This window comes from Hibiscus syriacus, unplaced genomic scaffold (genome assembly GCF_006381635.1).
Source record: "Hibiscus syriacus cultivar Baekdansim isolate YM2019G1 unplaced genomic scaffold, ASM638163v2 tig00110013_pilon, whole genome shotgun sequence".
Classification (NCBI taxonomy): domain Eukaryota; kingdom Viridiplantae; phylum Streptophyta; class Magnoliopsida; order Malvales; family Malvaceae; genus Hibiscus; species Hibiscus syriacus.
In genome coordinates this window covers 608117-680205 of record NW_024062563.1, presented here as the reverse complement: position 1 = coordinate 680205, position 72089 = coordinate 608117, and the positions used below count along the sequence as shown (strand labels likewise).

Genomic DNA, 72089 nt, shown 5'->3' with positions numbered 1-72089 from the left:
ACTTTTGATGGCATGGCTGCGGAGTTGGTTGATTTTTACAACAAGCTTATAGGTGCTACTGACCCTTTGGTTAAGTGTTGTCATCCTGAATGGTTGAAGGGCGTTTTGAACTATTCCTTACCTGATGGTGCTGAGAGAGTTCTGGCAGGAGAGGTCTCTGATAAGGAGATTAAATATGCTTTGTTCAGGCAAGGAAGGGATAAGAGTTCAGGCCCAGATGGTTACACTTCCTGGTTTTTCAAGGTGGCTTGGGATATTGTGAATAGGGACTTTCTCAATATAGTGAGGTACTTCTTTCAGACTACTTACCTTCTTCCTGCATTTAATGCTACTACTATAGTTCTAGTGCCTAAGACTCTGAATGCAAGCATGGCTAAAGATTTTAGGCCTATCTATTGTTGTTCTATCATATACAAAACAATTACTAGAATCCTTGTCACTAGGCTAGCTCAGTTTTCCCTGGTATGATTTCTGCTAGCCAATCTGCTTTTGTTAAAGGTAGAAGTATCTCTGATAACACATTGTTAGCACAAGAGATAGTCAGAGGTTATTCAAGAAAGAATCTCTCCCCTAGGTGTGCAATCAAAGTTGACTTGCAGAAAGCATTTGAATCTATCAGCTGGGAGTTCCTGTTGAATGTCCTTGATGCTATGGGTCTTTCTCAAAGGTTTTGTAACTGGATTAGGGTCTGTGTGACAACTCCTAGGTATTCAATTGCTCTGAATGACAACTTAGTGGGTTATTTTAGGGGTGCAAGTGGTGTTAGGCAAGGGGACCCTTTATCCCCTTACCTATTTGTAATAGTCATGAATTTTCTTTCAAGCCTTCTTGATGCTGCTGTCAGGAATGGTATTTTCAGATTTCATCCAAGGTGTAAGAGGATCTCCCTTACACACTTGTGCTTTGCTGATGATTTGTTATTGTTTTGCCATGGTTCTTTAGACTCAGTGTTGGGGGTTCTTAGCATTCTGGATAAATTTGATGACCTGTCTGGTCTTAAGTTGAATGCTATGAAAACTGAGATTTTTACTTGTGGAATCCCTGGGGGTGAACTGGAGCAGATTAAAATAGCTACGGGCTTTAGAGTTGGTCAACTACCTGTAAGGTACCTAGGGGTACCTTTAGTGACTAGGAAATTATGTGGGACAGACTGTAGAGCTTTGTTGGATAAGATAAAAGGCAAGCTGAGGCAGTGGTCCAGTAGGAAATTGAGTTATGGGGGGAGGCTGCAATTAATTAAAGTGGTATTGTTTAGCATTTTTAGCTATTGGAGTAGGCAGCTTATTTTGCCTAAGGGTCTCATCCAAGACATTGAAAGGGTGTGCATGAGATTCTTTTGGAAAGGCAATGACTCTCCTGCTCATGGTACTAGAGTCAGTTGGAGTCAGATCTGCTCTCCCAAATCAGAGGGTGGCTTGGGGCTTAGAAGTTTGGTTGGTTGGAACCAGGCTTGTTGTTTGATGCTTATTAAAAATCTATTGGCTGATGAAGGCTCATTGTGGATTGCCTGGGTCAAGGCTTAATGCTTTAAGCATGAAGACTACTGGAATGTTGAAAGTAAGCCTCATTTTAGCTGGACTCTCAGGAAATTGGTTAAGATGCGTGCGCAGGCTGGAAATTTGTTTCATGCTTCTGTTAACTGGTCATAGGATAGAGGAGGATGGATATGGGACAAAATTAGAGAGAGGAATGATAAGGTTGAGTGGCATCGACTCATCTGGTTCCCTTCGCATATCCCTAAGTTCTCTCTGATTTCATGGATGGTCATTCTTGACAGGTTGCCAACAAAGGAAGAGATTAGCTCGGTTTGCTGTAGTGTCTGATGCTCGCTGTGGTTTCTGTGATGATGATTTGGAATCGAGAAGCCATCTCTTCTCGGATTGTCCTTACTCGAGGGAGGTTTGGGCTTCCATCCCGCATTTGTATGGATTACAGCAGCAATACATGAGTTGGATCGAGTGGCTGTGTTGGCTGATTAGAAACTTGAAAGGCAACTCCCTGCTAGTTCATACTCTGAAACTAGCTTGGACGGGGTACGTTTATTACATCTGGGAGGAGCGCAATCGTAGGTTCTTTAGAGGATTGTCGCGTCCGGTTGATGTCATTGTAAAAACAGTCAAAGAGGCAGTTAGTATCAAATTGTATAGGTATAACATTAATAGATCGGATACTGTAAATAATCAACTTTGTGCTGATTGGGGATTGATTTAGGAGGTTACTTGTTATTTGTAGCAGCAATTGCTGCTTTCTTTGAATGAAATATATTTGATTGATTATCCAAAAAAATATTTTAATGGAAGATATTTCAATGACATTTGGTAATTATCATGATTCATTAATGTTAAGTTTTGAATTTTTAATTCAATTATATTATTATAAAGACAAGTGTCTTATGAAATGATGATAGAATAATCAAGAGAAAGGAAAAATGTGAGAATTTTGTTTTTATTTTTTAAGTTTCTATAGTTGATTTTTAGATTAAACTATTAGATAGAAAATTAACCTACATGAAATTCTCTATAATTTGGTATAAATATTACATGGTAATCATGCTTGTTTCATGGGATTTTGTGTTAGGGTTTATGGATTTTGAAGATTTAGTGATTTTTTTTATGTTTTTGATGTTGGAGATTAATTCTAAGATATGTGTGATAATTAAAATGATGTGTAAATTTTTGTAGTTAATTTGGCCATGTTAAGATTTTAAGGAAATATTGGATTTCAATGCAAAAATTTTGTTATGATTAGAATAGCATGAATTTGATGTAAGGAAGTTGATTTATGTTCGTTTTTGTTCGTTTATGTTCATTTATTGTGTTCGTTTACGTGTGTTCATTTAGGTTCATTTATTGTGTTCTTTTATGTTAATTTACATCAGTTTATTTATGTTCGTTCATTTGTGTTCGTTTATCATTTAAATGAATGAACGAACACGAACAAGCTACATTCCTAACGAACAAACATGAACAAGATTTTTTTTCATTTATGTTCGTGTTCCTTCATTTGTTCGGTTAAAGTTAAACGAACGAATATAAACATATCTCCCTTTGTGTTCGTTCGATTCATTTACATGCCTATTGATTGTATATATATATATATATATATATATATATATGTATGAGTTGAATGTGATCTACATTATTAAGATATTATATTAAAAATAAATAAATGAAATTGATATAAATATTTAAAATAATTTCTTTTCAAATCAATCAATGTATTAACCTAATATTGTAACTAGTCAAACTTATGATATAATATAAGTGTTACCTATCATAACATGATTGATTATTAAAATATCATATTATATATTGATTTATTTCTTTTGAAACTCAAACATTGAATTATTAAAAAAAATAAATACTAAATTATAACAAATTACTAATCATATTATTTTTCAGATTAGTATGAAATAGTAACTCATTTGTTTCTTTTACTTTTTTTGTTGTTGCATGCATGTAAGATGAAATGATTGTAGCAGCGAAAAACATTTCCCATGCTAAATAACAGCTAGTCCACGTATTTTCATATTATAATGATAATTAAATTATATACATTTATATAAATTAATATATGATTAATCAACTATATTATATAAAATTTTCATTATATCCGATAGTCTTTTTTATATAAGTATAAAAATCAAATGAAATACTTACCAATTGTACAGCACCAACTTCGTTAGGAGCTTCACCATTTCAAATCACGTCCGCAGTGGCTGCCTTTGAGATTATGGATGCGAACATTTCTCTCCATTGATTCTGTACTCGTAAACACAGATCAAAACCCTTTAATTTTCATAATTTTCTTTACTAAATGAGCTAGTCGACGCTGCACCCGAAGGGTATTTCCCTATAACTGTTCTCAATTTCTTCACCTGCAAAAAAAAAAACACAGAATAGTCGCAGCTATTACGATATATACGAACATTATATATGATAAAGGTTTCTGGATTATAGACCTCGGCTTTGAGTTTCGCATTCTCGATACGTAGTTGTTGTTCTTCGGTCGTTTTTTCTACGCCACAGTTGGGGCAAGAAGCCTCGTATACAGCGGCTCTCATGGCCTTGTTTTCTTCCCGGGGTTTCTCCAGTTCTTCCTTCAAGAAGAGTTCTCATGGCGCTCTTGTATGGCCTGCCAATCGCCCACCACTTGAATGATCATCGGACACAGATGAAACGACAAACGACACAACCGTGGGATTATACTTTACCTTGATTTGTGTTCGACGATTCTGAAACCAGAACTTGCCTTGCCTTGGAGCAAGACCTAATTGTTTACTAAGTTGCTGCCTCTGCTTTTCGTCTGGATGAGGTGATTCCTTAAACACTCTAATAACATTTCATGCAGATTAATTTATTACAAACATGCAGAAGAATAAATCTAAATGTAATGTTTATGAATAAATTCAAATCCTAGAAATATGACTTATTATGGTGACCATAAAATTTTGTGTCCATGTTCTTTAAGGTACCTTTTCTATCTTGTTTTCTTTTGTAAGCAAGCAATATGTCACTGTTTTAGTATGATTTTAAAACTTACAGTAATTTAACAAAGTTAATTATTTGTGTACGTATATATAGCAAAAGAGGAAATATGAGATTTACGCTTCCATTTCTCTAATCTGATCCGCAGTGTGACGATGATACTTATTTCTCTTGATCTCTTCTTCTTTCTGGTTTCGTCGTCTTCGTCTGGTAAACCATCTTCCGTTCTTGATCTTGCCGGACCCGAATTCTCGCTACTGATTTCGACGGTATCTTCTCTTTTATCACCCGATCCTCCACTTCCTTCATCTCCTCCTTCCACCGTCACACTCACGGTTGCGATATCTGCCGGACCACCTGCATCCCGGAATACCCGGCCTTTCAATAACCAAAAAAGGAATAAGATTATAAGAAAGAAGAAACAGAGATGATATATATATATATATAGAGAGAGGGAGAAGCAAAGAAGTCTTTGATGGGAGGGTTATAGTTAGACATGGAGTCATGGAGACGACGCCCGTGGCAGAGAAACAAAGGAATTTATTATTGGGGTCTTGTTGATTTAAGGATATAAAAACAAAAATTAACTCATCATCCTATAGAATTTTTCTCTCATTTTCCCCATCTTTTTATTATAATAATTTGATTTTTTTTCAAATCCTTTTTTAATAAATAAATAAATAATCAGATGGCGATGACGTTTGAGTTTAATAAGAATAAAAAACTGAAGCTATCGGAGGAGTTGACTGTTAGATATCGTGAGTGGAAATATGAAGACTCTCCCAACTAACTTGATGCGCTGAATGGTGAAATTGCATTTTAGCACTCGATATTATTTCAATTTAATTTTGCTAAAGATTATAAAATTGTAAGACGCAATAATTATAAAATTAAGGGAAATTACTTCGGGGTTTAGATACTATTAAATTTTGAATACTAACTCGTTTGTATTGTCAATCTTTTAGCTTTACCAGTTTTAACAGTAACATTTATTTTTACGTTCAATTACGTCATTATGTTGTTAATGACTTAACGAGAAGATGACGCGTTAATTGCAAGCCATGACGTAACTAACTATTGTTGATATGATTATCTCATTAAAACAATATCATTTTAATATAATTATTTTAATACTCAAAAGACCTAAAATGATGTTGTTTTACTTAATAAATTTTGTTATAAATATTGTGTTTGAAAGATTTCCAAGTCTTTTTTAAAAAAGGTTAAAGCTTAACCATTGAACTGAGCCAACTTGAACTTTTGTATATTCTTATAAAAATATTAAACATACCATATATTTGAGAACGCACTATTTCACTCTATGCCTTTCTCATGTTCTTATTTCTTCTTTAGCCCATTACTTCATTCCTGGCAACTGCATCATTTCTAACATTACCAACTAAACAGAAGAATAAAGAAGAAATAAGAAGGTGACAAAGGCTTAGAGTGACCTTTGTCTCATCGTTAGTAATAAAAATGTTTGTAAAATTAACGGTTAAACACATTTAAGTTTACCATGTTTTAAGATGTTACAACTGATAATTTATAGACTCAAAAGGAACTCCATCTTTCACAGTCCATTCTATGAGATCATTAGGCTTTCTTTTGTTAGTAATGCTCAATCTCATATTGAGTGAGTAAATACATTGAGATTGGATATTTAAGGTTTACATTTTCCACTCTCTTGTTGAGTGATAGAGAACAAGGGCTGCTTCTCGTGCACTGATGCTGCCGTCCATTTCGGCTCAGCTCGTGGCAATACGTGTCACATAATGAATCTGCATTTTCTGAGGATCATGTTCATGCTGTTATTTCAGCAGTTTCATATGATTAATATCAGTAGTACAAAGGTTTAAATTTTTGGAATTAAATTAGAATTCTAATTCTTGGACGTTTTTACCCTGGACGCATCTTATAAATAGAGAGCTCATTTCACTCTCAACTCATCCACAGTTCACTCAAACATTTCTCAACTATCTTAAAGCTTTTTATGCTTCTGAATTTTTTCGACGATCAGAGGAGCAGTACCACCAGCAGTCCACTTCGGTTCCAGGTGTACAGAATTTGGAGCGACCGTGCTAACCTCGAGGGACAATACACCTATTAGAACAGTTACACACATGGGGGTGAATTTTTTTCTAAGACAATGATTTTTACCACGACACGATTTTGGTTGATTCGAATTATTTATTTATTTATTTATTTTCCAATCTGTGCTAACAGTGTGATTCTGTAGTCAATATTACCAACAATTTAGAAATGAGTTCATATACTGCAAATATGACATCACTTTCGAGCTAATTCCCATTCTTTCTAAGCTCGACGCACTCGATGGAAAGAATTACCGGAGGTGGTCCCAACGGATACTGATATTCTTTGAGCAGCTTGACCTAGATTACATTTTGCTCAATCCACCACCTATCATTCTGCCGACCACCTCAGTTACCAGAGACAATGTCGATGTTATCCAATTTGATGCCGCCTTAGCTGCTGCTGCTACAACTGTAGCTATTACTGAGAAATACGAGAAGGTCAATAAGACAGTGCGAGGACATCTTCTCAACCACATGTCTAACAAATTGATTGGCATGTTCCTTAGAGAAAGAAGTGACAAAGCGATCTAGGACACTCTAAAGAAGAAGTACGGTGCTGACGATGCGAGCATAAAGAAATACGTTGTTGGAGAATGGCTCAAATTTCAAATGACGAACGATAAACCCATAATTGATCAAGTCCATGACTATGAGAATCTGGTGGCTGACAACGTTGCTGAAGGAATGCAATTGTGTGAAGTACTCCAAGCCAATGTCCTCATCGAAAAGTTGACCAAGTCATGGTCCGACTACCGCAATTCTCTCAAGCATAAGAAGAGAGATATTTCACTTGAGGAACTGGTGGGCCACATGAAAATCGAGGAAGCCAGTCGTCTAAAGGATAAGGTTACGAGTTTCTTTAGTCATATGTCTTTTAAATCTAACTTGGTTGAATTTAGTGGTGCCTCTAGGTCTAAGTTCAAAAAGACTATCAAATAAGGGAATCTGAACAAAAAGTTGAAACCTCCGAAGGGCACAAATTTTAAGAAACTAGGAAAGGCCAAAGCTGATGGAAAGACGCTCAAGTGATATGTTTACGGTCTGGCCAGTCACAAAGCCTATCAATGCCAACACTGCTCAGACCACTAGAATGACAACAAGCCACAGATGCATGTTGCGAAGAATGATGATGACGTCATTGCTGCAGTGGTTTTCGAAGTCAACCTGGTGGAGAATAGTTCTGAGTGGCTGGTTGATACTGGCACTTTCAAACACTTCTGCGTAAGGAAGGATCTTTTAACCGAGTTTGAGGATGAGAACAAAGGTGAATGAGTGTACATGGGGGAACTCCAACAATTTTGAAGTGTTGGGCAAAGGCAAGGTTTTACTCAAGCTGACTTCAGGTAAAACTTTGGCCTTAAGTTATGTTCTGTATGTACCTATGTTGCATAGAAATATAATAAGTGGTGAGCTTATAAATAAGGCAGACATTAAGTTAGTTTTTGAGGTAGATAAACTTATACTTTCCTGAAATCGTGATTATGCAGGGAAGAGTTTTTTAAATTATGGTTTATTTGTCATAGAATCTCAACTTAATGAGAATAAAGCTACTACTTCTTCTTATATTATTGAATCTGTTGATATATGGCATGCTAGATTAGGACACGTTAAAGAAATTGATGAAAATGAATGTTCTGCCTAAACTAGACATAACTAGCTTTAACAAACGTGAAATTTGTATAAAAGCCAAGCATGTTAAATCTCACTTTAAGATTGTTACTAAAAGAAAGATTTAATTGTTAGAACTCATTTATATTGATCTAGCTGACTTTAGAAACATTGAAAGTAAAGGAGGAAAACGCTACTGTATAACATTTTTAGATGATTACTTGAGATAGACAAAGGTTTATCTCCTTAGAACTAAAGACGAGGCTGAAAACTTCTTTCTTATTTATAAGGCAGAAGTTGAGAATCAATTAGATAGGAGAATCAATTAGATATGAGAATCAAATGACTTAGATCTGATAGAGGTGGTGAATACAAATCAGATTTCTTAAAAGAGGTGTCTGAGAAGAATGACATAATTCACGAAACTTTAGCCCCTTATTTTCCTCAGCAAAATAGTATAGTCGAAAGGAAAAATAAAACTTTAAAAGAGATGATGAAATCATTGTTGATAAATTCTAGGTTATCTGATAACATGTAGGGGGACATCACTCTATCGACAAATCATATCTTGAACCGAGTATCTCATAAGAATTTTGATTCTACTCTATACGAGTTGTGGAAATGATACACTTTAAATCTATAATACCTAAAAGTGTGGGGGTGTCCAGCTAAAATGGGATTGTCGGACTTTAAAAAGTCCGTCATTGGACCTAAAATCATTGATGCAGTGTTCATAGGGTATGCTACAAACAACGCCCATACAGATTCATGCTTATACAAAACTATTTTATTTGTGAGTCGAGAGATGTCGTTTTCTTCGAAAAATATTTTCCCTTAAAGAAACCTAAATTGAATGAAGAAACACAAATAGAAAACATTTCATCCACTTCTTCTAGTGTATCTGCTAAGTCTACTCAATAAATGGAATTCGAACCTATAAGAAGTAAAAGAAAAAGAACTGAAATCTCTTTTGGACCAGATTTCATAACTTCCTTTATTTTTGAGATAAATGATTTAGACTCTCTTTCTGATCCTATAACTCAAATATTTCTATTAGATAAGGATCCTAAGACTTATGAGGAAGCTATACGATCAATCGATGCTAGTTTATGGAAAAACGCTATTAATGGTGAACTAGAATCGATAATGTCTAATCACACTTGGAAATTGATTGACTTGCCTATGTCTAATCATACTTGGAAATTGGTTGACTTGCCTAGGGGATTTAGAACTATCAACAACAAATGGTTCTTCCGAAAGAAACTGAGGCAAATGATTCTATTCAAAGGTACAAGAAAATGCTAGTTGTCAAAGGGTTCACTCAAAAATTTGGTATAGACTTCTTAGATACCTACTCTCCCATAATGAAAATCTCAACGATCTGGACATTATTTGCTTTAGACTCTATTCAAATGTTGCAAGTACATCAAATGGATGTAAAGACTGCATTTCTGAACAGGGACTTAAATGAAGAGATCTATATGTAGCAACATCTTGGTTTTGAGGCGCTTGACATGGAAAGCAAAGTATAAAAACTTAAAAAGTCGCTTTATGGCCTCAAGCAAGCTCCTAAACAGTGGTATGAGAAATTTCACAGAACTATTCTTAGTTTTGGTTTTGTTGTGAATGGTTCAGATGCACGCGTGTATTCAAGGATGTTTGGTGCTGATTGCATCATCATAAGTTTATATGTTGATGACATGTTGATTTTTAGTAACAACATTGAATCCATTAACAAAACAAAAGATTTCTTGTCCACTAAGTTTGAGATGACGAATTTGGGAGAAGTTGATGTAATCTTAGTAGTCAAAGTTACCAAAATCAAAAAGAGATTTTCTTTGAGTCAAGCACATTATATTGAGAAAGTGTTGAAGAAATTTGACACTTTTGACGTCGTCCCTGTTTGAAGGGACCCCTTATGACCATAACATACATCTCTTTAAGAATAAAATAAATAGTGTTTCCCAAACTGAATATACTAAAGTGATCGGGAACCTAATGTTCTTAATGAACTATACTCGGCCTGATATTGCCCCTGCTATGAGAAAACTTAGTAGATATACCCATAATTTAAGTGATGAGCATTGGTTTGCTCTTAGACGTTTACTCAAGTATCTTAAGGGTACAATAGATTGGAAACTTGAGTTTGTTGGCTATCTTGCGGTACTAGAAGGATATTGTGACACCAACTGGTTTTTTAATAATGATGAGGTAAGCTCTACGAGCAGGTACGTTTTCACTTTGGGCGGAGCAACAATCTTGTGGAAATCTACAAAGCAGACTTATATTGCTCATTCTACCATGGAGTCAAAGTTTATAACTCTTAATCTAGCAAGGTAAGAAGCTGAGTGGCTCAGAAATTTGTTAGCAGAAATTCCATTGTGGAGAAGACTGGATCTTCTTGTTTCCTTACTATGTGATTCACAAGCTGCAGTATGTGTGGCAAATAACCAAGCTTACAATGGTAAGAAAAGGCATATTTTCATTACGCATGAATCTGTTTGACACTTGATTAGGAATGGAGTACTCTCCTTAGAGTATGTGAAGTCGGAAAGGAAACTAGCATATTCGCTTACCAAAGGTTAAGTCGGAAGCTAGTCCTTGATTCGTCGAGGGGGATGGGTTTAAAGCCCATTGGTTGAGGAATTTGTGATATATACCCAACGTAGTTATCTAAGATCAAAGTGGTCAAACAAAACCATTAAAAGACTTATAGTGTACATTTCTCATGCCTATCCCTATGACAAATAATGTATATGACCAGATTGAGCTTAATTGCTCTTAATAAATTCATAGCCCATGTTTTGGGTTGTCTTAGTGAGAAAGACTTGATGAATTTACCGATTTTAGCTGAACATATATTCTTAATAAGTTCATAATCCAGAGTTGAGTGGATAATCCTAATTGAGAAGGACAAGATGAGCTTACCGCTAGAAGGTTGAATTTTATGAAAAACTCTTAATGAATTCAAATCCAAAGTTTGGATGGTCCTAGTAAGAAGGACATATTGAATTCACCAACTAAAGAGGTTGAATATTTATTCTTAATAACTTCTTAACTCAGAGTTTAGGTGGTTCATTTATAATGAACTTGAAGAAAGTCACCATACCCTCTGTAAGGGTAAGCTGTTGTATAAGCTCTTAATTATTTCACAACCCTCTTAAGGGTGGTTTATATTGAGATAAACCTGATGAAATAACCTACGTAAGTGAGAAGAGTTAGCCACCTTATATAAAAAACGTTGGGTTATCTTTCTAGTACACTTACTAGAATCCTGACGTAAGATGGCCAAATATATACTTTTGTATATATATTTATCTTACACATCGAGGACTAAGGTGGATGAAGGGATTAGTTGTGTTATAAGTTTACCCCTATCTTAGAAAGTTCAGGACTAGTTTCACTTATCTAAGAGAATGATTGCTCATCATCACTATGTACTAGTTCATGATACATTCACTAGTGCTTAAGCAACTAATCTCGCTATTGCTTTTCTGGAAAGATTGTTTTTGAGTTTTAGAAGAATTCTTTCGCATTAGTGGGGGAATGTTAGTAATGCTCAATCACACATTGAGTGAGTAAATACATTGGGATTGGATATTTAAGGTTTACATTCTCCACTCCCTTGTTGAGTAATAGAGAATAAGGGGGCTTCTCGTGCACCGCCACCGCCATCTGTCCGTCTCGTCTCAGTTCGTGCTCGTGGTCGAGGTCGAGGCTCGTGGCAATATGTGTCTTCGACACATCCGTGCGAATTCTATCGTTTTAGAGAAAATTTGTTAGGAATTTTCACATAACAAAAGAAGAATTGTGAAGGAACATTTCTTCTCATATTTATAGGGTGCCCAAGAGGTCTGTTTGAATTTTATAATATCAGAGGGTAACAGCTGATTAAATGACTGTATGAAATGATTTCTAAAATAATAATTCAAACGGTCAGTTTTTAATATTAATCAGAGAAACGTTTGGATGAACCTAGACTATTTCACAACCTTATTCAAGATAAGAACAAGCTGTTAATAGGTCGGTTACAAGAGTTACAGAAATTTATTTCTGGAGTTACAAATGAGCTGGATTTTACAGAATGAATCTGGATTTTATAATTTCTTGGACGTTTTTACCCTGGACGCATCCTATAAATAGAGAGCTCATTTCACTCTCAACTCATCCACAATTCACTCAAACATTTCTCAACTCTCTCAAAGCTTTCTAAGCTTCTGAGTCTTTTCGACGATTAGAGGAGCAGTACCACCAGCAGTCCACTCCGGCTTCGGGTGTACAGAATTTGGAGCGATCATGCTAACCTCAGGGGACGATACACCTATTGGAGCAGTTACACACATCGGGGCGAATTCGTTTCTAAGGCATTGGTTTTTTCCATGACACAGTTTTGGTTGATTCAAATTATTTATTTATTTTCCAGTCAGTGCTAACGGTGTAATTTTGTAGTCAATATTACCAACATCTTTTACGTACTTCTCACTGTTAAACGAGCCGGTACATAAGCAAAGATTTCGTGCTAAACTAAACTCATAATTTTGGAGTATGGTCACCTTGCAAGAAGACTATTTAATGGAGAACCTTAGACTCCATGAGTCATGCATAAGATGCTTGCAATGAAACAAATTCAATATCTTTCTTCATCCGATCATGGCCGCTAAAGATCGAAAAACGACTTCTTCGCTAGGAACCGTAGGCCGAAGGCGTGGCAGAACCCGGACTCCTCTTCAGCTCTTTGAAGCAAGTTTTGGGACTCAGGGTGAGCCAACCATGACATAGGGATTATGTATCTGCTCCTGTTTTCTCCGACATAGACAAACAAAGTGGCCTTTAGCTAGGTACATTATCGTAAGCATGTTTCTTTTGGTACTCTCATTCTCATCTCTGATGCATACAAACACATACATTGAACTTAACTAAGCCCACGATAATTTTTCTATATATATATATATAATTTTTTTTAAATAGCATAAACCCTTGAGCTTTCAAAAAAATCAATTTGGTCTTTGAACTCGACAAAAAAAAAAAAACTAATTTAGCCCATCAACCAAGTCATTAGCCACCGTGGACCACCACATCAACACCGTTGATCGCCATGTTATCATCATGAACTGTCACATCAATATCGTAACGGTCAAAGACGAAAATCGTTGGTCAAAGGACCACATTACTTTTTTAAAAAAAAAGTTTGAGGTCCTTACATACCATTAAGCCTAAACATAAACTCTAAAGTGAGAAGAAAAGCATAGTTTGAGGGCCAAAGTGTTGATTAGCCAAGCATAAATGTGAGAGCAATTGAGCTACCCATCAGAACCGTTGAACAAAAAAACAAAAGAAACTTCAAAGAAACGTCCCAGCGGAAGAGGAAAGAATATGAGCCGTAAATCATACTGAATTACTGATCAAACATAGTGACGTTTTTGTTAAAAATATTAGTTCGATAATTAAAATATAAAGGATAATAGATTCATGAGAAATGATGTAATTGATCAAAATTTTGTTTTTCGCTTCCTGACCACAGGAATTTATTTATTTTAAAAAAAGCCTCTCGTTCTCTGTTTCTCGTTTAGCTGCAACTGAGGTAGAAAGTAGAAACCTTGAACTCAGTTTCTCTTTGTTATTTTTCATGGTAAATCTTTTGGATTTTTCGGAATTTAATTTTTTATCCTTTCCTCTCCATTTTGTCAGTTAAATTCATGGCTTCCCTTACCGCGAGTCTGCTTCCGCCATTGCTTTTACAGGATAGAAAGACCATTTACAGGACTTCTCAGAAACCCCTAGTTTCTTATGCCGGAGGTGTGTTATTCACTGGGTTTATCCTAAAGCAACTGTCTTTCTTTTAGAGTTTACGGTAAACTTAAATGTTATGGCTAAATTTTCACTTGGGTGGTTTTTGGTTGAATTTGAGCCTCTATTTTCATTGCTTTTTTACCTTTTTAAATGTTAGTAATAGATTTTTATGAGATAGCTTTTAGTTGCATATAAACGTACCCAGAAATATCAATCTCTTGATGTTCGACAGTCGAGATTAAAAATGAGGTTTTGGGGAAATTAATGCGGGACTTCTGCTAAAACAGTGGTAATATTGTATGTATTATGTATATGTATATACATACACACATACGTGGAAGTGAACAATTATCATGGAAATCATTGGTGTTGAGAAAATTTAAGTTAGGGCAAGGCATAAATTCGTAGTTAATGATCTTCGGTTTCGTTGGTTTCAGTCGATTATCATTCATGCTGCGACTCCAGGAATGGGATTCAACTCTGTTAATCGTTTGGCAGTTGTGTTGTAGGTGCACAACAATTACTTGAAACTGAAATTAGGTGTTTTAGACATTCGTGGGGGATTATTGAGTTATTGTTTTTAGTTTTCTCTGATGTCGAGGGGAAACTTGATTCAGAACTGAAAATGTTTGGCAATTAGGTTTTATATTAGTTGCAATGTTCCATGCTTGCCTATTTTCCTTGCATTGCAGGGAGGCAAAACTATGCTGTTATTGTGAAGGCTTCCGGTGATAGCTCGGAGTCTTCAACTGCGCTTAGTATCGTCAAGTCTGTGCAAAATGTTGTAAGTCTCTCTCTCACAGACACTTGCATATCTTTTTAAAGAGTGCTCACATACCATAAATCAAGAATCAAGTATATTGTTCTGAATGTCATTAGATATGATGTTGGGACAAACCGAATCAAACAACAAATAACTATCAGATCTAAGAGCCCAACTAGCTAACTTGTGAGCAAGATGATTACAAGAACGATTAGCATATGTAATATAAAGTCGAGGATTTGACTGAAAAATGGCACGAACTTCCTGAACGAAGATACCAAGCGTTGAAATATCATCAGTATGTCTGGATATCTTGTGAACAAGCGTCATAGAGTCAGTTTCATATTGAACATCCTCCTAACTCTTATTACATGCCAACCGCAACCCAGCAAGCAACACATGGAGCTTTGTAAAACCAGCTTCAGAGCAACCAAATAAGGTTGGGCTAGGCCACCAAGAACCTGACCATGCCAGTCACAAGCCACAACGCCAACAGCCGCCAGTCTTCGATCTCCATCAAAGACTCCATCGGTATTAACCTTGATCACCCTTGCAACTGGAACCATCCACTGAACACAATCCTCATCCGTTCCCACCCTTCTAGCCTCTTTTTCGTTTGAACGCTTAGCCACCTTTCCTTTTGCAATCGCTCTCAAGTACTCTTGATGGAGAATCTTTGCATTCGTAACCAAGATCCAAGGCGGTTGCAACCTGTCATTATGAACAAGAGAATTTCAATTATTTCAAACATTCCACAGAATAACCAAAAAAGCAGCAAATGAATCATGTCCAAGGAAGGACAAAGCCTCCTCCATCCACGTCAAGGGATCATCCGTGATACTAAGATAGGCACAAGCAAGTATTGCAGCAAGGCGAAGGGCTTCTATTGTCTTGGGCAACTACGGACAACATGGAGCGTAGTTTCCTCAGCAGATGAACACATCGGACAAACCAACAGTGTTGAGACGACTCCCTACAGGTAAAGCATTTTGAGCTACCAGCCAAGCAAAGATTCTGATCTTTGGAAGTAACTGAATCTTGGCAATGATTGACCACACCTTGGACTTGCGCTCATTATCATGGACTATTCGCTGCAACCACCAATATCTAGAACGTATTGAGTACAGACCATAATCGTGATTGCCCCAAACAATCACATCCTCATCACATGGTGTAATGGAAACACTAAGAACCTGCATGGCATCCTCATCACTGAACATCCTGCAAATCAAAGGTTCATTCCACAAATTAGTACCAGACAACATAAACTCATGACAATAAATAGGATTAACATCTGAAACAATATAACTCTCTGTGAATGAAACAACTTTAGTGCCACCCCACTTATCACATTGAATTCACGTACAACTATCAATTCCAATTCTCCAAAATAGACCTCCATTTAACGCTTGCAAACTATGATGCAGTCCGTTCCAAGCAAAGGAACTTTTATCCTTCAAAGAAGCATTGAAAATATCGTCATTTGGAAAGAGTATTTCGCACGAAAGACACGTGCAACCAAATTATCATGATTGCACACTTTATGTGCTCGGAACATAGTAAGTACTTTGTTCAAGAAATAACAGATTTTCTATGCTTGAATTTCCGTAAAGCAAGAGAAAGTCTTCATCTTCGATTCCTGCCTTAGGTGGCACGGTATTCATGAAAACATAATTTTCCCCCTTTTTCTGATTTTGCTTTATTTTTTTGGAACAGTGGGATAAATCTGATGAAGATAAGGTAGGCCTCATTGGTCTGGGATTTGCAGCTATTGTGGCGTTGTGGACATCAACGAATGTGATTTCGGTAATCTATCGCTTTGGAGTCATTAACCATATTTGTGAGTTTTAACTATTAGAATAATTACTTTGAGCTCAAACATAACTTCAAGCCTCTTCCTTTGATACGTACAGGCTGCTGACAAATTGCCAATTATCCCAGTTGTGCTTGAAATTATTGGAATTTTGTTTTCTACAGTAAGTTCCCGAGCACTAGCTTTCAACCATGCTTAACATGATGCTGGTACATATTTATGTTTCCCCATCTCTGCGGAGGCTTCATTTACTAACTCATGATTTCCCTTTCCAGTGGTTTGTTTACCGGTATCTCTTGTTCAAACCAGATCGGTAAGTAGAATTCCTCGACTTTAGAGATTGCTTGATGGTGAAACTCAAAGTTGTTACTTGTACACTTGATACCTTGAAGAAGAGAGCACCACCATGGTCATTTGGGAGTGTCTAACGGCCTAACTCTTAGCCGCCTGGTTTTGCAGGGAGGAACTGCACCAAATCATCAACAAGACAATTTCGCAAATATTTGGACTGTGAATTCTGGTGCTAAAGATGTAATAGAGGTTTGACCGTGCAATTCGAATGTGGTTTATTGTAGTGGTGTCCAAAAATGGCAGCTTTTTTTAGTATTACTGTGAAATGTGATGGCTATTAACTTCGAATCACAACCCAATTATAAATTACTTGAAGGTTGAGCCTTTCCAGTTTTCAGTATTCTCAGTCATAGTAAAAACTGAAGTATATATCTGTCAAAGTTATGGGGCTTGCATACTAACAAATGCCATACTTGTTGAAACAATTTAAATTGAATTTTGTGGTTCATATTTATTAGGTTCATCATTTTTAGAATTCTAAGAAAAATCTGAGACGCCACCATCTTCAGACATGAACTTCGGTGCATAAAATAGGATGCAAAGTTGGAGAAATGCTATGGTTTCATGTCTCAACTTATTTAGTAGTCCTTACAGTTTACCCTTCATTGAGGCTGCCATTATCAGTAGCACTGATGAATGTGCCAACGTTTTCCTATGCCATGAGCTTTAGGATGCTCACTGCTACCACCAACTCAGCATCGTGTAAAGCTAAACTTCAGTTCTTGTCGTCTGCATCGGGAGGGAATGCTCTAGCATCACCAGCCTGATGAGAACTTATTTTTATCCCGGAAGCACGAAGAAGATAACAAAAGAGGAACAGAAGAGCATCATCTACCTGTGAAATCAAAAGATTTAGGCGAAAAAATGTTTTATAAGCACAATAACTAAAAAAATATCTGCATTCACCTTATATTTTCTAGTTTGTCAGGATGGAGAAGATAGTCACTCAAAGTTCATATCGATTTGTTGTGAGCTTAGTTTTGTTACTGTTCTAATGTCATAATTATCTTCTAATCTATCTTCCTTATGTTGTTATTTCCTTGGCAGTTCTATTATCCATGTTTCCATAACTCTTCCAAATGATGAAGAGTAAAATGGTTTAGCAGTACTTTAAAATGCGCGCAAGCATGCTTCATAGACAATCATTTTCGGAGAATATATTTGTTCAATTCAAGATATGATTACATGCTCACATAATTTTTGGTATCTATTAGATTGATAGATGAGGCGAGGCATGAGAATCTTACTTTCATGTTTTGTGAAATGATGAGTTTCTCAAGAAAGTCGAGGAAACTTGACAAAACAGACCTTTCCTCCTCTGCATAGGCATTCTTGAGATTATGGTTCAGAATCTGGTGTCTTGAAGAATGTTCCTCAAACGGTTTAAGTTTTTCATTACAGATTAATCTCAGTATTCCCGGGGGTAAAGCCTGTCCTTCTTGCACATCGGTGGAAGCAAAACCAATATTAAGGTCATCAGTAGCCCTTTTCTGAACTTGATCTGCTCCCCCACGGTAGTCATCCTCCTTGGCTTCAAGAATATCACGATTATTGTTTTCTTGTGCATCTTTCACTTCTGGTTCAGAGCATTTTAAGAACACAGTTTATGTGAATTTATGTCATATATATATATTTCTGCAATATGATCTCAAGTCTCAACATCAGTATACACAATAATAATAATAATAATAATAATAATTGAAAACCATAGGTAAGTGGGAGGCAAACTACAGTTAGAATATAATGCTTTGGCCGTAGCTGCAGTATACCTGCAAAAGGATTGGCAGCCTGAGCTAACGCTGCGGCTTCTGCTAAAATTGCCAACCCTGAGCAGACTTTTCTAGTCTTAAGTAGATGATAAACATTAGCTAGCTTCAATCTTGCACCATAATCAGATTTCAGCAGTTAGTTTCTTTTTTTCTTTCTAAAAACTGAATACAAAACATTCGTTGAGTAAATAAATAATCGCTCGGGATAATATATACCTACCTGTATGGATCCCTAAAAGATCCCGCCATAGCAGAATTAATGATATGACAAGTAGGCTCAACTGACAAGGTAGAGGAGAGACAACAACTTTGATTGATCACCTGCCAAACGAATAAGAAAAACTGTGACATAGTCGAATTGAAAGTCGGCCTCTGCACGTTTCAAGTGTAGGAATCTTGTAAAGAGCAGTTTGGTATAGGTATATATATATATACCTTTTGTATATCAGGGAAGCTTTGGCTTGGTGAACTTTTCTCATTTGGATGAAACTCCTGAAGTTTCCTCTTCCTGTATTCCTGTGACATGTGCTGGCCTGATAAACCGGATGCATCTGATGTTGCAGAAGTAATAACCCTCTGCATGTAGATTTTTGAATCAGTACAATCCTCACCGGTGATTGTCATGATCCCCTCAGATCCTTTAAAGCTCTTGTAAAATTTCTTGTTAGTATTATCCTCGGAGTTTCTACAGATTATGGTCTTACTGTCTTCCTCGCTAGGAGCAGATATCAACTCCTTGCAAACCTCAAAATTCTTGCAATCCACACATTTGCAGTTCTGAGAGCAGAAGACGTTAGCTTGGAAACACTCACAGTACCTCTTGAGGCATTCAGATTTCTTGCAGTGGCATCCCCTCTCGTGTCTCCCCACTTGTGGAACATCCATTTTATCACCCTACTTGCAAAATAAAAATAGCAAGAAAAATAACTTGAAGAGATAATAAAAGCAGAATATAACCTGAAAATTATTTGCATTTTTAAATCAATTGTACATGTTTAATCTGAACTAAACCTGAAAGCCCTAATGCCGAACGAAAGAGATGCAGAAATGTACAGATGACTTCAACAAATTTCACTATTCTCAACCACTCAATTAAGGTGCAATGAACTAACGATATTATTGCATCCTATTTTGAAGAAGGGTTATTATAAATTTATAATTGTTAAGCTACCAACTTAAACAACAATTAGTAATAGTTAGAGATGTTTAAATTAAATATAAGATCACACTCAACAGGTGATTTAAGATTTAACCGATGTGAGTTTAACAAGCTACGCAGAGGAACAAGAGCCAACATGCGACGAACCCAGAAGGGATAACAGGAATGAGTAATATGCAAAGCAAACAAAATAGAACTTGGGCTTTGATACGATATAACCATCTACCCTAAAATCAATTAACAATAAGTAAAGAGGTCCAACTTATCATAAAGTCCACACGGAATCCAAGATTTATGAGAAGACAACACCTATCCAATAATTATTTCCCATTAAGTCTTGAACTAGATTGCTTACTATAAAACATGAAGAAGAACTCTATGTACCAGAAGAAGCGGAAACAACCTGATGAACCTGAAATTTGATATTCATGGAGAGTGACAAGAAAATCTCAGCAGATAAACTAAGATAAGCTACTGATCAGCAATTGCTGCACGCTAACATTCTGTATGGGAGCTGGTAACAAACGTCTCCTTGCGTAAAAAATATTAATTTAAATGCAAACTTGCAATGAGTTTATCGACAAGCAAACCCCCCCCCCAAAAAAAAAGGCATCTGGGAAAACTTCAATGAAATTTGAAAGATTTAGTCGCATACCACCACATATTGAGGACTACATGGACTGCTTGAAATCTTTGGCTTGAAAGCATGTGGATTACGCTCTAAAATGATTTCAGAAGCTGCTTTCCGTAGATCCTCATTCTCAACATTGTTGCAACAATCAGCGCAAATACACCCATTACAATACTCACCGGAAGCAAAGCAATCGCAATACCTATCCATTTGTCCATGGGAATTTTTGAGAGACTAAATCTTTGAAAAGAAAATGCATTGCAATATTCCAAACAAAAGGCAGAATATAGCATCCAATCAACCAAATCCTAGCAGAGTTATACGTTTGGATAAAAAATTCGTAAAACAATAACAAATATCATAAAAAACTTGCCAAGACCAATGCTTTGGATACAGAGGAAAAGAGAAGGATAAACAGATGGAAATATAGTTGCAGTTATATTAGTTTATTCTTGGTAGAACAGATCAGATACAGTACTGTTAACATGGAGCTCTATGTATTTTGGAATTGCACTTGCAGCCAAGCAAGAAAGAAGCCAATGCATGATGAAGACAACTCAAACTTTGGTATATATTACTCACAATTTTAAGCATTTAGATTGCTTGCAGCCGCATTGTTTTGGACCTTTCGGAGTACCATTTTTTGCTTTAACATTAACCCATGGTATTGGAGAATCTGGTGACTTGGAGCTTGAAAATAAAAACAAAAAATGGAATCAGATTTTACAATGTCAAGGAACCTTGATTTTAAGAAACATCAAATTGCAAGAAGAAGCCTATCGTGAATTTGAAGTTTGAACCTTTATCTCTGATCTCCTTCATCTATCCCTCTGATATATTCTCGGCAACCAAACAGAAAATAAAGTTGATTTTAAATTTCTCTTCTTTTTCCTTTTCTAATTTTTGAACTCCAATCAAACAAAAAGAGGGAAAAGCAAGAAGAATTCAAAAAAGGAAACAAAAACCAATACTCACTTTGAGGAAAAAGGACTCCGAGGAGACAAACGCATTTCGGAGCTTAGCTTCTCCACAGGAAACGGCAGTGAAGTTGCGATAACGGGAGATAGGCCGAACTCTGTGAAGACAAGCTGCCTAGTCAGCTTCTTTTTTGGCGGGAAATGTGATGACGATCTCCCGGTAACTGTAATCTTAACAGAATCCGACGTCTTTTCAACTGTTTTTATCCCTTTTGGCTGGACATAAGGAGTAGATGGAAATAACTCGATCCTTTTTGGCGGGAAATCTCCATTCTCAATCTCGAGTTGCTTCATTTGCTTTTTGTGGTTTTCGGATTCACTATGTAAACAGAGGTGAAGTAAGTCGATAAATCAAATTCGAAAAAATCAAAATTAGAGATACTATGCGTTGCTTGATCGGTGGGAAAATGTAAGAAAAGGAAACTGTTGCATTCGGGGATTAATTTTGTTCGTTTCGAAGCATGTGTGTGTTTAAACTTTTTGGTGTTTTGAAGCCGAATCAACGAGGTTGAAGATTTTCCTCTCGTTTCTTTCGTCTTGCTTGATTTTCCTATCAACCAAACAATAAATGCAGCTCCTATTCTACGTACCTGGATATCGGAGAGAGAGATAGGAGGAATTTTTGGAGCCAAAATTTGAGTATTTGGGAGCGAAGTAGAGTGGTTAGTTACATTGAAGCAGTCGTTAGATTTAGTTAAAAAGATCGTTAATCTGTTATATATAATATACAAGGATACATCTCAAAACTATTTATAAACTTTGTTAGAGGATAATATAATGCATAAATTTTAATTTTATATAATAATATACATAATTCAATTATTATAAATTATTATCATAATTCAACATAATACCATTTTACGAATATAAATTACAAATACAAATAATTATATCAATTAAATATAAAATGTATATATATTTTTTATCATAAAGTAAAGGAGTCCATGGAATCAAAATATGATAAATATATTTTATCATAAAAGCAATAATAAATTGTTATATTACATAACAAAAGTAATATAATATTTATGAAGAAAAATAAACAATTTAAGAAAAAAATAGTAAATTAATAATTTTTTAGTATAGAAAGTTATACTTATTAAATTATTTTTATTAAGATATACAATATAGGGTAAACTATACCATTGACCACTCAACTATTTAGTCCTTTTACTTTTTCCATCAATCTTTCAATTTTATCAATCATACCACTTAACTATCTAATTGTTGTCAATCAAGCCATTTGCCGTTACCGGTCAACAGAATTGATGATGTGGCAGTTAAAGAAATTGACATAATTATACATTTAGTCATCGATACTTATGCATTATATCAATTTGATTCTAATTTTAATTTAATTTAATAAATTTAATAATCTATTCATATTGCTACACGTGTCACAACATGAATGAAAGACATTTTTTTAATTTAATTATTTTATTTTCCATCCAATCATACGGTGCCACGTGTTTGAGGATTCAAACCTGGGCAAGGTTAGATGGACAACTAACACCCAAACCACCAAGCTAGGAGCACAACTTGGTTTCAAAAAATAACATAAAAGAAATAAGATATAAGATACTGTAATAAATGAGAGACAAAAAAAGAGTTGTTACCTAAAAAATAATTATATATATATATATATAAATTATTGTTAAATTTATCAAATAATTTAAATTTTTAAATAATTTTGAGTTAAAATATATATATGAAATTATTAATAAAACTTTTAAAATTGTTATAAGTTAAAAAAATTAATTTGATGATTATATATATAAATTATTGTTAACTCTATCAAATAATTTACTTTTTAAAATAATTTTATATATTTGTTAACAAAAATAAATTGAATTATATATATATATATATATATGAGATTGTTACTTTTTTTTTAACTTTTTTTCTCTCATTTATTACAGTATCTTATATCTTATATGCTACATTTTGAAGTTAAGTAGTGCTCCTAGCCCTTGCTCCGATTCAATTCCCTCAAACTCCTTCTATATAAATATTGAGGATTAAATATATAATTATGTCAATTTTTAACTGTCACGTTATTTGGTTTAATATAATATTTGACGCTAATGACATATTTGAATAATATTTTAATTAAGTAATAAGCTTTTACAGAAAAGTGACCTATTTGTAACTGAATTAATAATTGAGTTACCTAGTGTGTGTTTTACCCTAGAAAATAAGCAGAAAGAAGCAAAAGGTTGATCGACCCCATTTCTTTCCTCGATCTACCGATTTGATCTTTCATCTGAATCTCGCGCGTTTTCTATCTCACTATTGCTTACTTTTTCCCCAATCATTTGAATTTTGCGTTATCGTTGGAATATATATAATTACTTTTTTTTTTATCTCGAATCGATTTAAATGCGTGTTCTCCTTAGGAGCTGTTTGGTTCGAGAAATATAGGATTCCCATGGAAATGAAATCTACATTCCTCCGTTTGGTTGATCAGTAATCTCATTTCCAGTAATGTAAGATTACTAACAGTAGATTTTTTGGGTATATTACCGAGAATGCCATTACCTCCATTTCTTTATATATTATTTGATTACCGACATTTTGGACTAAAATGCCTTTAAATTTTTTTCCTTTAAAAATATCATTCTTCTGTCATTGAATAATAAAAATTCTACGAAGATTAAATTACAAATTTATCCTTAAACTATTTTAGATTTATAAAAAAATCTATAATTAAAATTTTATATGAAGTTCAAAGATTAAAATAAAATTTTATCATTTTATTAAACCTTTTAATACTTTTAATTTTATAAAAAAATTATATAAATTTTATGATTTTAAATTTGTTAAAGAAAATATATAAATATCTTATAATAATATTATAGTAATTCAATTTATTAAAAAAATAAATATATAATAAATATAATTTGATCAAATATACATTCTAATAATTTTTTATTCTTTTAACCAAACACAATAATCTTATTATCTAGTACACCAATCAAACACAAAATACAATATTTCAATAATCTTATTCTCTTGTAATCTTTTATCCCGTTTATAATCTTAAATTCCGTCAACAAAATGCACCTGTCTATTTCCCTTTCTCTGATTTCACTTATGAGTTATGGTAATGAATCTAACTAATCACGTCAGTGATTTTTCCTAGTTTTTTTTTCATATTTTCCCTTTTCTTTTTAACGTCCAGTTTCTCAATTCTCAGCGTTTTTATTCTTTTGAATGCATCGTTAATTCGTAATTCTTTCCCGGTATGCAAGTTTGGATTTGAATCTTGTTGGGTTATGATTTGAACAAGTTGGGTCAAGGTATTTTCTTTTTCTTCTAATCAATTTATTTGCGGCATGTCAATGTAGGGTTTATGGCGTGCTTGAATCGGTGGATTTGAGTTTTCAGATCAAGTTGTTTTAGGAATATATAGTTAAAAAAGAACGGCTTGGTTCAGCGGGAAAGTGTCCCTAGGGGGCTTTCCTGATCTTGCTGGGGCTGTCAATAAACTCCAAGAGAGTGTGAAGAATATCGAGAAAAATTTTGATAGAGCTTTCGGGTTCGAGGAGAAATCAGAATCAAGCAACAATGAAGGTATCTTTTTTCTTGGTTTACATTGTTTACATTGTTAGTATTTTGTGTAATATTCTAGCCTTTGGATGCAAATGTCTAGTATAAACCTGTGTTAGGGTTTGCATTAAGATATTAGGTTCATTTTGGTAAATAGCAATGGTTGTTCTCATTTTCATTGTAGGTTGAACTATTAGATTACTAAACTAGAGTTGCTAAGTTTGTTAGGCAAGTGGCATGTTGCAAGTAATGCACACTGCTTCAGTTCCATGTTATAGGATGTCAATTAGGAAGCCTGAGTTGTAGATTGCCTCTATTGCCCATTGGAGTGCTAATCTTGTAGTTGAAGGTACAAATGTGAAATATGAAAAAAATAAAATAAAAAATAAAATGAATTGTTTCTATTTACCATTCCTGTATAAGCCTGTGAAGGTTAACTTTTCTACTATTTTTATTTTAGTTTGAAATAATAAAAATAAAGCCTGTTTGTTAACTATGTCTGCTTTATTTCACACTCCGTGGAATCCAATGAACCTTAACACAGTTTACTTCTTTGCTTCCTTTGAAATGAAGTTATCTCCATATTACCGTATTTTGTCACATTCCTTGCATAAATAGGTCAATGCTGATCTCATGCTTAAAGAAACACTACATGCTGGTGACTTGTTTTTGAACCTTTTTTTTTGCAAAGTCCCAAAAAGGATGATGGTTCTAGTGGCTTATCATTTCTATTATTTTCAAAGTTGAACCAATGTTGACTATGAGTTGATGGAAATTATAATGCGGGTTTGAATCAGTCATACTTATGTCTTCCTGTCTGTATTCTCTCCAGCTTCAGGATTGTGGTCTTCAGAGATTCCACCTAAAGTTGAGGAAGAAGAGATTGAAAACGACTGGTCAGCTCATTCTCATGTAAAAACCACTTTTGAAGAAGATAAAGAAGCTCTCATGGTAGAAAAAAATAGCAAGAGATCAGATACTGTGACTTTGGACTCTGGTAAAGCTGAATCTGAATCAGAAAAAGTTTCTGCTGAGCCTTCTGAATCTGCCTTTAAGAATGTTAAGTCAGAATCTACAGAAAATGGACAACAGAAAGAAATTTCAGATGTAGTACCCTCTGCAGGTTCTGACTCCAAGGAAGCCAAACAAGAAACTGCAGAGGTAAACACAGTTGAAGTTACTGAGCCTGTGCCGGCAGAGTTGAGGGATGCTGTAGACATGCATGAAACTAATGATGAACGAAAGACAAAAACAGAATAGATTTTGGAGAAAGGTTCTCCAGTTAAATCTGAGGAATCAAGTGATACCGAGCTGATGCTGGAAATGGCCCTGATGAGCCAATGTCCTCAAGTTTTCATTCTGTTATCGTTGAGGAGAATAACAATGCTCAGGTGCTTTTGCTTCCTACCGAATTGGTTCTTGAAAATGCTAAAAGAGTTGAAGTGGACCGGAGGTTAATGATGGTGAAGCTGATGCTAAAGAAGAGATACACTTGAGTTCTGCATCTGCATTGTCTAACTTGGCAGATTCTATCCATGAATTGGAGAAGGTGAAGATGGAAATGAAAATGATGGAATCTGCATTGCAAGGTTCTGCAAGACAAGCTCAGGTACTTGATGTCTTCCATTGTTTTGTGATTCTGTTTTTATTATAAGTTCACTAATGTTCTTCCAAGTTTTTCTGACATGAGCAGATTTCCTTCTCTTGTCCATTTTTTCCCCTTCATATGCTCATCACTTCCCCAATATGGAAAAATAACATAACGTAGGTTAGACCCTTTGTAATGCACTATAACACCAGAAGGCTTATTTTAATGTTCTTTAAATTTTATTTTAAGATTGGGGGGGGGGTGTCAAGTGGTTTGTATGTCATTCTCTGCAACGCAGAAATTCTTGATTAGAAATTAGGCTCCTCGCTTTGCGTCCTAGGAGAATATGCTTTTACTACCTTTGACTTAATTGATTATGAACTTTACTTTGTCTTCCATGTGTTCATCTTTGAGATGATATCTTCTGCTACATCTGTCCAAGAGAAAGGGGGAAAAGGGAAGAAATCATTTTATATTGTATGTTCTTTTGAAGTTTTACAGTTCTTGAATCTCCAATTTCTATTTGTTTCATTTTCAGGCAAAAGCTGATGAAATCGCTAAGCTGATAAATGAGAACGAGCACCTTAAAGCTGTAATGAGGATTTGAAGGCATGTGCAGGCATTTTTTTCGCCATAGATGGTTTAACATGGTTTGGTTTGTCTCTATGCTAGTAGTGATACCGTAATATGTTTTCTTCTTGTCTGTTGACTTGTGCTTTCTTGAATAAAAATGCATGAATTCCTTGTTATCAATTAGAAGATTCAGCTCAAATACTCAGCTGTTAATATAATGATATTAGCAGTGTCGCATGGCTGATGTATGATAAAAAATGATGGATAAATAGCTTTTTGGTCTCCTTTTTCCATTTGATATACCCCTATGTTTCATTGTCTTTGGTCAAGCTTTTTCTTGTTTTGCACGTGGTTTTACTTTCATGTGTAAAAGCTAATATAAACCTTTACATGCCTTAGAATCATCAATTTATATAAATGTACATTTAAATTAGATATTTTATAGACACAAGATGGTCGAATGTCTCATGTAAGAAATTTTCTTTTATGTATTATTTAGCAATGTGTTCATGTTGGGCTTGAGTTGCCCCCCTTGGCGAATTCCTTTTCTTCTCTTATACATTTTGTATGAGTATTTTTTCTGTAAAATGTTGGTTTATATGCAATAAGAATGTGTTTTAGCAGTGGTTAGAGTTGTTTTTTATGCAAATCGTTTGCTATGATGGGGATTACTATTCTGTTCTATTTTTATTTATAGCTAACTTTCTTTGAAAAGCTGGTAACATAGATTGTTGATTGGCTCAGTTCTCAATTGATTTTATTTATTGATGTAAATACTTTCTATTGCATTTCAGTTGGAATACATGTGTATGTTACTCTATTATGTTATTGTTAGTGCTTCTGGTTTGCATGATATACATTCAAATTGTTGGATCCTATACAATATGTTGTAACTGTTATGACATTGTCATTTGTAGCATGTTTGGGTTTTAGGCCTCATTCGGTGAGGCACCGGGATTCCACACTTTGGTTCAATGACTGTCATTCCTCAGAGGTCAGAATAGTCTATAACCACCATACTAGTTGTCGTAACCGATTTTCGTCCGGGCATGAATTTTTTACTTGGCGGGAAAAGTGATGTGAATAAATAGTTTTTAAAATAATTTGGGAGTCGCCATCGGCCTTTTGGGTCAGGTAGGTCGAATACCTAAAAATCATCCTTTAAAAGAGTTTTTAAGAAAACATCGATTAAAAGATAAACTGATTTGCGTTTTAACCAAAAATGCGTTCTTTTTAATAATAAAAAGGGATTCGTGGTCGGTTACGTTTAGGGAAGGGTTAGCACCCATACAACGCCTAAAATTGGTACTTTTTAATTATAAATTGTCTCTATTATTAGAAATTTTAAAATTTAAAATATATTTAATTTATAATCCTATTATTTCAAAATTATAATTATGAAAAAAATATTAATTTATATATATTTATAAATAAAATATTTATTTATTTAGAAATATCAGAAAATGACTTCTAGGTGCCATAAGATAGTTCTTTTCTTCGATATTAAAAAAATAAATAAATAATTAAAACAATTAATATATAATTTATAAAATAGGATATTTAGTAAAAATATCAGAAAACAGACTTCTAGGTGCTTTAAGACAGTCCTTTTTTTAATATTGAAAAAATAAATATATATTAAAATATGATTAGTAATTTATGAAATATAGGATTTTAACAAATAAACAAATATTATTTATTATATATATATATATATTTATATAAATAATAAAAATAATAATAATGAAATAATAATTAAAGTAATAAAAAATAAAATAATAATAAAATAATATTACAAATAATGATTAAAATAAAAGGAATTAAAAATATAGTATTAAAATGTAAATATTAAAAATCATAGTCAAAATGAAAATTTAATGATTAAAATGTAAAATTATAAAACTAGAGTACTAATTCGAAATATATAAAAGATGGGCATTAAAAGTGTAATTTAACCATAATTCATAATACGGGACTAAAACAAAAATATTAAAATTATTGAGGACTAAATATATTATTTATCCTAATTATAGTTAAGGACTAAAATAAAATTAAATAAATTTAGAAGACTAAATTAAAATAATCAAAAATTACTTTTAGTGACTAAATTACAAGGATTAAAAACTAGAATGGCTGCGGAAAGGTTTTGGCCTTGCGCGAAATTACAGATATACCCCTCCCAAAACGGCGTCGTTTGGGAAGGGGTATAAATACCCTGAAATGGTCGGTCCTTCGGGCCATTATCTCATTTTCTTCTTTCTCTCTTCTCTCTCTAACTGAGAGAGAATTTTTAACTCTTTCGTCTCTCTCTAAAATTGAGAGAGAGATCACCGGCCGGCAGCCGTGCTCCGGCGTCGGCAACCATCGTCGGCCACCGCTGTCGGTGGTCGGAAAATTTTAAAATTCCCAAAATAAAGATCAGAACATCCTAAAGACGAATCCAGTGTCTTTTTTCTCTAAAAAGCCTTGTAATTACCTAGATCTACAGAAATACTCTCGGTATTTCAATTTCTTTTGCGGCGTGTGGAGGTTCTGACGACGACGTAGCTTCCTCGGTGGTAAGTTTTCTCACTCTATTCTCTCTTTGCTTTTTGATTTGTTGCTGTGGGTTTTGTTTGGCTTGCTGTTGTGGTCTGTTCGGGTTCTTGCTCCCGTTTCTGTTATCTCCGGTTCTTCCTCTATGTTTTTTTTTGTTTGCAGGGTCCGGTGGCTTTTATAGCCACCACGGAGCCATGCTCGGACCGGTCCAGAGGGGGAAGTTCGGTGAGTCACCGAGCTATGTGGTGACTCACCCCATAGCCGCGACGTGTGGGGGGAAGCTGGCCTTCTGGAATCCTTTGTTGGCGTCGTGGCAGCAAGGTGTCGTCGTCGTGGGGCACTGGAAGCATCTGGAGGCGACAGCTGGGATCTTCTGGAAACTTGAGGCGGCGACATCAGTGCTAGGGTTTAGAAACCCTAGCTGAAACACCAAATGTTTATGGTTTCCATCTGGTCTGGGTCGGTTCTAGTTGGGCCTGGGGTTTGGGTTCCGAGATTTGTATATGGCCTCAGCTTTGGGCTTTGTAATATTTAATAATAATAATAATAATAATAATAATTTTAATAATAATAATAAATTTAAATTTAAAATGAAAAAATTGATGTCTACAGCTGTCCCTCTTTGCTTATCCTTGTGTTAACAAGAATAGAGCAAAGACGAAAAAGAAAATTAATTTTTTCATTTGGCTTCTTTTAAGTAGGATGGAAATGTTGAAAACATCATGCACTGAAGGACTTACAGATGACCCGAAGGTTTTGAAAACATCATGCACTGAAGGACTTACAGATGACCCTAAGGCTTTGAAAACATCAAAAAGCTCCCGAAGGCTTTTTGGAAACATCATGCACCGTAGGACTTACAGATGACCCTAAGGCTTTGAAAACATCAAAAAGCTCCCGAAGGCTTTTTGGAAACATCATGCACTGTAGGACTTACAGATGACCCTAAGGCTTTGAAAACATCAAAAAACTCCAGAAGGCTTTTTGGTAACATCATGCACTGTAGGACTTACAGATGACCCTAAGGCTTTGAAAACATAAAAAAGCTCCCGAAGGCTTTTTGGAAACATCATGCACTGTAGGACTTACAGATGACACTAAGGCTTTGAAAACATCAAAAAGCTCCTGAAGGCTTTTTGGAAACATCATGCACTGTAGGACTTACAGATGACCCTAAGGCTTTGAAAACATCAAAAAGCTCCCGAAGGCTTTTTGGTAACATCATGCACTGTAGGACTTACAGATGACCCTAAGGCTTTGAAAACATCAAAAAGCTCCCGAAGGCTTTTTGGAAACATCATGCACTGTAGGACTTACAGATGACCCTAAGGCTTTGAAAACATCAAAAAGCTCCCGAAGGCTTTTTGGAAACATCATGTACTGTAAGACTTATAGATGTGGGAAATAGTTTACTAAGTAAGAAACTATGAAAATCGTTTTCTTACTTTTTAACAATTTCATTTTTAGAAAAGATTGAATGAGAAACTATGGAAATCGTTTTCTCATTATTTTTCAATATAACATGTTGATTGGGTAACATGACCCAATCTCAAGATAATGTTCATTCTTGTGGATTGAGTCCATCTATTATTCAGATGTTGGCGTGATTCCTGCATTTGCGGTTTTGAATACCTTCTTCTTGTAAGGTATTTTTTTACCATGAATCTTCTTGTTTTTCCGAAGATCTATAAAACTTCATGTTTGAATGCACTCAGATGTATCAATGTTTTACATTGTCTATTGTGTAAATGATATGCTTATGAATGCATGAATGTTGATGCAATCTTCATTTGACTTCAAAGTGGTGAACTAGGCTTCCTTCACTTCATCATTTATTTCTAGGGTCACCTCTGGATATCAGTGTAGAAAATTATGCTATCAAGCTTGCATTTCTGTAGAATCATCTGATCAATCTGTATCTTTGTGTCATCTTTGCTTCATTTAAGTCTCAGAAGAAATATTTCATTTGTGGAACTCTTGCCGTAGTCAGAACTATGACTTTGATGCCCCATTTTGTCTTTGGTAACACCGGCTTTCTTTGTCTGGACTTGTGTAGAAATCCAATAAAACTTTCATCTTTGAAAAGAGAATCTATCATCTTTGAAAAGAGAATCTATCATCTTTGAAGAGTGTATATGTAGATATGCCTGACTCAGCAGGGATTAATTAGGAGAGTAGAGTCTGTTCTAATTTAACTCTTGAAACATATCACAAGGAAGATTTATTCCAATTCCTTTCATGTCTCCACATATAATCAGATCTCGAATAAGGCAACTTGGACCATATCATGTCGAGATGCATAACAACAACCTGTCGTTCAAACTTAGTTGCCGTCACTAGTTTCTTGTTGTTAAAAATTCAGCTATCCTTCTGTGGAAAGAAATCTTCACCATATCTCACTTTTAATCTTGGGGTTGAAGAAGACAGACTTCATCTTGTATCAATAAAGGAAAACCATATGATAACAACATTGGTTCAACACCATAATCCCTGGTTCATAAAACATTTGTCAACACATTCTTCATCTCCTGTGTCTTCTGCTCGAATTGCTGGTCAATGAAGCTCTTTGCATGGTGTTCAAAGTTTTTGTATGATGTCACAAGACTACTTGAGAACAAAACTCAATGGGAATACAAGTGAAATACTGGTATGACCAAAAAGTTGGTCAAATTCACAAAATGTGCTGGTGTCGAATTGAATAGGAGACACTAATTGATCTCGATATCATCTCGGGCAAGGGCAAGTGTAATACTGATCACGTTTTCTTCTGTAATGAGCATTGTAGAAAGTAGAAACACTTCAGCTATAGGATCCATGTACAGAAAGATATCCGTGGATTTCTTGCTGCTGGGGATGAAACGCACATGATAAAACCCAAAATAGATAAAAATTCAGTCCAGCCTGGCTGGCAATGATAACCCCAGTAATAGCGGGAATAACAATAATGTAAGTGAGTCGAGTCTCCCTTTCCAATGTCATCGATTAAGCGAAAACTATTGTGAAAAACAGATTCGTAATCCCAACAGTATGGTTGAAACTAACTGCCAGGAATCTCAAAGAAATATTTCCAATCATCACCGATACACATAATACAAAATTCAAAGCTAAGATCTTGAAGAACTGAACCCTGGATCAAGTAGTCTGCCTGGGGACCATCTTTATCCATGATGTAGTTTAACACACTGTCATGTGACACATGGTTTAAGAAGATTGGGTATTTGAAACCTTACTTGCAGAGTAGATATTTGTTCAACAACAAGATTCTAATGTAACTGCCTGATGAATGAAGCAATTATGTATAGTCAGCTCGACTGTCATTGTTTTATCATTTTCATTCTTCATATCTTTCTGTCTTATTGGAAATATTTTCTCAAATCAATGATCTTTAATACATGATGATATGGGCCTTCAGCATGTCTCAGCATTGCTGATACGAACGTTCAAAAATGCATCAACAATCATAATTCTGATTGAAATGGGCTTTCAGCATGCCCCGACATTTGCTTCTTGTTAATATGAGCCTTCAAAATGCCCCACATGGATCTGTATGAAGGAACCTTTAAAATGCCCCAACATTTTGCTGATACAGATGTTAAAAGTGTGCTCAACATTACTTCTTGTTGAGATGAGCCTCCAAGAATGCTCAAATATTCATATTGTTGTGAGCCTTCAAAATGCCCCAATATTCTATTTCTGGTTGAAATGGGCCCTCAAGATGTCCCTCTAGATATGTCTGATTCACTCTCAATGTCTGTTTGACTGAAATGTCATGATCCCCACGAGGTCCAATTTTGACAATGAACTGTTGTAGGTACTTGTAGTTTTATTCGTGCACCAAATTTGTTTATCTTGAATACTCTCATTCTGGTGTCACTAAACAGTAATATTGTCAAGTAACTGGAGAAATTCTCTTCATGTTGTCACAAACTTAAGAAGTACTCAATCATTATGACAGAAACGTCTGAGATATGTGTATTCTGAATGAGGTGACCATTTTCTGTATCTGGAGGGATTTAGTCAGACAGAGCAGTATAAATAGCTTGGTAATCTGTTCTAGACTAACAGAGTGGCTTATCATCTTTCAGTGAATGCCATCTCTGAAATATACTTTTCTGTGGGAGAGAAACCAATTTATGCGAACAGTAATCTGATGCAATAGCAAGACTACATATATATAGGCTCTTGAAAATCCACACCCATGCAACATGTTGATTCTGATAACTACTCATCTGATTATGAAGCGATCTTTCAGGATGATTTCATAAATATTGATAGTTCTTTTTATACCGAGGAAATCCTGAATTCTGATTCTGATGAGGAGAATAAACTGTTATACTTGATGAAAATGGGATACTCAGATGCTGAGGCTTCAATAGCCATGGAGAGATGTGGTCCGGATTCATCAATTGCAAAGTTGACAGATTTTATATGTGCTGCTCAAATGGCTAAGGTTGCTGACGCACTTCTTTCAGTAGAAGATAGGAATTCATTATGCAATGACCCCAATTACAAGCAAAGGCGAAACTTGGGCTATGATTTTTAAAAAGGAAGAAGCAGATGAAGCTTGAAAAGAAGCTTCTTAATGAAGACGATCATGCAGTTCATCTTTCAATTCCAATGATTGGTTCTGGGGTTCCTACCGAACCATATCAGATAACTCAAAGAACACTTCCAGAAGGTTCTATTGGGTCTTCTTATTTCTACTATGAGCAAATTCATCTTTCAAATTTAATGATTGGTTTTGGGGTTCATACCAAACCAGATCAGATAACTCAAAGAACACTTCCAGAAGATGCTATTGGGTCTCCTTATTTCTACTACGAGAACGTGGCACTTGCTCCAGTTAATGTTTGGGCTGAAATATCACAGTACTTATTCGATGTAGAGCCAGAATTTGTAGATTCGAAGCATTTTCATGCTGCTACACTGAAAAGGGGCTATATTCATAATCTGCCAATTGAGAACAGATTTCCTCTTATCTTGTTTTCTCCACACACTATTCATGATATTTTTCCATTGACAAAGAAATGATGGCCTTCCTGGGATCCAAGAACAAAGTTGAACTGTTTACAAACATGTACAGGAAGTGCCAAATTGACAGAAAAAGATCTATAAGGCTCTTGAAGCTTATGACGATGAGCCACCTTCAAGTGTCCAGAAGTATGTTCTTGATGAGTGCTGAAAATGGAATCTGGTATGGGTTGGAAGGAATAAAGTTGCTCCACTTGAATCTGATGAGGTGAAAATGCTTCTAGGTTTCCCTAAAAACTATACATGAGGAGCTGCTAGAGACAAGTTCCCCAGTGATATCAATGTCCTGTCTCTTTTCTCTGGAATCAGTGATGCAGAGGTTACCTTCTACTATCTTGGCATACTTTTGAAAACAAATGTGTAAGAACTGAATTATGATCGGTTGGAGCAATTGATGAGTAGATTTGGAAATTTCGACCTTGTTGCCGGTAGCATCCAGTGTAACAACCTTACTGGAAGAAATAAACATCATTGTGATGGGCTTGAAGATTTTTGTTGGTGCATTTACTTGCAATGACTGCTACAACGACTGTCTCTTTTGCTACTCCAAGATATATCATACTCTTACTGAATTATGGAAAAGTTTAATTGACGGTAAAACTGATTATCTTCAACTTTTGGAATCCTGTAACCAATGTTACCCTATATAAAAAAGGCCTATAAGGGTAGATTCTGTTCCAATATCTTATACTGTGCCATAAGTCCTCAAATTCAAATTCAGCAATCTTCTGAAGGACATAATGGATATAATCTTGTCAAGGAAATTGATCAGCATGGAAGAAGTAGCAATGATGTATCAAGACTTGAGCCAGCATCACGGTATAACCAGAGTGCAGGTAGTGACTTGTTCATTCCCATAATACATCTTACTGGGAATTATATCTCTGTGATGTAATTTGCCAGAAACATGGATTGATGGCTGGGGAAAATAATTTGTCTGGTGATGCTTATCGCCCTCAACATGAAATAAGCGATAATCTTTCTTGATGAGTTGCTAATAATGTCATAGGAGAGTGTCACAAGTTCAATTCTCCAGACTTTCTGGCTTTTTGGACCACTTGCCTTCAAAAATGTGAAGTGCTTCATTATTCTGGCCTCATTCATTCTTTTTCTACAACATAGGTAGAATAAGCAACAATTGCTTCAAGGACCTTCCTCATTTGAGACTGTCCTGTTTGAAAATGTTTTTTCTCCTTTCTTTATTGAAGAATGAAAGAATTTTGTAAAATATTACCCCTTTCAGGTTCACAATATAATCAAATCATAAACAATGAATTTAATGAATATTAAATAAATCAACTACACTTTTTAAATCATTCAAAAAATCATAGTCCTGTGGCAAGTGTCAAAATTATTAACTGATTTGAGGTGTAGGTTGATTTTGGTAAAGTAGGTTCTTTCAAGTTGGTTCAGTATGTCGCTTCGTGCTTCCACTAACTTGAAGAAATGGTTGTTATGCTCATCTTGTAGAGATACTTCTTGATTCCAGAATCTCATGAACGCCTTTTGGGATGTGCGGTGTTTCATTTAAGAGCTTAAGATCATCTCTTATGTCGTTTGTTGCACCATTCAATATTCGAGCCGCCTTTTTAGGTTTTCAACTCAAATCCTCCTTTGGTTTCAAGATGTTATTTAAAAATTTACATCTTGAACCCCCTTTAACATTTTTCATATCATGCATTAAATATTTTAAAAACTAATTTTTGCAAATAAAAATCAATCTTGAGAGGCGGAATAAATTCTGAAGATATTCTCTTTAGATGCCTTCAATCTTGATTTGCTTGACTTGGATCTGCCTTGCTGGGGATTTTTCCATCATCTGGATCCCTCTAAACTGCCAAATTTTGGGTTCATTTCCATTTTCTCATATCTTCATCATTTCTTGCTCTTTTTGTTGAATATGAATATTCAAATTAATTGTACTCGATCCATTTTGTAACTTGAGGCTCCATGAGTTACCTATCTTGATTCAATTTCTCATTTTTTTCATTTTTCTTTTTCTTTTTCTTTTCCTTTTTGTTTTCTTTCTTTTTTCTTTTTCCTTCTTCTTTCTTTACTGGATGAGTATAAGACTTCAATTGCTTTGAACACCTCCTTTTCCTTTTTGTCATTTTTTCTTCTTCAAGTATAATATTTCTTGACAGAATCTGAGTTTATTTGATTTCTCATAACTTTCCCATCCGTTTTTGCCAAGATCAACGCTTCTCGGGAAAATGCCTTTTTTACAACGTATGGCCCTTCCCAATTAGGCATCCATTTCCCACGAAAATCTTTATGTATAGGCAAGATCTTTTTTAGTACTAGATCACCCTCTTGGAATTCTCTTGGATGTACTTTCTGTTCGTGATCTTTCATCATCTATTTCTGATACATCTGCCCATGGCAAATGGCTTTCAATTGGTTCTCATCAATAAGGTTTAATTGATCAAATCGAAATTGGATACATTCAGTCTTCTCCAATTTTTGCTCCTTTAGGATACAAAATAATGGGATCTCAACTTCAATTGGTAATATTGCTTCCATCCCATAGACTAAACAATAAGGTGTTGCCCCAGTAAATGTTCGCACAGTAATTCAATATGCATATAAGGCAAAAGGTAGCTTCTCGTGCCAATCTTTGTAAACTTCAGTGGTCTTTGTAATGATCCTCTTAAGGTTCTTATTTGATCCTGCAAATGCCCCATTCATCTTTGGGCGATATGACACTGAGTTGGCGTGCTTGATCTGTGCGCGAAGTTTAGTCATCTCATACATAGAAGTCCTTGTAAAAAGAGGTATCTCCAGGGGGATGAATATTCAAGATTAACTTTGCTTACATGAAAAAATGTAATTAATGCATGATATATTTATTTCAATTAATCACTTTTTCCTTCTTCTTGAGTATGCCCTAATCACTCGAAATTATCTTTAATGAGTTGGTCCATGATGCTTCATCTCGTCTCTTCTTGTAGTAAGATTCACGGATAGTTGAAAGTTTGGTTCTTTTGAGGTCTTTTGGTTTATGATGGTTTTGTGTTTGGAAGGACAAATGTGTGACTTTTGAAGTCGTATATATGGTGGAAGGTAACATAATGAATCGATCAACTCTACCCGAAAAAGTAAACATCTAGAGTTGGTGTCTCAAAAACAGGTGGAGACATTACTTCAGAGTCTCAGATAATCGTAGTGTCAGGATTTGGTTTTGTAAGGATCAAGTAATTGGCGTTGGATGGGATATGGAAGATATAATTTTACCACTTTCCAAAGATCTATAACTCTTGAAAAATTAAAAGAATATTTAATCTACTTGATACTAAAAAATTTCAAGATTAAAACTTAATTACTTGCTCATAACCATAAAAGCAACACAAGTTTATTTATTGCACAAAAAGCGGAGAAAGGAACAAAAAAACAAGTTCAAACAAGATGCTGAAAGTAGAAAGGTACTACAGTGGTAGATATCAACTTCCACTTGTTTATCTATCATGCCTCATTATAATGTTAGGTGTGTAATAGGACTAAGGTTTTTGTCCTCATTTGCCCCCCATTTCTTGATCATCTTTTGTGTCAAATTCTTTGGATAAACCCTCAAATGCACAAATCTTTGCTTCTTCCTGATCAGTCTCTATCATCATCATCTTCTTCCCCGAGTGGAAATTGGGCTCAATTTTTATATTCAGAACAGCTTCCTTTGGTGATGAAAGTTTTGTTCTGATTCTGAATGCATCTTGCAGCTGTGATTGGAGTAGTATTCACTAGACTCTTTATATTGCCCATTGCTTCACTTGTCCTCAGAACATCTGATACAAATGTTTGAGGTTTCTTCAGAGTTACATTTTTCCCATTCATTCTTAAACTGGTGGGCCAATCTCGAATTACCTCTCTTTTCATTTCTTTCTCATTCTTTAGTATCAGAGAAGTATCAGTAGTTGAATCTGTCATGCATACTTTATATTCCTTAATTTTGCCTTTTTTCTTTTCAATATCTTCTGTTGTATGATCTTCATTTGCCTTGACCGTGTTAATTTTATTTTGGGGTTTGAATCCCGGTTGTTTGATCAAAATGGATTGACTGTTAACATCCACTCTTATGATTTTATGAATCAAAAGGTCTTGAACTTGTCTTTTAAAGTTACCGCAATTTTCGATGGAGTTTCCTCGGATTCTAGCATGATATTCACAAAAGACTTTCTCATTATACCAGCTCGGGTAAGGAGGCAACAAAGGCTTAGCCTGACATGGGCCAATAAGATGGGCTTTGAGTAACTCAGGATATAACTTGCTGCATAAAACTGAAGGAAACTTGGGTAGAATTTCCCCTGACATCACTGTCACATTACAATTATTTTCTTTTCTTTCTTGAAGACCTTGTGACTTACGATCTAGATGTTTGCTTTGTTTAGCTTTCTTCAATGGTACTGAAATTTCTTCTATGTTTCTCTTCAACTTGATCTTTGTCTCATCTTCTGGGGTCATACCCGATTTTCAGAGATTTATCGAATTTCCACATTCCCTGGCAAAGTTCTGGTCATTTGTTTCCATTGTATCATCTACATTATTCATAATCCCATTCAAATCTTTCACAATAGGATCCTCTAAGGGTTTCTCTCCATGGATTATAATATTCACCAGGTCCATCAATTTGGTCAGTTGTTCCTTTGAATCCTCCTGGAACTTTTTTACTTGATCAATCATCTTTTGTTGAGTCTTGATAAATTGCTCTTGTAGTTTCTCAATTCTACCAACCCTTGCTAAAATCTCATTCATGGTTCTTATCCTTGTTTAGGAAGACCAAGTTAGCTCCACTTTGATTTCATAAATTCTGTCATGGAATCTTCCATGAATTATTCCACATGTTTAAATGTATGCAAAATATTTTTAAACAAAATGTAAATATGTAAAGATGCAAACGCAAAAAAATGAAAATATGAATACGAACGTAAAAATGCAAATATAAAAATGTGAATGTAACCATAAAAATGTAAATTGTGCAATACAAAAGGAAACATAAAAGTATAAATAAAAAATGAAAAATGCAAGGATGCAAAATACAAATGTATGTATGAAAAGGTGTTTACTCAAGAGTGATCATCTTAGAACAGATTTCATTGAATACAAAAGTTTCGGTACATCAAACAAAACTTTACATATAGGGATATCTTTCACTTCTAACTTCTCCAAAGCCCAGTTAGTTTCCATTCATGCTCAAAAGTTGAGTCTTCAGTCTGTTTCATCTCCTTGTAAAGTCAGCTAAATCTATCATTTAAGAACCATATTTCTTGTCTGGACTGCAACTTCTTCTATGACATTCTCTTTCATCTTCTGTGTCACTTCTCGGAGTTGCTCATTTTCCCTTGTAAGAGATCCTTTCTGTCCAAGAAGTTCTTGAACAAGATCTTCATATATGTTGCAGTTCTTTTTCAGCTTGGTGACCCCTGTGATCCACTCTTCTGGGGTACTTCCTAGGCCAGCATTTTGAAAGGCTTGACTGATCTTCTGAAAATCTTTATGCATGGTTTTCATTTCTGTGCTCAATTTCTTGTTTTGGTCATTCAAGTCCTTCAAATAACATGCTTGAGCTTCATAAAAACCTCCACTACTCTGAATGCCCTGACTGATGCTCTTATCATAGACTGCTTTTGGTATCAATCTGGCAGGATCTTTGTGGAGTACTTTTGGAATTAATATAACAGGATCTCTGTGTGCATTGCTTGCTTCTATCCTCGGAGTTTCCTCAGGATGTCTTTCCTTGGCCGTATTATATTTTGTTTGATCATAAAACTTTTTGTCCATTTACGATTTCTTTCCAATTTGATGAACAGTCTTTCAAGTCAACACCTTTTGGTTATGCCATGATCATGTAATGCAGGCACAAAACAAAAGAAATCAATATAAACAAGTTAAAACAAAACAAAATGTATGAAAAATAAAAATGAGAAAGGAAATAAATTGGTAAGTACCAATTAATGGAAAGAAAATATTCTATCTATCATGGTATATAATATATCCTAACCTCATGCTTTCTAGTTCCATGCTTTGTTTGGAAAAATTAACCTAACAGCATGATTACTAGTTCGCAGGCATTTATTCAGAGAAAAAAAATAATAAATTAAATAAATTAAAAGCTAGAGCTTATTTCTCTTTTGTGTACACCTATGAACAGAGGTTCAGTATTATCTTAGATCAGGTGAATTTCTAGGGTTTATTATATGCGGAGTTTCAGTTCTAGGAGTAAAGGTACTCGAATTGTCCTTGTTGATGCCCCCTTGGGCTGTCAAACCCTCAATCCTAGTCCATTACAGACTTAAGCGGATCGAGTTCAATTCAAGGGGACACATTTCTCTATGCCTGACACAGAGAATAAATTCTCACGAAGACATAGAGCATATGAACCCCGAAAGCTACTTGCTAGGTCTGACACGGAGAATAAATTCTCACGAAGACGTCGCTTTCACTCCCACTTAAAAGGGATAAATCTCAGTTATAGAGATTATGTTTATGCAATGCAAGTGTTGTGTGCGAGGAGAAATATTCAAACCTCTGACATACAATAAATAATAAAATTTAATACCTGAAAAATAAAATAAAACATTAATAAAATAATATAAATATTATGGAAAAAATATATATATATATATATATATATATAATTTTGAAAAGAAAGAATTAAAAATTAAATATATGAATTTTTAATTTTCTAATTGATAGAGACAATTAATAATTAGTTTTAAAGTTTGACCGTTCCCCAGCAGAGTCGCCAAGCTGTCGTAACCGGTTTTCGTCCGGGCACGAATTTTTTACTTGGCGGGAAAAGTGATGTGAATAAATGGTTTTTAAAATAATTTGGGAGTCGCCATCGGCCTTTTGGGTCAGGTAGGTCGAATACCTAAAATCATCCTTTAAAAGAGTTTTTAAGAAAACATCGATTAAAAGATAAATTGATCTGCGTTTTAACCAAAAATTCGTTCTTTTTAATAATAAAAAGGGATTCGTGGTCGGTTACGTTTAGGGAAGGATTAACACCCCTACAACGCCTAAAATTGGTACTTTTTAATTATAAATTATCTATATTATTAGAAATTTAAAAATTTAAAATATATTTAATTTATAATCCTATTTTTCAAAATTATAATTATGAAAAAATATTAATTTATATATTTATAAATAAAATATTTATTTATTTAGAAATATCAGAAAAGGACTTCTAGGTGCCGTAAGACAACTCTTTCTTCGATATTAAAAAAATAAATAAATAATTAAAACAATTAATATATAATTTATAAAATAGGATATTTAGTAAAAATATCAGAAAACGGACTTCTAGGTGCTTTAAGACAGTCCTTTTCTTAATATTGAAAAAAATAAATATATATTAAAATATGATTAGTAATTTATGAAATATAGGATTTTAACATATAAATAAATATTATTTATTATATATATATATATATATATATTTATATAAATAATAAAAATAATAATAATGAAATAATAATTAAATTAATAAATAATAATAATAATAAAATAATATTGCAAATAATGATTAAAATAAACGGAATTAAAAATATAGTATTAAAATGTAAAATATTAAAAAATAATAGTCAAAAATGAAAATTTAATGATTAAAATGTAAAATTATAAAACTAGAGTACTAATTCGAAATATATAAAAGATGGGCATTAAAAGTGTAATTTAACCATAATTCATAATACGGGACTAAAACAAAAATATTAAAATTATTGAGGACTAAATATATTATTTATCCTAATTATAGTTAAGGACTAAAATAAAATTAAATAAATTTAGAAGACTAAATTAAAATAATCAAAAATTGCTTTCAGTGAATAAATTGCAAGGATTACAAACTAGGATGGCTACGGAAAGGTTTTGGCCATGCGCAAAATTACAGATATACCCCTCCCAAAACGGCGTCGTTTGGGAAGGGGTATAAATACCCTGAAATGGCCGGCCCTTCGGGCCATTATCTCATTTTCTTCTTTCTCTCTTCTCTCTCTAACTGAGAGGGAATTTTTAACTCTCTCTAAAACTGAGAGAGAGACCACCGGCCAGCAGCCGTGCTCCAGCGTCGGCAACCACCACCGGCCACCGCTGTCGGTGGCTGGAAAATTTCAAAATTCCCAAAATAAAGATCAGAACGTCCTAAAGACGAATCCGGTGTCCTTTTTCTCTAAAAATCCTTGTAATTACCTAGATCTACAGAAATACTCTCGGTATTTCAATTTCTTTTGCGGCGTGTGGAGGTTCTGACGACGGCGTAGCTTCCTCGGTGGTAAGTTTTCTCACTCTATTCTCTCTTTGCTTTTTGATTTGTTGCTGTGGGTTTTGTTTGGCTTGCTGTTGTGGTATGTTCGGGTTCTTGCTCCCGTTTCTGTTATCTCTGGTTCATCCTCTCTGTTTTTTTTGTTTGCAGGGTACAGTGGCTTTTATAGCCACCACGGAGCCATGCTCGGACCGGTCCAGAGGGGGAAGTTCGGTGAGTCACCGAGCTATGTGGTGACTCACCCCATAGCCGCGACGTGTGGGGGACAGATGGCCTTCTGGAATCCTCTATTGGCGTCGTGGCAGCAAGGTGTCATCGTCGTGGGGCAGCTGGAAGCATCTGGAGGCAGTAGCTGGGATCTTCTGGAAACTTGAGGCGGCGGCATCAGTGCTAGGGTTTAGAAACCCTAGTTGAAACCCCAAATGTTTAGGGTTTCCATCTGGTCTGGGCCGGTTCTAGTTGGGCCTGGGGTTTGTGTTCCGGGATTTGTATATGGGCCTCAGCTTTGGGCTTTGTAATATTTAATAAATAATATTTAATAATAATAATAATAATAATAATAATAATAATTTAATAATAATAATAAATTTAAATTTAAAATGAAAAAATTGATGTCTACACCAGTAATATGGCCTCAATAGCTATTTGGGGCTCCCACTCCGAATGCCTATTCAGTGCCATAGGAATAGACCAAAAAAGTTCCCAAAATACTCTCGCAATCTCTCACCGTGTTCATTCATTTTCCCCCTTAATATAAACCAATCACTTTCTACCAGTGTCAATTTTCTTTTGTTGTTTGAGATTAATTATCCTACAGTTAAAGATGAGTAATTACTAGTTAAAATTACATGTTTATCAAGATACCCCACTGTCTCAATCCTAATAACAATGAAAAAAAGATTGTAAATAACAACTAAAAGCTTGGAACAAAGAAAATCCAATGAAGCAGAAATGGAGTCTTTGCGAGAGGAATACCATCAAAGGGTTTCAACACTTGAAAGGAAGGTATGTTCCTAGCATTCCTCTCCTTGTTTTCTTGAATTCAATGTGAATGCATTGTGCTTTCATAGAAGCTGGTGATAATTGCGCATATATTCTAGGAAAAGGTTGTCTTTTTTAGCTCAAATATAATGTATTTTAAACTTTTCTCTTGGTGTATGTTTTTCCAGGTTTATGCATTGACTAAAGAAAGGGATACTCTTCGAAGAGAGCAGAATAAAAAAAGTGATGCTGCTGCTCTTTTAAAGGAAAAAGATGAAATAGTTAATCAAGTCATGGCGGAAGGTAAGATCTGCAAACTCCTATATACATTTGATGTGCTATAACGTTTTTTTATCTTATTCAAAGCCATATTATTTTCCACTTATCAGATATCTTGCAACTTGTTTGGTAGTACTTGCATAATTTCTTTGTTATGAATTCCAGTAAAAAGAGCCCAACTATAATGGAGAATATATGGACACTTCATCATCAAGAAATAACTTGAGCAGGATTATCTGCAATACCTTTAAGAGGATTAGGTAGGTGGGGTATAGGTGGCTGTCAGAAAGTAAATTCCTAATTTAGGAATATTATGTAATTAACTAGGATCTTATAAATAGTCTTACAATCTCTAAGTTTAAGGGATTTAATTCTTACTCAGAATAGGCTACTTTCCTAGGATAGGAGTTTCCTAAGATATGCTACTGTTTGTATATATAGCCGTGTACCTTTTCTACGAAATAAATAATCAAATCACTCTATTTTCAACATGGTATCAGAGCTAGTGTAGCTCATTTCTAGTCATTGTTTTCCCTTCCAATTGTTCCATTGCTTGTCTCAAAATCATCCTTTAAGTACATTGTGCTAACATGGTTGAAGTAGTCGACACTAGCAGTTTTTGAAACTGCTCAATAAGTCACAATAAATGAAGGGAATCACTCTAGTTCAACTAGGATTTGTAGAACATACAATCAGCTTATAGGCTGAATGGAAAAAATTATCTTAAATGGAGTCTGGAAAAATCCTCTTCCACAAGTACATGTAGTCTGGTTTGTCACCTATACACTCTATCCTAGCAATAAGAAAATAACAGTAGCTGATGGCACAACTATAACATTAGCTAGAAAAGGGGATATTACCATAAGTGAAACCCTCACTCTAAAAAATGTTCTCCATGTTCCTAAGTTGGTCACCAATCTTATCTCAATCCAAAAAAATCACCAAAGTCTAACTGTTGTGTTCTCTTCCATCCTAACCAATGTATTTTTCAGGAACTAAAATCGAGGAGGATGATTGGACGTGCTAAAGAAATCAACGGCTTATACTATCTTGAAGATCCCAGTGGACAAATTAATGCCCTGAGTTCCTCACCATTATCCCTAATGTCAGAATCCCAAACCAATAAAGACCAAATATGGATTCATCATCTTCGCCTTGGTAATCATTCCTTTAAAGTTATAAAGCTCATGTTTCCTTCTCTGTTCAAAAAACTAAGTGTTGAAAATTTTCACTGTGACATCTGCTAAATAGCAAAACATAAGCGTACTTCATTTCCTGTAAGCAATAAAAGAAATCCCAACCCTTTTGGTCTCATCCATAGTGATATTTGGGGGTCATCTACGGTTTCAAACATATCCGGGGCTCGTTGGTTTGTATCTTTCATTGACGATTATACAATAGTGTCTTAGATCTTTCTCCTAAAACAAAAGTCAAATGTAAGCTCTGTCTTTAAGACCTTTTATACCATGATCAAAACCCAATTTGGGGTTGAAATAAAAAGATTCCGATTTGGTTTATCCAGAGATAACTTCAACCAGATTCTATCACCTTATTTTCAAGAAAAATGTGTTATACACGAGTCCTCCTGTGTTAATACACCCCAATAGAACGGAGTAACTAAGATGAAATTTGGTCATATTATTGCTGTCACCAGAGCAATCTTGTTCCAAAAAAAAACGTTCTAAAAAATTATTGGGGAGAGGTTGTTTTAACTGTTCCCTATATGATAAACAGATTACCCACAAAACTCCTCGATTTCCAAAGTCCCATTCAAACCCTCACCAAGTTCTTTCTAGGGGTGTTCACTGTTTTGGTTAAAACCTAATTAACCGACTGAACCGAAATTTAGGTCGGTTAATCAGTCGGTTAATTTTGGGTTCGGTCTGTTAATGGTTAATGTTTTTTTCAAATTTCGATTTCGGTTATATCGGTTCGAAATCGGTTAATTAAACGAATTAATCGAAAATATTAAATATTATATTATATATATATATATATATTATTTGGCTTTAGGGGTGTTTGAACTCGGTTTTTACCGAATTAATCGATCAAATTAATCGAATAAACCAAAAAATATTAAATATATAATATATATTATTTATAAATTTTGGTTAATTCGGTTAACTGATCAATTAACTGAACTTAGTTCGGTTCGGTTAAATAATTTTAGAAAAAAAATATGGTTCGGTTAACATTAATGGGGAAAAATTTCGGTTAATAGAATTTGGGTAATTTGATTCAGTCGGTTAATTGAATTACCCATTTGAACACCCTTAGTTCTTTCCAAACTTTATTGCCTCCATTAACCTTAAACCCAATATATTCGACTGTGTTGCCTTTGTCCATATACACTCTCACAACAGGGGAAAACTTGATCTAAGAGCCTTAAAATGTGTATTTGTGGGCTATTCCTCCACCCAAAAGGGATACAAATGCTATCATCGTACTACAAGAAAATATTTTGTTTCAGCTTATGTTACCTTTGTAGAACAGGAAAACTACTTCACTCTTCCTTATCTTCAGGGGGAAATCTCATTCAAAGAAGATAAGGACAAAGATCTATTCCTTATCCAGCCACTTCTTGACCTTCTAGCCACACCAATTAGTAAGATTTCATTCAAAGAAGATAAGGACAAAGATCTATTCCTTATCCAACCACTTCTTAACCTTCCAGCCACACCGATTAGTAACCGGTTGCCTGCTGAACAACCATATTTTGATTAGTCCCAACACACTCCCACAAAATCTACTGCAACTAATCCTACTTCACCTCAGCAAAGGGCTCAGGGTACTATAATTCTTTTGATGATCTACTTGAGGAGAAAGACACCAATGCAGGTTCAATCATCCTCCTCTTCTATACAAAATGAGGTAACTACCGAACCCATATTTGATCAAAATATTGTTACTGAAAACTCTGATGAACCTACTGATCAAAGGGATTTCGAATTTCTTATAGCAATTAGAAAAGGGAAAAGAGCCTGCACAAAAAACCCGAGGTACCTATTCATGTCTTACGAAAACTTATCCCATAACCACAAGACTTTCCTTACTAGCTTAAACACTATTACCATTCCTAAAGATGTATCCGAGGCATTAGAAGATGAGAATTGGAAGAATGCAATGCAAATTAAGATGGAAGCTCTTGAAAAGAACAGGACATGGGACTTAGTAACACTGCTTGAAGGGAAGAAGACAGTTGGGTGTAGATGGGTATTTACAGGGAAGTACAAATCAGACGGTTCTTTAGAGAGGTACAAAGCAAAGTTGGTGGCCAAGGGGTATTCTTAAACCTATGGGGTAGATTATCTCGAGACGTTTGCTCCGGTTGCCGAGATGAATACTGTCAGAATTATATTGTCTTTGGCTGCTAGTCAAGGGTGGAAGCTCGAACAATTTGACATAAAAAACGCCTTCTTACATGGAGATCTTGAGGAGGAAGTATATATGGATGTTCCACCAGGTTTCAGTTCAAACACTAAACAAGTAATGTGCAAGTTAAAAAAGACACTTTATGGACTAAAACAATCCACAAGAGTCTGGTTTCGTAGGTTTACCAAGGTAATGCTAAAGTTAGGCTATAAGCAAAGTCAAAGTGATCACACCTTATTTATGAAGCACTCGAATTCAGGGGGAGTAACACTATTATATTAGTTTATGTAGATGATATTATAGTTATAGGGGATGACTTGAAAGGAATAGACGATTTAAAGAAGTGTCTGGTAAAGGAAATCGAAGTCAAGGAACTTGGCAGATTAAAGTATTTCCTTGGAATTGAAGTAGTACATTCTCAACAAGGAATCTTCATATCTCAACAAAAATATAAACTAGACTTGTTGGAAGAAACGGGAAAATTGGGGTGCGAACTGGCAGAAACACCAATAAAAGCTAACCACATACTTGGTGATGCAACAAAAAAGGTATAGTAGTGGAAAGAGGTAGAAAACAGACTGTATAAAACAAAATGTAGAAAACAAACTGATGTAGAAAACAGACTGTATAAAACAGAATATAGAAAACAGACTGTAGAAAATAGACAAGTCTATTATTTTTTCTTATTTAATTCAGTAGAGCATATTACATATTTATATGCAAATAATGCCTCTAAACTAGGAAACTCTAAGTTAGGAAAGATACTAATCCTAGGAGATGTAATCCCTTAAAACAAGGGATTAAAAAAAAAGAATAATTACAGAATCTCTAAATTTAAGGAATTGAACAACTCATTTCTATAATTCCTACAACCTTACATAACTTACACTCCCCCTCAAACTGGTGTATATATGTTGTATATACCCAGTTTGAATGACAACTCATCAAAAGTCACTCGTGGAAGGGCTTTGGTGAATATATCTGCCAGCTGTTTCTTCGTTGGAATGTAATGTAGTTTTGCAACTCCATTGTTGACCTTCTCCTAAATAAAATATACGTCTATCTCAATGTGTTTCGTTCTATCATACTGCACTGGGTTCTTTGCTATACTCATAGCTGATTGACTGTCACTAAAAATCTCAAAAATTCTTCTTGTCATCTAAGTCTAGTTCCGTGAGTAGTCTTTTAATCCACATTCCTTCACATATTCCGAGAGCCATTGCTCTAAAATCTGACTCAGCACTACTTCGAGAGACGACGACTTGTTTCTTATTTCTCCAAGTCACCAAATTACCCCAAACGTAGGTACAGTAGCCACTAACCGACCTTCTATCAGTTAATTCACCTCCCCAGCTTGCATCCGTATAAACCTTCACTGTTCTGTCTTGATTTTTTCTAAATATAAGTCCAGCTCCTGGGGTAAACTTCAAGAACCTTAGGATTCTGTTAACAACTTCCAAATGTTCTTCTCGAGGATCACTCATATGTTGGCTGACAATGCTCACCGAGTATGCAATATCAAGCCTAGTCAGTGAAAGGTATATCAACTTCCCAACTAACCTTTGGTAGGTCTCCTTGTTTACTGGATTTCCAGTCCTTTCCTTGCAAAATTTCAAGCCTGACTCCATTAGAGTTTCAACTGGTTTACAATCGAGCATCCAAGTTTCTGCAAGAAGATCCAAAACATACTTGCGTTGGTTTATGACCAGCCCTTCCTCGGACCTTGAAACTTCCATACCCAGGAAATACCTCATACTTCCTAAATCTTTGGTTTCAAACTCCCTTGCAAGATTCATCTTTAGCTTTTCTATTTCTTCTATATCACTGCCAGTTATAATCATATCATCTACATAGACAATTAGGAGGGTTATCTTACCACTCGGTGCAATTTTTTTGAATAATGTGTGATCCGCTTAGCTTTGTTTGAAACCATTCTGTGTCATGGCCTTAGCAAATCGATCAAACCAAGCCCTGGGAGACTGTTTTAAGCCATATAAAGATTTATTGAGCTTGCACACAATTTTCTTAGTGACCTTTCCTTCTAATCCAGGGGGGACCTCCATGTATACCTCTTCTTCAAGGTTCCCATTCAGAAAAGCATTCTTTATGTTCAGTTGATGTAATTTCCAGTCCATGCTAACAGCTACTGATAATAATATTATGATGGTATTCAATTTTGCAACCGGTGCAAAAGTCTCTTGGTAGTCGATGCCATAGGACTGAGAAAAACCTTTAGCAACTAACCTTGCCTTGTATCTTTCCACGCTCCCATCCGAATGGTATTTGACTGTGAATATCCACCTGCATCCAACAACTCTCTTCCCTTCTGGAAAATCTGTCAAACTCCATATTTTATTCTTTTGCAACGCTTTTATCTCTTCTTCCACTGTATTTTTCCACTGAGGAGATTGAAATGCTTCTGTCACATTTCTTGGGATTTTCACACTGTTAATGCTGGCAGTGAAGGCCCTGAAATTAGACTGTAATTTCCCATATGCAACATACTTATTTATGGGATAAGCAGTACATTTTCTTACCCCCCTTCCTAATAGCAATAGGAAAATCATCAAGATCAACAGTAGTAGCCTCTTGGGAACCATCATTACCTTCTGTTTCAGCTGCAACAGGATCTGAATTTGGTTCTTGGCAAATGCTAGGCTGACTAATTTCTTCAGCAACATCTTTCCTTCTTCTTGAGTAAACAGTGAGTTGTTTCGGTTGGGGAGCTATGGTTTCAGGGTCAATGTTAGGTGCATTTTTTGTAGTGGTGGAAGGTGTTTTGCACGGACTAGAGTGTTGAGATAAGGAGGAAGGTAATTCTTCAGAGTTATTTAGGTTATTCTTATCATCCTCACTAGTAATTGGGACAGTGCTAGCCGACTTTGGAGAGACAGTAATAGGTAAATGATAGGCTGTAAAGAAGTATCGGTTTGAACAGGCTGAAATTCTTTGTAACTCTCCCCCAAAATTTCTGTTCCTGGAAAATAAGGATGGTTTTCAAAAAATGTAACATCAAAGGAGACATAGGTCTTTTTGTGGAAGGTGAGTAACACTTGTAACCCTTCTGACTTGAAGAATAGCCCAAGAACATACACTTTATGGACCTAGGATCTAATTTCCCTCTGTTGTGGATATGAACAAAGGCTGTACACCCAAACACCCGTAAAGAAAGACTTGAGTTTAAATAGGGATAAAGCTAAAACAGAACCTTAGTAGGAATTTTGAAATCTAAGGTCTTACTTGGCATTCTATTGATGAGGTAAGTGGCTGTAAGAAGAGCTTCCCCCCAAAGATACTTAGGAGCATTAGCAGCAAACATAAGAGACCGAGTAACCTCTAGAAGATGTCTATTTTTCCTTTCTGCTACCCCGTTTTGTTAAGGTGTGTTGACACAAAAAGTAAGGTGAACAATGCCTTTTTCCTTAAAGAAATACCCAAGGGTTTTATTCAAATACTCACTCCCATTGTCACTCCTTAGAATTTTGATTTTTGTGTCAAATTGGGTTTCAACTTTTTGATAAAAACTTTTAAAGAGAGACTCAACCTTAGACTTTTCTCTCATTAAGAATACCCATGTTGTCTTAGAGTAATCATCTATAAAAGACACAAATCACTTATACCCAGAAATACTTTTGACAGGAGAATGGCCCCAAATGTCACTATGGATGATGGAAAAAGGTGGTGTTGGTTCAAATTTGGCTGCAATATATGATTTTCTGGTGTGTTTGGCTATTTGACAAATTTCACAGGAAAACAAAGAAGGATCTTTATTTATAAATAAGTTTGGTAACATTTTGGAAAGATAGAAAAAACTAGGAGGACCTAATCTAGAGTGCCATAACAATTTTATTGGTATTGAGATCAGAAGATAAAACTGGTTTCCTAAGAGCACTGGATAAGGCATGATTTTGAGATGCGTGACCTCCAACGGTGTACAATCCTTTTCCCAGCCTAGCACTTCCAATCACCCTCTTCGAGTCCTGAGCCTGAAAAATACAACCACCAGTTCCAAACACAACATTACAACCATAATCTTGAATTAATTTGCTGACTGACAACAGATTGCATGCAAGTTTAGGAACATAGAGGACATTATGAAGTAGTAGATTTTTGTTTAATGTAACAGAACCACTCCCTTTGACTGTAGTGAGAGAGCCATCTGCTATTTTTACAGAAGTTGGTAAGCTGCTTTCACTATATTCCTCCAAGAGATCAACATTTCCTGTCATATGATCCGATGCACCCGAGTCTATTAACCATTGTACCGAGGAAGTATATGAATGATTACCTTCAATAGCAGTATAAGCCACATTGGTAGGTTTGACTGTCATACTGCTCAAAATCTACTACAGCTCCTCTATCTGTTTCTTACTAAAACTGCTGGAGGAATCATCTTGAGAGGCAATATGGGCCTCTTTTTGAAACATGGATCGTGTGGGCTGCCGATCGGCTGGTTTTCCGTGCAACTTCCAACATTGATCTATCATATGGCCTGGTTTCTTACAATGTTCACATCAGGGGCAATTTTTCCTCTGCTGGTTCCTAGAGGTGGAACTGGTGACAAGTACAGAAGCATCTGTTCGTTGAACTGGTGACAAGTGCAGAAGCATCTGTTCGCTGAACTGGTGGCACCATCAGAGATCATCAGATTTCCTCCCTCCGAATCTTTGAAAAAACTTCTCGGACCAGAGGAAGGGGTTTGGTGGCAAGAATCCTTCCTCTTGCTCCATCGAACTCTCCATTCAGTCCAGATAAAAACTGAAAAACTCTCCTCTGATTTGTCTGCCTGTTGTAGATGTTGTTGTCTTCCTGGCACTTCCATTCATTCTTTTCATATAAGTCGATTTGCTGCCAATACTTGTTGAGAATTCCGAAGTACTGTGCGACAGTAAGGCCTCCTTGTCTAAGATCTTTAATGTGATTCTCAATCCCAAAGAGCTCCGATGTATTGTCAGCACTGGAATAAGTATCTCTGCAGTAGTTTGGTACATCATGAAATTCTCCCCTACTTCAGGAATCATGGAATTTATTAACCATGACATTATCATGGTATTTTCACTCTGCCATGTACTGTACTTTGGGTCTGTCTCTTCTGGAATCGGCTTTGAGTCAGAAAGATAGGCGATTTTCCTTCTTCCTGTGATATATAGCCGTACGGACTGGGACCATGGTAGGTAGTTGTTCCCATTTAGTTTGTAGGAGGTTATCGGTGAAAGAGAGGAATCTGAAATCTGAAAATCAGATTGATAGGGGCTGATCTGGGAAGTGATTTCAGATGCTGAGGGATCCGGATTAGCCATGAAAAAAAATAGAATTAAAGAGGAATTGATTTAAAGAGAAGCGGAAATCGGATTGATCGTTCTAACCTGATACCATGTAGAAAACAGACTGTATAAAACAGAATGTAGAAAACAGACTGATGTAGAAAACAGATTGTATAAAACAGAATGTAGAAAACAAACTGTAGAAAACAAACAAGTCTGTTATTTTTTCTTATTTAATTCAGTAGAGAATATTACATATTTATATACAAATAATGCCTCTAAACTAGGAAACTCTAAGTTAGGAAAGATACTAATCCTAGGAGATGTAATCCCTTGAAACAAGGGATTGAAAAACAAAGAATAATTACAGAATCTCTAAATTTAAGGAATTGAACAGCTCATTTCTATAATTCCTACAACCTTACATAACTTACAAGAGGGTCCTATCAAAGGTTGGTAGGAAAACCTATGTATTTTTCACACACCAGACCAGACATTGTCTATGCAGTTGGAGTTATGAGCCAATTCATGCATAATCCTAAAGACTCACACTTGAGGGTTATTAATCAAATCCTACAATACTTAAAGGGCACACCAGGCAGAGGAATTCTCTTTAAAAAAGGGGAAAATTTAACTCTAGAAGCTTATACTGATGCTGACTATGCAGGGTCTATGGTGGATAGAAGGTCAACCTCAGGGTATTGCACTTTTTTTGGGGGGAATCCTTGTGACTTGGAGGAGCAAAAAAAACAAAACGTGGTGGCTAGATCAAGTGGAAAAATTGAGTTTAGGACAATGACATTGGGATTTGTGAATTATTATGGCTGAGGATAATTCTGGAAGATTTGAGGATCAAGTGGGAGGGTCCAATGAAATTATATTATGATAATAAATCAACCATTAATATAGCGCATAACCCAGTTCAACATGATAGGATAAAGCACATTGAAGTAGACAAACACTTCATAAAGGAAAAACTCGACAGTGGGTTAATTTGTACGCCATATGTGTCTTCTGGAGATCAAATTGTTGATATACTTACCAAGAGGTTACCTAGAAAGTATTTTCAGAAACTGGCATGCAAGCTGAAAATGGAATCCCCGGCTTGGGGGGAGTTTCAAAAAGTAAAATTTTAATTTAGGAATATTATGTAATTAATTAGGATCTTATAAATAGTCTTACAATCCCTAAGTTTAAGGGATTTAATTCTTACCCAGAATATGCTACTTTCCTAGGATTGGAGTTTTCTAAGACAAGCTATTGTTTGTATATATAGCCGTGTACATTTTCTATGAAATAAATAATCAAAGCACTCCATTTTTAACAGTTGTAAATATAGAGAACTCCCTCAATCGGAGTGGTTAAAGTTCTCTGCATATATCATCATTCTGTTTCCTGCTTAACCCTCACTTGGGGTTACAAAAACGGAGGGTTCCATAATTTTATTATGGAGATTTAGTGTAAAAAGAGTATTCTTGGTGCATCTACTTCTATGTCTGATTGAGATTTTAGTTGGCTAGTTGATTATTGGGCAGATCTGATCCCTTGTTGTCTATGAGTTCTTATTGCTAAATATTTGTTTCTCCTCTCAGGTGAAGAGCTTTCAAAGAAGCAGGCTGCTCAAGAAGCTCAGATCAGGAAATTAAGAGCTCATGTATGACAATATGTTCGGTTGTTGTTTGAGCTTTCTAAATTTCTTGTAAATAATCTCTTATTTCTCTTCACCTTCTTACTATTCTTTTTCCTTGCATTTTTGTAACTCTAGATTAGAGAGCTCGAAAAGGAGAAGAAAGGCCTGACGACAAAGCTTTAGGCAAGTGCATGTCTTAGAATTGGAACGTAGTTGGTTGATTACTTCTTCTCCTTTTATATCTAGAATTCAAGATGATATGAGTTGTATCGCAAATCAGTTTCCAGATTCGCAACGCGAACTTGAACTATCGTAATTGCAACGACTGGTTGTATTGCATTTGTTTCTTAAGAATTTTCTCTAAAAAGATAGTATTCGCGCGGACGTGTCGAAGACACGTATTACCACGACCACGACCACGACCACGACCACGACCACGACCACGACCACGACCACGACCACGACCACGACCACGACCACGACCACGACCCGACCCGAGACGGACGGCGGCGGCGGCGGCGGCGCGCGAGAGTCCCCCTTGTTCTCTATCACTCAACAAGGAAGTGAGAAAGTCAATCCTTAAATACCATTCCCAATAGTGTTTCCAATACTATGTGGGATTGAGCATTACCAACACTTGTTTCCAATACAATGTGATTATTCAGGAAACAATTAACAATCATACACCTTAAAACAACTGAATCAGCAACCAATTGCATTAGTATTATACGATTAAATATGTCATAATTAAATGTCAATCTACAATCAATCGCGATTATTGCAATTTTAAGCAAAACATTCAAAAATAATATCACTATTTAAGGCTCAATCCCACATAGTATTGGGAACAAGTGTTGGTAATGCTCAATCCCACATAGTATTGGAAACACTATTGGGAATGGTATTTAAGGCTTGGCTTTCCCACTTCCTTGTTGAGTGATAGAGAACAAGGGGGACTCTCGCGCGCCGTTGCCGCCACCGTCCGTCTCGTCTCGTCTCGGGTTGGGGTCGGGGTCGTGGTCGTGGTCGTGGTCGTGGTCATACGTGTCTTCGACACGTCCGCGTGAATACTATCTTTTTAGAGAAAATTCTTAAGAAACAAATGCAATAGTTCGCATTGCAAATCTGGAAACTGTTGCGAATTATCGATCGCATTGCGATTTAGTTGGTCATTTTGGCAAATCCAAAAAAAGTTGGTTAAAATCGTATATTATAAGGCATTTTTGGTCACTGAGGTTATTTTCTCTTTTTAATACATGTTGGCATAGAACTTCTATTTCATATTCTCTCCACACTTTTGGATACCTGGTTTCATATTTGAGATTTTTAATATGGAAGACCGAACTTCATAGAAAACTAAGGATGGTATTATTCTGTAGATGCTTTCTTCTGTAAAATGGCCATATGTCTTATGCCATTGTTTGCTGCTGTATTGTTTCATTTATCTTCCTATCAAAATATAAAAAAAAAGAAAAGAAACACTGCTAGTCATTTTTTTACTAATTTTCTTCGTTGCTTCATTTTGGTCCAACTGATGTGAATGAATTAAAGAGATTACCCTAGTCCTTCAGACCTGAGATGAAGTTGAAATTCCCCAAGTTCTCTACCTGGGGGGATATTGTACTCTATTTAGTATAGCTGCTCTGGTTTATTTTTGTTTGAATTCTGTTTAATTGCATAGAAAGAATTGTGTCATTATTTCAACTTCTTCATAGTCATGCTCCTTCATATGCTTTCAGGTTGAAGAGATAAAGGTAGAGAGCATAAAAAGGGATAAAACCGCTACAGATAAATTGCTACAAGAAACAATTGAAAACCGCGAAGCAGAACTTGCCGCTCAGAAAGACTTTTATACAAATGCGCTAAATGCTGCGAAGGAGGCTGAAGCACTAGCAGAGGCCCGTTCTGACAATGAAGCTAGAACTGAACTAGAGAGTCAGTTAAGAGAGGCTGGAGAACGTGAAGCACTGCTTGTAGAGACACTTGAAGAGTTAAGACAAACCTTAAGCAGAAAGGAGCAGCAGGTTTTGCGTTGTATTAATTGGGATTCCAGATTTTATCATTCTAATTAATGATAAAAAGCACGATGTTATTTTCATTTTCTAACAATGTAGGCTGTATATCAAGAAGACATGCTTAGCAGGGACATCGAAGATCTTCAAAAACGTTATCAGGTGCACTGAGTTTGTACTGACCTATGTAGATATTACATCTTTCCTTGGTACTTTTACTTTCAGGAATCTGTTTCTAGTAGTTCACAGCCCAAATTTTGCTTTCTAGGCAACCAAATGTCGGTGTGAGGAGTTGTGATACATGCATCGCAAGACTCACATTAAAGGAAGAAGTAATAACTCTTCCAAATGATCCACTCGTCCAAGCTTTGGAAAAGAAGATCAGAACAGAAACAGACTTTCGATGACTTTTTTAATGGGATCTTGATCTTATTTGGTCAATATGTCTTCTGGATATACAATCGTCTGTCTCTTAGCTTTCCAACGGTTCTTGAATCGCGTCAATCTGATATCGGGAACTCAAGATACGTTCATTTTAGTGAATACAACACATGTAGAAATTCCTATACGAGATTAATAGGTGATTTTTGTAAATATTGCGAATTTTCATTATTTATATTGATTATTTGTAATATAATTTAATATAGAATGATGCATTATCTTTTAGGATTAGATTTATTATTTTATTAGGAAAAACATTAATTTTAGTTATTTATTTTTTAATTAGTTAAATTAAAGTTAAGAGTTTAGTTATTATTTTATTCATTGGTTATTTTGGATCTTTAGAACTCAGCCCCTATATAAAGGAGGTTTCATTCAACTTTGTAAGGCATATTTCTTTGATTAATAATATAACGAGAGTTCGCTTTTGCAAGTGCTGATTATCTTGAGCATTCGAAGCTTCTCCTGGAGTTCTTTCAAGTTCTTGTGAGGGAGACTAATCTTCACACTCCAATTTGTCTTTACATCGCGACTAGGAGGGTTGGTTAGAGTTATATTATCGAGTTTGCATTTTCATTGCGATCAGGATGGTTCGATAGGACACTTAGAGTCATATTATCGAGTTTGTCCTTTCATTGCGACTATGAGGGTTCAATAGGACAATTATTCATCTATTTTACACAAATCCATAATCACCATCATCATCTTTACCGTTCACCTTTATAAGGGAGTCATCTTCTACTATTCATCCCCCTTTGTTCTTCATCGGGTTTAGAGCTTTCTAGGTTTGATTCTTCAACAAGAGCAACGTTCATTAATCCGCCACCGCTTCGCTATCAATTGGTATCAGATTTGGGTCGATTCTTGGAAAGAAGCAAGCAATCTTGCTTGTTCTTGCACACAAAACCGTCAAGGTATCCCAACGGAACTAGTTCGCAAAAGATTCATCGTTTCAAGTCACAAAAATTTAAAAAATTGCAAACGAAGGAATTTAGGGCTGGTTAGAGCCATATTATCGAGTTTGCATTTTCATTGCGACTAGGATGGTTCGATAGGACACTTAGAGTCATATTATCGAGTTTGTCTTTTCATTGCGACTAGGAGGGTTTGATAGGACAATTATCCATCTATTTTACACAAATCCATAATCACCATCACCATCTTTACCGTTCACCTTCATAAGGGAACCACCTTTTACTATTCATCCCCTTTGTTCTTCATCGAGTCTAGAGCTTTCTAAGTTTGATTCTTCAACAAGAGCAACGTTCATTAATCCGCCACCGCTTCGCCATGAATTGATATCAGATTTGGGTCGATTCTTGGAAATAAGCAAGCAATCTTGCTTGTTCTTGCACACAAAACCGCCAAGGTATCCCAACGGAGCTAGTTCGCAAAAGATTCATCGTTTCAAGTCACAAAAATTTAAAAATTTACAAACGAATGAATTTAGGGCTTATTTTCTCCATATCACATATTCATCCTAATAGTAATCTCTAGTCCAAAATTTACTCTAATCGGAATTCATTAGAGCCTTCAAATACATCATTCAAGTTTCATCTGTAAATTCGGTCTAGAATCTTGTCAAATTTCTTGAAAATTCTAGAGGAGGAATTTCGTGGTGAAAATTTCCATATTGAAACTTCATGTATTAAAGATCATTCACAAAAAAACAGAATTTTTGGAGATCAAGAACACCTTCGAATTAAGCGATCACAAAAAATAGATTATTTGAGGACTCATCATTCAACAAAGTCTACTGGATACTACTGAAGGTATTTGGTTCTGAAATTTTATAGGTGGTTTCTAGACACATCGAAAGACATTTAAGAATTTTTCCAAAATTTTTAGACACCGATAACCCCCTCAAAAACGTTGCTCAAGTTAACCCAGCGTTTTCTAGGTTTCTGATTTGGTTCTTTTTTTTCTTTGACTCTTAGGGGGTGTTTGGTTCAAGGATTGTGGGATTCCCATGGGATGGGAATCCCACATTCCCATGTTTGGTTGGCCGGAAATCTCATTCCCGGTAATGTTTTATTACCAATAGTAAATTTTTTGGAGTATATTACCGGGAATGTCATTACCTCTCTTCCCTTAGGTATTGTAACATTACCGGCGTTTTGGACTAAAATGCCCTTAAATTATTATTTTTTTCAAAAATATCATTCTTCTGTCATTGAATAATAAAAATTCTACGAAGGTTAAATTACAAATTTATCCTTAAATTATTTTAGATTTACAAAAAAAAGTCTATAATTAAAATTTTATATGAAGTTCAAGGGTTAAATTTTTTTTACCCTTTCATTAAACCTTTTTTATATTTTTAATTTTGTTAAAAAATTATATAAATATTATGAATTTAATTTCTTAAAGAAAATATATAAATATTTTCCAATTTGTTAAAAAAACAAATATATAATAAGGACAATTTGGTCAAATATACATTCCAATAATCTTTTATTCCTTTAACCAAACACGATAATCTTACATTCCTGTTAAACCAACCAAACACAAAATACAACATTCCCAGTAATCCTATTCCCTGGTAATCTTTTATTCCCACTGGTAATCTTACATTCCGTGAACCAAACGTACCCTAGTGCTTTAAGTTCTTTTTTTCCTTTTTTATTGTTCGTTTGCATTATCTAACACATTATCTTTCTTGTGTTAGTAGAGCTAAAGAGTTTGCATACTTCTTCCTTCTTAGCATTATCGTTCTCTTTGAGTCTAAACCTTATTTGGCCTCTTAAAGTTTTTAGGTTTTCTTATCGCCTTTGCTAGTAATCAAACTCTATTACGAACTGTAGAAGACTACTTGGTAAAGTGAGTTTTAAAGAGTACAAGATTGGCTTACTTGCCTCTCGCTGCATTACTTTTTTTGAGTGACTTGTGAGGTTTATTGCTTTGTTGAATATTTTTCTTTTATTTTTCTTTTACTTTAAAATTTTCTTTTGAGTGTTATGATTTTAGGATGGACGACAATAACAACAAGAAACTTACGGTTATCTTATCCGCACTTGCATGACTCATGACTCAAATTGAAAGATTTGATGAACTTAACAATACCGTGAGAGAACGATAAGAACCACAATTGGATCTACCAAACCATAATCCAAGACCAAACAATGTTGAACTTTTGGGGCTCAAACGAGCACAACCACGTTTCCAAGCACCCAAACTCTTTGAAAAACCAAAGTTCACGATCCCGTCTTTCAAAGGAGACAATGATCCGAACAAGTACATCGACTGGGAATGAAAAGTTGATCTCATGTTCACATACCATGACTGCTCTCAAGCTGAACAAATTCCCTTCATCACCATGAAATTTGAAGGATATGCTTACACTTGGTGGATGCAAACAAGGAAAAAGATCGAGAACTTCCAAATTCAAGCAATCACTTCTTGGACTGACCTCAAATAAACCATGAGGAAGCGATTCATACTGACACATTATACACGAGAAGTTAAACTACGACTAAACCGATTTCGACAAGGTAGAAGTTCAGTTGAAGACTACTACAAGGAGATGCAATCCTTACTCAATAGGGCTAACATAACCGAAGAAGAAAAGGACATCGTATCAATATTCTTCATCGGCTTGAACTCAAACATCACTGATCTTCTTGACCTCTATGGGGACGAAAACCTTGAAGATACAGTAAAGAAGGAAATAAAAATTGAAGAACAAATCCAAAGGAGCTTCCAATTCAGAGAACATTACCAAGGTACTTCATCCTCTTACTAAGGTAATCCTTAAAATCCTTCCTCATCTTCTACTCAATCTTCTAAAAAAAAAGCCGACAGATGACAAACCATACAAGGAGAAACAACGACCATCAAAGAATGACACACTTCCAGCCCCTAAAGATCAAATGAGAATTTGTGAGGAGGTAGGGAAAGTAAAAAAAAGAAAAAGCTGAGAAAGAGACAAAAGCAAAAGAATAATGACCCATGGGAGGTGAGTGAACCCAATTGTGAGAAGAAAAGAGTGACTCAAAATCTATGTGTAAGCACAAAATAATTGAGAGAGAACCTTCTTTACAAACATCCTTGCATCTTTATTCGCTTTAGGGAATAAATTGTTTCAATTTCTAACATTAACAAGGATTTGCCTAGTGTGTTTTCATCTTTGTTACATGATTTTCGAGAAGTGTTAGGCGATCCACTTGGCGGATTACCACTGGAAAGAGGAAACCAACACCAAACCAATCTAATTAAAGGATTTCAAGACTATAAGAAAGCAGTTCCTACAAAGAAGAAACCTCGACTAAAATGCATAAAGACACATCACATTGATCCTGGTAAATGTTTCACAAGTTTTCCTTTCAACACATCTAATTCTCTTTCTCTTGGATTTTCAAATTCGAGGACGAATCCTTTTGAGGAATGGGGGAATGACACATGGACCGAAGTCCATAATACATGCTTCTTTGTACTAATATTTCTACTAGAACCTTTTAGAAGAACAAAGTCTCGAAGATTCAAAGCATATCTATTCGGTAAGCACAATGTGAATGAGTCATTAAATGATTCAAATGTTGCTCCCTTTAATGTTTTAGATTCGAGGTCAAATCTTTTTGAAGAAGGGAGGATAATACATGCATCGCAAGGCTCACATCAAAGGAAGAAGTAATAACTCTTCCAAATGATCCACTCGTTCAAGCCTTGGAAAAGAAGATCAGAACAACAACATACTTTCAATGAATTTTTGAATGGGATCCTGATTTTATTTGGTCAACATGTCTTCTGGATATACAACCGTCTGTCTCTTAGCTTTCCAACGGTTCTTGAATCGCGTCAATCCGATATCGGAACTCAATATACATTCATTTTAGTGAAGACATCACATGCAAAAATTCTTATACGAGATTAATACGTGATTTTTATAAATATTACGAATTTTTAATATTTATATTGATTATTTGTAATATAATTTAATATAGGATGATGCATTATATTTTAGGATTAGATTTATTATTTTATTATGAATTAAGGTTGAGTTAAAACATTAATTTTAATTATTATTATTTTATTAGGAATTAGAGTTAAGACATGTTTAGTTTGTTATTATTTTATTCATTAATTATTTAGGACCTTTAGAACTCAGCCCCTATATAAAGGAGGCTTCATTCAACTTTGTAAGGCATATTTCTTTGATTAATAATACAACGAGAGTTAGTTTTTGCAAGTGTTGAATGACTTGTGCATTCGAAGCTTCTTCTCCTGGAGTTCTTTCAAGTTCTTGTGATGGAGATTAATCTCCACACTCTAATTTGACTTTTCATCGCGACTAGGAGGGTTGGGTAGAGCCATATTATTAGGGATGGCAATGGGTCGAGTCGGGTCGGGTTTTTGGGCCACCCGACCCGACCCGAGAAGAAAGGGTTTTTCACCCGTGACCCGACCCGACCCGACGAAATTAAGGTTTCACCCGACCCGACCCGAATATATGACTTAGAAACCCGACCCGACCCGACCCGAAATAATAATAAAAAAAATTTTATTCAATGAAAACAGTGACTTAATTGAAAAAAATTATATATGGAGGGACATTATTGTAATTATCCCTAAATATATAGGATAAAATTATATATATTTTTTCGGGTCGGGTCGGATTTTTTTCACCCTAAACCCGACCCGACCCGAACCCGAATTTTTTAAAAAAAAATCCGACCCGATCGGGTCGGGTCGGGTCGAAACCCGTCGGATTCGGGTTGAGTTGCCATCCCTACATATTATCGAGTTTTCCTTTTCGTTGCGACTAGGAGGGTTTGATAGGACACTTAGAGTCATATTATCGAGTTTGTCTTTTCATCGCGACTAGGAGAGTTCGATAGGACACTTATCCATCTATTTTCCACAAATCCATAATCACCATCATCATCTTTACCGTTCACCTTCATGAGGGAGCCACCTTCCACTATTCATCCCCTTTGTTCTTCATCGGGTCTAGAGCTTTCTAGGTTTGATTCTTCAACAAGAGCAACGTTCATTAATTCGCCACCGCTTCCCTATCAAGTTGATTGCACAAGTGCCTGATTGTACGAGACCTCTTTTAAGGAAAATTGAAGCCATGTAGGTGAAATTTATGGTTCTAATGTATTCTTAACAGTCTTCAAGGACTATTTCTCTTCATATATTTGTGTTGATATTGATTATTGTTCTATTCTTAATAGGAAACAACTGCCAGAAGAGCAGAAGCTTGTGCTGCTGTGGAGAGATCTCTAAACTCTCGTCTGCAGGTGTGTACATTGGGTGTACAATGTTATAGCATGTTATGACATCTCATGTGAAGCTTAAAGAGAGTCTTACTCTGATAATGAACTATTCTATTGAATTTACAGGAAGCAGAGGCAAAAACTGCAGCTGCAGAAGAGAGAGAGCGATCTGTGAATGAACGCTTATCACAAATTAATGTTCTTGAAGCTCAGGTTCATCTTTAACAACATTCTACCAATGTTTCTATGCAGAATACAATCATTTAAACTGATATCATAAGTTGTTTATTATCGAATTTTCTATTAATTGGCGTGATGATTGTGTATTAATCGGAAATGGTTCTAAATATACTAACATTAGCAACATCCACCATGGTTCCGGGTCATGGAATAGGATGCGCTTCATATTTCTTTTGCAATGGTCTTTCACTTTTTTCATGAAATTAAACCCATACTATTTTTAATTCTGAATTTTAAAGCATCGGATGTTTGGAAAATAAGGGGAAATTAAGGAAGTAGAAATCGTTCATACAATAAACATTTTTTAACAGAACAATTAATGGAGTTGGAATAAAGTTATAATAGGCACATATATAAGTATTAATAAATTCTAAGCTTAATGATTAAACGGCTGTTATTATCTTCAACGTTTTAGGTTAGAATCTTACATTAATAACTTAAATATTGTAACATGCTTAGTTCAATGACTAGGTGCTTGGTCTCTCTCCAAGAGGGCCGAGTACTGATTTCTCTCCGTTGCATCTTCGGCATTTGTTTGATTTTATTCTCTTAAAGTGGTGAAATATCCCATTACCTTATTGATCGGAAAATTATAAAAAAAAAAACTATTACTTGGTTGCCCTGACGTTGAAAGAGAATAACATGAAAATAAAAAAAAAATTAATTTTTTAACGATGAGTGATTAAAATAGAAACCAAACGTAAGTTTAGTTTCTAAAAAATTAGCTGAATAATTAAAATAAAAACAAGATAATATGTGGGTGGCTAAATGGATAAATTTAACTTATATGATTCGTGCGGGTTAAGTGAATTTATCCTAATAATAAGTGAATAACCGATTTTCTTCCCGCAGCAAGAATCAGGGTTTTAAGGTCTTTAACTGAAATTCCTTAAATTGTAAATGGCTTCGATTGCCTCAGCAAGCCAAGCACACCAGAGACTCTCTCACACTCATTATATGAAGTAAAATCAACTTTATATTTTTGACTGCACTTTCTTAGCCATGTGTGAGCATTATGTAAAGAATAAAATACCAAGACGGTTAATGTTGTGGGACTCTCTTCCTCGTAATGCAATGGGAAAGGTGAATTTCTTCTTGACTTTTGTTGCAAGCAAAATGAAGTGTTCTATTCTCTGATATGATCCCAATCGGTTATTGAGTGTACAGGATTACAGATATTTATGAATAAAGAAAATCCTTGTTTTCTCTTGGCAGCTTTTCCAAGGGTAAATTTTGGGTACAATTCACTTGAGTAACCCAGATTTGGACTGCACTGCATATTACTTTTTTTATTTATATATATAGATAAATCAGTGCATATTACATTTGCTTTTGAGCTTTGGTTCATTTTTCCAAGGAATGACTAGGAAAAATAATCTCTGGGTGTATATCTTGAAGTGCACAAGTGAAATGTAAAAATAAAACAGTCACCATTTTCTATCTCTTGAAGTGCACAAGTGAAATGTAAAAATAAATCACCGATACTCAAATCTCCCTTCAATTGTCTCCTCTCTCCCGGTCATCCCTTCGTCTTCTGTATGTCTAAAATTTTCTTCATCAACATTTATTGTGCCCTCCTATTGTTCAACAGTAAATAAACTACTCCATGACATGCACCCTCCTATTGTTCAACAGTAAATGAACCGTGGACAAGTTGAAGGTTCAAGGGCTAGTGATGATGAATCAAGTAACCAGCTAGATCTCGAAAATGAGGATATTGGTCAGCTCGAATCAAGGGATAGTCAGTATGGTGATGAAGCAGAAAATGGTGCCCCAGTTGCTGTCAACGGTCATCACATGCTCACCCGTAGCAAAAGATGTATTTTCAAGCCTAAAATATATGCTGCCATGCATGATGATGACGATGAAGAACATGACTTGGTATATGAGGCTCTCTAATCTCCAAAGTGGAAAGCAGCAGTTTTGGTGGAATATGAGGCCCTACTGAAGAATAACACGTGGTCGCTAGTGACTTTGCCTGAAGGAAGAACAATCGTGGGCTGTAAATGGCTATTTTCGTGTCAAAAGAAATGCAGATGGCACAATACAAAGGCGCAAGGCCAGGCTTGTAGCAAAGGGATTCTCGCAAACACCCGAAAAAGGACTTCCAGGACATGTTCAGTCCAGTCAGGGTTTCACATCATAGTCCGAAAATGTGATTTCGCCCGCGAAATAGCGGTTTCGCCGCCGTCCGAGTCATCTGCTACACCCGCAATAACGTCCGCGACGGCCACAATCACAGTAAACCCGAAATAACCGAAAACGCGACCATGACCGCGATTTAAAACCTTGAGTCTAGTGGTTAAACCTTCCATGGTGAGTGTTGTCTTGACATTGGCAGCTCGAAATTAGTGGATATTGTGGCAAATTAATGTGAATAACACCTTTATAAAGGGTGATTTACAAGAAGATGTGTTTGTGGAACAACCGTAAGGGTTTGAGAAGAAAGCATCTGATGGTACTATGTTGGTTTGCAAATTACAAAAAGCCCTCTATGGGATAAGGCAAGGTAATCTAAGTTGAGGGAGTATCTGTTGAGTGTTGATTTTCAGAGTTCCAGGGCTGATAGTTCATTGTTCATGAAGCATGGAGAGAATGTGAGCACATATGTCCATGCTTATGTAGATGATATTATTGTTACAAGAGGCTTGAATGATGAAATCGAGAATGCAGTAAGGCTTCTTGGTGAGGATTTTTCACTTAAGAACCTAGGGACACTTAACTTCTTTCTCGGTGTTGAAGTAAAATAAGTATGAGGTACCATATTTCTTAGTCAAAAGTAGTATATAATGGACCTGTTGGTGAAAGCTCGGATGAATAATGATACACCTACGTCAACGCCTATAGTTGCATCAGTTAAACTCACCAAAGACGATGCAGGTAGTCCGTGGGTTGATGCAAAGGAGTATCGTAGATTGGTAGGGTCGTTGTTATATGCGTGTCACACGAGGCCAGACATTTGCCTACAGTGTGAATAAATTGGCACAGTGCATGCATGCGCCCTGTGAGCAACATTTAGTGGCTGTAAAAAAGGGGCTAAGATATCTTAATGGCACCCTTGACTATGGATTGACGTTTTTCTCAAACTTAGAGGCTCTTCGATTCACTGCTTTTGCAGATGCAGATTGGGGAGGAAGAATAGATGACAGGCGGTCGATTTTAGGAAACTGCATTTACTTGGGTGGTAACCTGGTCATGTGGAGTTTGAGGAAGCAGAAAACGGTGTCACGGTCTACCACCGAGGCTGACTACCGTCGCCCAGCAGAAGTAACGTCTGATGCGTCTTGGCTAGAGACGTTACTAGGAGACATGAGAGTGAAGATGCAAGTTGTGCCTGTAGTGTGGAGTTATAATACCGGTGCAATAGCGATAGTGCCAACCCTGTGTATCATTCCAAAACCAAGCATGTGGAGCTTGATGCCTACTTTGTGAGAGAAAAGGTGACAGTAGGCAAACTTAAGGTGAATTTTGTTCCCTTTGAGCACCAGGTTGCAGATGACTTGACCAAGGCGTTGACAAAGGAGTATGGGTATACCCGCAGGTAGTTCTCGGGTAGCCTGCTTATTTTAATTATTTTTTATAATTTATTTTTATGTTTTACGAAAGACAGTTCACGTTTATTAGCTCAATTCACGTTTTATTTGTATTTTAGCCATAGCTCAATTTACGTTTTATGTGCACTGAAATCTGAAGTTCAATTCACGATTTAATTTGATGATATCCAATTTTAAAGTTCGAATGTATTAATTATACCTATGGTAACGTAATATGATAACAGAAACAAAAAGGTTTCTATCTTTTTATATACGTATTTACCATTTATAATTAATATCATCAATATATATATATAAATAAGCCATAAAACGTTTATTATACTCCAATAATTAATCATAAGATAAACTATATACATATACGTTAAAAAAACAGAAAAAAAAAACAAATTAAAGTATTAAACCATGTATAAATATAATAATTAAATTAAAAAGATAAAGTAACATAATATACAAATAATATATAAAACTTGAGGCAGTGATAAAAAAACATACATAAAATTAGAGTGTAAAATTAAAATAATAAACTATATTTGAAGATTATATTGCATTAATTCAAAAGTGGGTGGAACTCTTACACGATTAGCATATTAAAACTTGTCATGGTTGCCTTGAATTCTTAAAATACGTTGTTTTTTGTGATTTATATTATATATACGCCGTTATAAAATTTTAGGAACCATAGCCTCATTTTTTTTTGTTTTCCTTCTCTGTCGTTTCTCTTTATCTCCCCAACTTCTCTTTTTTTTTCCACATAAACAGTAAACGGGTAAGCCCGTTTAGCCCGCGGGTTGAATGGACGGACTGCGGGCCTTAAAATTCAAGACCGTTTATAAGTGTGAGCTTTTTAAATTATTCCGTTTAAACCAGCACCGCCAAAAACTCACGGGCTAAACGGGCGGGTAACCTGTATACCAATCTCTAGTTATGAGTCAGTTACAACTTGTATCCAAGGATAAATAGATACCATTGGTTTAAGGGTTTACACATTGAATAAATAAAAGCTTTCTTTCTGTAAATACCTTCACATAAGTTTTCTTGATAGGTGAAAGGGTCTTTTGTTTGTAATCATCGGTTGTCAATTAATAATTTTTTTTTTATTTTTTTTATAAAATATAAATACGATATGCGTCACATTTTGAGTGGCTAATAAATATTTTAACGATTGTGATAAATTAAATAAATAAATAATAATAACATTGAGAATATTAAATACATAACTTGACAAATGTCGATATAGAGGTACTTTAAACCATCATTGCGATGCTTGAGAGTTCATTTCTCTTTTTAGGTAATAACACTCAATTAAGATTTTGTTAGAGTATCATATTGATGACACATATGTGTTATCTTCTTTGAAAGTTATTATTGTTAAGGTTTAATATAAAAATATGTGTTAAATTATAGCTCAAATTAATTTTTTGTGTTTAAAGAATTTTTATTAAAAATAGGTGTTTAATGTTTCGAATATTACACTTTTAGTTGTTCGTTAAATTTAGCCGTAGCATGTGTCACCCTCATGTTTTTTGAAGTTTTTTAAATAAAAATATTATTAAATTTGAAAAAATAAAAAAATGAAATTACAAAAAAAAAATCCTGAAACTCTAAAATTTATTATTCCAGCCCCATACTAATTGTCGACTTGTCGTGACCATCACCAACCACCTTCGCCATCAACAATCATCGATCCGTGGCTGGACTTTCATTTTCGATTATTCGTCTTATTATTATCTGAATCTCCCTAAATCTATGAATCCTTGAATTTAAAATCCCTTGCCTAAAAATTTGAAGGTTATCCAATAAAAATCTTAAACACAAATTATCCAATAAATGTTTATAAAAAAAACTAAACCTTGCTTTGATGCAGAAAGATTTAATGTTGAAAATAATAACAAATTTCTACCATGTCAGGGAATGAGGATTTGGGAAAGGGAAGATCGTCGTGGGGGTTGTTGCGCTGGGGTGATAGCTGGGGGAGGGGAGAACTGATTTAGGGTCAATTTGACAATACTTTTAAAAATCAATTTTTAAAAGTATTCTAGAAAGATTTTTTTAAAGTATTATTTAAAAATACCGTTTAAAATTTAATTATTTGAGATTATTATTGAAAATTAAGTTTGAAAAAAATAAAATACTCATTATAAATATTATGTAAATTAAAAATATAGAATTTAAATTATATTTACACTTATTAATATTATAATATATAAAATATATCACTTAAATTATAATAAAAATATAAAATAAATTATTAAGTAATAATTTTTTTAAGGTTGTTAATGTTAAATTAATAAAATAAAATGTAACTACATAAATGAGTAGAGTCCATACATCAATAACAGTAAAATTATAATTTGACTCTAAATACAAAGTTAAAAATAAAAAAGCTACAAATCCTAACTTTTATGGTTGGTTTGAAACCACCATTTTTACCGTAATTTTTTTAATATTTTTACTTATTTGGCATTGATTTTACAATCAAAACAGATTTTTTTAACTAAAAGTGTGTTTGAAAAGTTACGTCAAACGGAGCCTTAATTTTTTTTCTTTCAATTAAAAATAATTATTTTTTTTTTATAAAATAAAAAAATAATAATAATAAGCACGTGAAAGTGTAAAGTAGAAAGCATTAAACACATACTTTTAACGAAAAATTCTTTAGGCAACAAAAATCAATTTGTGACAGTTTATGCATTTATTTTTGTATTGAGCATTATATTAAAAAGGGTAAAGTACACAAATGAACTCTGACTATAGGATGTTATTTTATTGAGTCCATCGACTATTAAAAGTTACAAAATAGTCACTCGATTATTCATATGTTTCAAACTTGTTTTTTTCAGTTCAAAAGTTGACGATCGTTTGATATGGAAGTTAACAAGTTGATTGAGATTTGATAGTCGCTCGAGATTCTGAGATCATATTTTATCATATATCAATTAACATGTTACATTATTAAAAAAACAACGTATTTATAAGGTTTTGTCCTCATCTATGAATAGAATCTGGTAGCATCTATTAATGCATGAATAGGAGAACAACAACCGCTAAACAGTGAGAGCACATGGTAGTTTGAGCCCCAAGATGTTTACGAAAACAGAGATACTCTTCATCCACCATAATTTTTGTTTGTTTATGCACCAAACATTTCTAGAAATTCCAAGACGAAATTTAGTGGACATTTCGCTCTTAAACAACCATTCTTTTAACACAACATCATGCTAATAATGCTCCATTTAGTGGATTTTTTAGGGTAAACTATAAGTTTAGTACTCCAACTATCATTTTTTTTTTCTGTTATGGTTATTCAATATTTTTTTGTACCAAAATCATACCTAACATTTAGTTTTATTTACCCGCCATTAAAAATTTAACGATGATACTAACGTTTTACCATAAGATAATATCACATTGTTATTAAAATATAAAAAATATCATGGTAGCAATTCTGTTAATTTTTCTAATGATGGGTGATCAAAACGAAACAAAAAAAAAACGTTAAGTATGATTTTGAAATAAAAAAATAGTCGGATAACCAAAACAGAACAAAAGTGATGATTGAGATACTAAATATGTAATTTAGCCTAATTTTATATGCTATTTTCTCATAATTAATTTTTAAATGGGTATTAGGAAGGGCCTCAGGTGGACTCATGTTTGTTGAAATAGAGAAATAATATTATACATAAATACTAAATGAAAGGATAAAGGCAAAAAGATTCCTGTAGCCTGTAGGTTCCACGCACGCACTAGATGTTTTGTTTTTTTTTCATATAAGATATACTATACCAATAAATAAAAATAAAAAAACCATATATATATTATATATATAGTTCTATTTTATTATATAACTATTATTATATATTCAAGGGGGAAACCTTTTATTAAAAGGACCTCACGTGGGCTCATGTTTGTTGAAATATAGAAATAATAATACAGTATTAGTAGTAATAAAGGAAAATGAATCTAGGTTCAAGTAAGTTAGGCAGATAGTGTATCCAATCTGTACAGAAAGGGAAATTTTCTCCTTTAGTCCTTTTATCTTTAAAACTATCTTGTTTTTCCCCTAAACTTTGTTCAATTTTATTTTTGACCGCTAATCATTTTGAATTTTATAATTTAATCTAATAATTGATACCATCAATAATATCTTGTATGGCCTTAGGGGTGGAACTGTATTGAATGATTTTGTGACAATGTTATTATTATTATTATTGTTTTGCTATTGCTACTATAGATACTCTTATGCGCACTAACGTATTATGTGACTTGTATAGCGATCGAAAAACAACCCAAACACTTAAAAATAAGTTATTATAATTGTGTGATGATCGAGAGAATATTTTATACATTTAATGTCATATTATTACTATGCGACTTCAGAGATATGGAATTATCCGTATACTCGATATTTGATATGCTTGATACTCAAATAGTGAGTAAAAGTGATTCAAAAACGAGAAAGTGTTTATTGAAAGTCAGCACTAAAATCGATGCATTAATGAACAATTCGGTGTAATGGTCAAAAGGTAGTACACAATTGTTGAAATTTGTTAAAGGGATAATTGCAATTTAGTCTATGCACTTTAAAGTATTCACAAGATTAGTCTTTAAGCTTCAACTATAAATATCCTATCCCATTTAGCTTTAAAATCATCCCAAATCATTCTAGCTTTCTCCTAATACTAGAGAATTTAGAGAGTTTTCTTGAGAGTTGTTTTCTTCTTTTTTATTAAGAGAGAATTGTTATTGTTTTCTCCTTGTTAGATCGAGAGAAGTTATAATTCTTATTTTCTCATAGTGAAATTCTTTTACCGTTGCTCGTGGTTTTTACCCTATATTATTTAGGGGTTTTCCACGTAAAATTTGTGTCTTCTTTATCTTCATTTTTATTTTCTCAAATTATCAGTTGCGATTTTGCTCTATCCGATAGCCGTATTCCGCAACAATTGGTATCAAGAGCCAGATTAGAGTGTATAATATCTACTTATTGTCTTTGTGGTTGCCACCAAAAGATGGATCCTCCAACATAAGAAAGTAAGAAGGTATTATTTATTCTTTGAATGTTACAAAGAACTATTCACGATAGTGACATAGTGGAAGCTATCCGTAATTGAAGCTATG

General features: G+C 34.9%; 4 protein-coding genes across 4 annotated transcripts; 3 read left to right on the top strand and 1 right to left on the bottom strand.

The window, feature by feature from the left end:
- Positions 1–13855: 13855 nt before the first annotated feature.
- On the top strand, positions 13856–17173 carry LOC120212454 (protein CURVATURE THYLAKOID 1C, chloroplastic-like). Its single transcript, XM_039210746.1, has 6 exons — positions 13856–13984; positions 14671–14762; positions 16458–16547; positions 16655–16717; positions 16830–16867; positions 17014–17173. Exons 1-6 carry the CDS (start codon positions 13885–13887, stop codon positions 17066–17068), a joined length of 438 nt encoding a protein of 145 aa, XP_039066677.1. The 5' UTR covers positions 13856–13884; the 3' UTR covers positions 17069–17173.
- Positions 17174–17620: 447 nt separating this feature from the next.
- Positions 17621–21735, bottom strand: LOC120212379 (protein tesmin/TSO1-like CXC 7). Its single transcript, XM_039210709.1, has 8 exons — positions 21440–21735; positions 21047–21154; positions 20489–20666; positions 19110–19568; positions 18895–18995; positions 18675–18784; positions 18153–18481; positions 17621–17740 (listed from the first exon to the last, which is right to left on the bottom strand). The coding sequence occupies exons 1-8, from the start codon at positions 21733–21735 to the stop codon at positions 17621–17623; spliced, it is 1701 nt and encodes a 566-aa protein (XP_039066640.1).
- A 4727-nt stretch (positions 21736–26462) lies between these two features.
- On the top strand, positions 26463–54689 carry LOC120212378 (golgin candidate 5-like). The gene is made up of 6 exons (XM_039210708.1): positions 26463–26599; positions 27117–27187; positions 43911–43985; positions 44150–44264; positions 54469–54530; positions 54642–54689. The coding sequence occupies exons 3-6, from the start codon at positions 43932–43934 to the stop codon at positions 54687–54689; spliced, it is 279 nt and encodes a 92-aa protein (XP_039066639.1). The 5' UTR covers positions 26463–26599; positions 27117–27187; positions 43911–43931.
- Positions 54690–56084: 1395 nt separating this feature from the next.
- On the top strand, positions 56085–63399 carry LOC120212377 (golgin candidate 5-like). Its single transcript, XM_039210707.1, has 7 exons — positions 56085–56126; positions 56246–56530; positions 56621–56680; positions 56787–56810; positions 62976–63031; positions 63147–63198; positions 63301–63399. Exons 1-7 carry the CDS (start codon positions 56085–56087, stop codon positions 63397–63399), a joined length of 618 nt encoding a protein of 205 aa, XP_039066638.1.
- The last annotated feature ends 8690 nt before the right edge of the window (positions 63400–72089 follow it).

What these genes read in the sequence shown, in the direction of transcription:
- LOC120212454 (XM_039210746.1), top strand. Translation starts at nt 13,885, where the DNA reads ATGGCTTCCCTTACCGCGAGTCTGCTTCCGCCATTGCTTTTACAGGAT. An exon ending in CCTAGTTTCTTATGCCGGAG is followed by an intron (nt 13,985 to 14,670) that starts GTGTGTTATTCA and finishes CTTGCATTGCAG; the next exon opens with GGAGGCAAAACTATGCTGTT. An exon ending in TCAAGTCTGTGCAAAATGTT is followed by an intron (nt 14,763 to 16,457) that starts GTAAGTCTCTCT and finishes TTTTTGGAACAG; the next exon opens with TGGGATAAATCTGATGAAGA.
- LOC120212378 (XM_039210708.1), top strand. Translation starts at nt 43,932, where the DNA reads ATGGAGTCTTTGCGAGAGGAATACCATCAAAGGGTTTCAACACTTGAA. An exon ending in TTTCAACACTTGAAAGGAAG is followed by an intron (nt 43,986 to 44,149) that starts GTATGTTCCTAG and finishes ATGTTTTTCCAG; the next exon opens with GTTTATGCATTGACTAAAGA. An exon ending in TCAGGAAATTAAGAGCTCAT is followed by an intron (nt 54,531 to 54,641) that starts GTATGACAATAT and finishes TTGTAACTCTAG; the next exon opens with ATTAGAGAGCTCGAAAAGGA.
- LOC120212379 (XM_039210709.1), bottom strand. Translation starts at nt 21,735, where the DNA reads ATGAAGCAACTCGAGATTGAGAATGGAGATTTCCCGCCAAAAAGGATC. An exon ending in GGCTGCCAATCCTTTTGCAG is followed by an intron (nt 18,482 to 18,674) that starts GTATACTGCAGC and finishes GCTCTGAACCAG; the next exon opens with AAGTGAAAGATGCACAAGAA. An exon ending in TCATTTCACAAAACATGAAA is followed by an intron (nt 17,741 to 18,152) that starts GTAAGATTCTCA and finishes TTGATTTCACAG; the next exon opens with GTAGATGATGCTCTTCTGTT.
- LOC120212377 (XM_039210707.1), top strand. Translation starts at nt 56,085, where the DNA reads ATGAAGTTGAAATTCCCCAAGTTCTCTACCTGGGGGGATATT. An exon ending in TTAAGGAAAATTGAAGCCAT is followed by an intron (nt 63,032 to 63,146) that starts GTAGGTGAAATT and finishes AACAACTGCCAG; the next exon opens with AAGAGCAGAAGCTTGTGCTG. An exon ending in CTCTAAACTCTCGTCTGCAG is followed by an intron (nt 63,199 to 63,300) that starts GTGTGTACATTG and finishes TTGAATTTACAG; the next exon opens with GAAGCAGAGGCAAAAACTGC.